General features: G+C 35.1%; 6 protein-coding genes and 2 long non-coding RNA genes across 12 annotated transcripts; 4 read left to right on the forward strand and 4 right to left on the reverse strand.

The window, feature by feature from the left end:
* The first annotated feature begins 2,569 nt into the window (after nt 1-2,569).
* LOC107893414 (helicase and polymerase-containing protein TEBICHI-like) lies at nt 2,570-17,668 on the forward strand. The gene is given in 29 exon segments (XM_016818400.2): nt 2,570-2,784; nt 3,111-3,526; nt 3,667-3,880; nt 3,957-4,829; nt 5,307-5,371; nt 5,554-5,659; nt 5,757-5,957; nt 6,112-6,312; nt 6,932-7,093; nt 7,208-7,447; nt 7,627-7,839; nt 8,037-8,052; nt 8,055-8,386; nt 8,561-8,713; nt 9,156-9,377; nt 10,159-10,377; nt 10,655-10,772; nt 11,096-12,234; nt 12,402-12,599; nt 13,071-13,330; nt 13,451-13,640; nt 13,755-13,862; nt 14,852-15,204; nt 15,711-15,819; nt 15,936-16,076; nt 16,247-16,343; nt 16,416-16,506; nt 16,624-16,793; nt 16,931-17,668. Coding segments are annotated over 28 exon segments (6,498 nt in total). The 5' UTR covers nt 2,570-2,745; the 3' UTR covers nt 16,646-16,793; nt 16,931-17,668.
* Nucleotides 17,669-17,810: 142 nt separating this feature from the next.
* On the reverse strand, nt 17,811-25,621 carry LOC107893415 (ER membrane protein complex subunit 1). Of its 5 annotated transcripts, XR_005907864.1 has the most exons (13): nt 25,387-25,608; nt 25,106-25,233; nt 24,921-24,983; nt 24,546-24,667; nt 23,572-23,687; nt 22,673-23,480; nt 20,865-21,596; nt 20,298-20,519; nt 20,119-20,214; nt 19,833-20,027; nt 19,579-19,692; nt 19,035-19,396; nt 17,811-18,077 (listed from the first exon to the last, which is right to left on the reverse strand). XR_005907864.1 is itself a non-coding variant. In XM_041085598.1 (12 exons), the coding sequence occupies exons 1-12, from the start codon at nt 25,485-25,487 to the stop codon at nt 19,136-19,138; spliced, it is 2,958 nt and encodes a 985-aa protein (XP_040941532.1). In that variant the 5' UTR covers nt 25,488-25,621; the 3' UTR covers nt 18,954-19,135. The 5 variants fall into 5 exon arrangements, 4 of the variants coding, with proteins under 4 accessions (XP_040941532.1, XP_040941534.1, XP_040941536.1 ...); XM_041085598.1 differs by lacking the exon at nt 17,811-18,077 and having other exon boundaries at nt 18,954-19,396; nt 25,387-25,621; XM_041085600.1 differs by lacking the exons at nt 17,811-18,077; nt 25,106-25,233; nt 25,387-25,608 and adding an exon at nt 24,185-24,328 and having other exon boundaries at nt 18,954-19,396.
* Nucleotides 25,622-26,440: 819 nt separating this feature from the next.
* On the forward strand, nt 26,441-28,864 carry LOC107893413 (probable beta-1,4-xylosyltransferase IRX9H). Its single transcript, XM_016818399.2, has 3 exons — nt 26,441-27,806; nt 28,032-28,281; nt 28,539-28,864. Exons 1-3 carry the CDS (start codon nt 26,962-26,964, stop codon nt 28,707-28,709), a joined length of 1,266 nt encoding a protein of 421 aa, XP_016673888.1. The 5' UTR covers nt 26,441-26,961; the 3' UTR covers nt 28,710-28,864.
* Nucleotides 28,814-29,963, reverse strand: LOC121212561 (uncharacterized). Its single transcript, XR_005907865.1, has 2 exons — nt 29,877-29,963; nt 28,814-29,684 (listed from the first exon to the last, which is right to left on the reverse strand). It is a non-coding gene; the product is annotated as an uncharacterized lncRNA (long non-coding RNA).
* A 5,091-nt stretch (nt 29,964-35,054) lies between these two features.
* LOC107893412 (protein JINGUBANG) lies at nt 35,055-36,386 on the reverse strand. The gene has a single exon (XM_016818398.2). It carries the CDS (start codon nt 36,311-36,313, stop codon nt 35,063-35,065), a length of 1,251 nt encoding a protein of 416 aa, XP_016673887.2. The 5' UTR covers nt 36,314-36,386; the 3' UTR covers nt 35,055-35,062.
* A 1,304-nt stretch (nt 36,387-37,690) lies between these two features.
* On the reverse strand, nt 37,691-40,082 carry LOC107893411 (exosome complex exonuclease RRP46 homolog). Its single transcript, XM_016818396.2, has 8 exons — nt 39,828-40,082; nt 39,631-39,744; nt 39,443-39,543; nt 39,334-39,354; nt 38,930-39,002; nt 38,776-38,843; nt 38,369-38,501; nt 37,691-38,059 (listed from the first exon to the last, which is right to left on the reverse strand). The coding sequence occupies exons 1-8, from the start codon at nt 39,931-39,933 to the stop codon at nt 37,947-37,949; spliced, it is 729 nt and encodes a 242-aa protein (XP_016673885.1). The 5' UTR covers nt 39,934-40,082; the 3' UTR covers nt 37,691-37,946.
* A 12,039-nt stretch (nt 40,083-52,121) lies between these two features.
* Nucleotides 52,122-56,482, forward strand: LOC107893410 (probable glycosyltransferase At5g03795). The gene is made up of 5 exons (XM_016818395.2): nt 52,122-52,521; nt 52,979-54,406; nt 54,502-54,632; nt 54,702-55,050; nt 55,371-56,482. The coding sequence occupies exons 2-5, from the start codon at nt 53,030-53,032 to the stop codon at nt 56,034-56,036; spliced, it is 2,523 nt and encodes an 840-aa protein (XP_016673884.2). The 5' UTR covers nt 52,122-52,521; nt 52,979-53,029; the 3' UTR covers nt 56,037-56,482.
* Nucleotides 56,483-62,050: 5,568 nt separating this feature from the next.
* LOC121212562 (uncharacterized) lies at nt 62,051-63,608 on the forward strand. The gene is made up of 3 exons (XR_005907866.1): nt 62,051-62,376; nt 62,521-62,662; nt 62,940-63,608. It is a non-coding gene; the product is annotated as an uncharacterized lncRNA (long non-coding RNA).
* The last annotated feature ends 7,544 nt before the right edge of the window (nt 63,609-71,152 follow it).

The following is a 71,152-nucleotide window of genomic DNA, read 5'->3' on the forward strand; positions in this document are numbered from 1 at the left end:
AATGTCAAGCACATTCCTATAGCACTTTCTAAAAGCACTTTTTCTAAATCGAGCATTTCAAAATCACTTCTCAATCGTAATAGCAATACCAAACTTACATGAAATCAAGATAAAAGAAGAAGAAGAAGAAGAAGAAGAAGAAGAAGAAGAAGAAGAAGAAGAAGAAGAAGAAGAAGAAGAAGAAGAAGAAGAAGAAGAAGAAGAGATGAATGGCCACATCAAGGCTGCAAAACGGCAAAAGCCAATAATGACCTGGACTCAGTTCTAAACCATTTGACGTGTTTAAATGAATGCTTTAGTTCTTTAAATGTTTAATTTAGAACAGATAAATTTTAAGTATTTAATTGTTGGTTAAAATATACTCGAAGTTCTTATATTATTTGTAATTTGAAAATTTAGTCACTCCACTTTTATTTCATAGAACTTAATTTTTTAAAATTCAGATCCAATTGTTAATGCCACTTTACAATTCATTTGCCAACTTTGTTGATGTGATATTTAGAAATTAAAAAAAATTACTTTGTAGTTATGTAATAAAAAAAATTGTTGTAATGATCTTGGATTTAAGAGAAAAACTTTAACAATGTAAACAAAATTAAATTTTTATTTGAAAAGTAAATGGACTAATTTTTTAGAAATAAAAATATAAGGACTAAATTTTGAATATATTAAAAATATAGGGACTTAAAACATATTTTAACCTTTGTAAACAACGGGCGGAAAATTTACATCAATTGATTCTCCATTTTGTATTTAAAGTAAAACAAATGATAGATTCCAACGACAATTGCTTGCCAATGATGAAAGTGGAAAAAGCAATCAAACGATTCATCGTTTAATAATTCTATAAGATGGAGTGGAAATTAAAAAAGAGAGAGTGTAAAATGATTATTTTATGTGCTATTTGATAAATAGGAAAAAAAATTACTGTTGAATTTTTAATATGGAATTCAATAAATATTTATTTTGAATTATGGAAGTTGTTATTAGTTAAGTTGGTGTTGACATTGTAGTAAGTACATTTATTCTATTATTTAAGAGTTTGGGAGGAAATTATGAATAGTTTTAGATTTTATATTAAAAAATATTAAATAAAAAAATCATAAAAAAACATTTAACAATATTTAAAATAAAATAAAAAATAATTAATTTAAATTCAGTGACGTATCTAAGGGGGTTGGCGGGCCCGACCCCCCTAAAATGGAAATTTTTTCATTTAGGTTATTTAAAAATTTTAAAATTTTAAATTAGTAAAGAAAAAATTTAAAAAAAAATTATTTAATCCTTCAGAAATTATAAAAATAGAGACTATTAAAAATTAAAATTTAATTTCCATCCCCATAAAAAATTTTCTATTATTGTTTTTTTATAAGCTTTATTTTCATTTTTGTAAGTTGATTCTTATTTGTCTTGGTAAATTCATCTTAATCCCTATATTTTTCAACTTTAATTTTGATCAAATGGTAGTGGTTAAATTCTTTAAGTTAAATTATACTATTTCCAGAATTTTATGTGGCAATCATGTTATCATACTTCCTTGTCATATCATCTTGCTATTTCACGATATATTTACAAAGTGCCACACCATTTTAGTTAATAGATTCGGTTGCTACCGATTGAGACAATACTAAAATTTTAAAATTTAAAAAGTGTAAGGACTAACAATGATCAAAATGAACCGATTGAGTTTTAGCTTTGCTATTGCAATAACTAAGAAGGTATGGGTTCAAACAGGTGCTTAAACGTGTTTTTCTTCTATTTAAGGGTCAGGAGAGCTTATAGTAACAATAGACTTTTATTAAAAACGATTAAATTGGAAAATAATGACTAAATCCAAAACTTATGCATAGTATATGACTAATATAAAAAATTATCAAAACAAATCTAAGTATTATTGTTTAAACAAAGATTGAAATTTCAAAATTTTTAAAAAATAAGAATTAAAATAGTCTAATTTGAAAAATACGTAAGTTAAAATTGATGAAGTTTAATTTAATTTACCCATTCTTAAAATAAATACATAAAATAACTAATTTACCCTAAACAAACTTGAATTACACTAGCTACCTAAATATCATAATTTTTAGGGTAAATTCCAAAATTAGTCACCCAACTTTTAATATTTTCATTTTAGGCACCAGAAAGTTTACAAAATGAATACTTATATTACGCAATTTGTTCATTTTGATCACTCTCCTCAAAATTGCAAAAGGAAATCCAAGCTTCATTCCATCTAATTTTTTTGTCCATCTTGGATATACTATCCACCTCATTTTGCATTCAAAAAAATTATTCTTTTTAATTATAAATGATCCTAATGGAGTGACCAAAATAAAAAATTATGTAATGTGAGTGTCACATTACATAATTTTTTATTTTGAATGATTAAAATGAAAAAGGTTTAATCGTTGCGTGACTTTTTGTGTAGTTTAGCCTAATTTTTACTTTCAGTGAAGCCGGACAAGGAAAAAGTGAAAAAGTTAAATACATGAAGGGCACAATTGCAAATACATAATACTAATATTTTTGAATCACCAATTGAACAGTATCCAGTATTAGAGATTTAAAACTCGCTCTCGCTAGCTCCCGGTCTCTCAATCTCGCTCTCGCTGTGGCTTTCGCCACCGGGCTCTCTTGGCGCTCAGTTCGACGATTCAAACATCACCACAACGTCGCATTTGAGACTTCCAACACCATAAAGAAAGATCAGTCTTCGCAGAGTGTGGTCGATCTTTCCTATTTCCGATGATGGCGTCTGGTTCGCCTCGAGCACGCATCGATAAGGTTTCTCCTAAATCATTTTTTTCTCAAAACCCTAATTTTATTTCAATGTTATTTCGTTGGACGCTCAAATATCAAGATTTTGATTTTAGAATCGGATTATAATTTAATTTCTTTTTCCTCTTTTTTTTTTTGGATGAATTTATTCTCTTCGATTAATGTTCTTATTTACAAACTTGGAAGACATTTGTTTATTACCGAGTGTTGTATTTTGGAAAACCGATATTTGCAAGAGAATCCCACCTGAGAAAAAAAAAATTGCGAGAAAAGTTTATAAAGAAGAGAAAGGCTTTGGATTGATTTTTGCTTTTGTATTATTGTTTATGCAGTTTTTTGCTTCGAAGAAGAGGAAAACCCAATCACCTGGTTTGAAGACGGGGAGACTTGAAAAGAATGAAAAAACAACAGTGGAATGTTCTCCTAGTGCTAAAGGCACTTTGAACAGTTACCTAAGAACTTCACAAGATAATGAAATCGTACACCCTTCATGTACAACTCGTGGGAAAGATCGTATTAAAATGATCTTGGCATCGGAGATTGATAAATCTTTCAAACATGAAAATGAACACTCCTTGATATTGGCAGAAACGAAGTCTCAAGCCTTTGAAGAGACTCATAAGGGAATATCTATGGGTTTGTCTGAGGCAGGAAATACTGCCTTTGGAGATCATGCTGAGGGTGCTCAAATCGGGGAAAATCCAGAATTAAAAAAATTTGCTACTGATTTTTTGTCTTTGTATTGTAGGTAATACTGTTGTATCTCGTTTATTTCCAAGAACTGTTGATTTTTAGCCTTTTTTTCCTAGTATTTAGATTGTGCCTTTTCTTCAACTCTGCCAAAGAAAAAAAACATCTTGTTATTATTCTAATTGTCTTCATATGTAGTGAAGTTCCAGTAAATGTTGATTCACCATCAGAGACGAAGGTGAATAATTTAAAGAGACATGGTGGTCCATCTATGTTGAGTGAGGAGGATAAAAGATTCAAGAAAAGGCATCTGATAGCCCAGCAGATACAAACAGAAGATATTGCTGTTTGTTCTACTAAGAAGAATCTTGAATATGAAACTGGAGAATTCCTTTGCAACCCTTCTCAAGATGTAAGTGATAACTTTGCTCTAGTTTTGATGATTGAAATTCTCCCCACTTTTTTTTGACAATTTTTTGTTAATTAAGGTAAACACTAGTAGCAATCCATTTGAGCTTCAAGCAGGCTTAAGAAAGTGCACTACAGCAACCAAATCTGTCGTACATACAATGGAATGCCGTACACCTGGTTCATCAGTTATTAAAGGATGTTCTCATAGGACACCACAGTCAATGCGAGGAAGTTCTATGTTTTCTCCAGGGGAAGCTTTCTGGAATGAAGCTATTGAAATAGCTGATGGTTTGTTTTCTCAAAGTGCTATGTTATCTACTCGAGTTGCCGAAGGAATTAATAATCCGGAGAGCCAATATGAGGTAAAGAATACAGGCAACTTAGGAAATACAAATGTTGGTTACAAGTCAAAGGAAATTCCAGATGAATGTGAGAGCAGAGTCAAACTTCAGGGAATTGGTGCTTCTTTGGAGTCAGCAGTGAAGCAGAAGAAAGAGATAGATAAAGAAGTGTCTCTGCTGCCTGTCAAGCATCTCGACTTTTCATTTGAGGACAAAAACTTGGATGGAGTTATCTGCCATGTATTAGAAAAGGACAGTCAAGAGGCTGAAGGCAGTATTATCAATCATATATTGCCACCAACTGTTAATAAACTGATAGATCATGCTGAACTACAGAAAACTGAAGCGGGAGGAAAACTGGAACAGGCATCTATTCATGTGGTGCCCAAAGTGGAAGTTAATTTATCAAGTCAAGATAATGATAGCATAACTTCCATGTCACCAGCTAATGCAGCAAAGAAGTCAATTGGTACTGATGAAGGCAATGAATCCAGTACTCCATTAAGTTCTGTGGCGCTTAAAGACAAGCTAAGTATCAGCAGTTGGCTTCCTTTAGAGATATGCAAAATATATAAAAAGAAAGGAATTGAACAACTCTACCCATGGCAGGTATATTTAAATATTTGCATGAACCCCCTCCCCCCCTTACATACACCCCTGTAGGGATCAATTTGGACAGGTTGATTCAGCACTTATTGTTGGGATTTTGTTTTTTGGTTCTTAACTAAACCGTGATATGTGCCTTTTTGGGTTTGAATTGTAATTATAATTGCATTTTTCTTGATAATCATGCTTAAATGCATGCCAAGGTATCAATATTCAATTATTCATTCTGTAGTTCCATCCTAAGCTACCTGGATATTCGCACATGTTTTATTTATGCTATTGTTTACTTTTGCTATTGATATCTGTTTTTATGTAGTTCTTTTGGCCTACTTTTGGTTAGTCAATCCATTAGTATTATGTTACTTTTATTGTTTATTTAAATGAATTGAATTGATGGTGCTGTCAAACATTGTTATGTTTTTCTTGGCTTTTTGCATACTGTGTTTGAGTATTTTATTTGCGTAAACTTCTCCTTTCCAGGTTGACTGCCTTCAGGTAGATGGTGTACTGCAGAGAAGAAATCTTGTATATTGTGCATCTACAAGGTACTTTATAAGTATTTAGAACTAAGGATAAGTTTTTTCATGGTCATTTTTTGTTCCTCTCTTTGACTGATATTTTAGCAACAATACCTGTTTCTGTAATAGAAAATGTTGTATAGGATTTGTTTGGCTCTTGATACGTTGTCTTGCATTATATATGCTTAACCTTTTTCTTTCTGCCACAGCGCTGGGAAAAGCTTTGTCGCAGAAATTTTGATGTTGCGGCGGGTGATATTAACAAGAAAAGCAGCATTACTCGTGCTTCCTTATGTTTCAATCTGCGTAGAAAAGGTTGTTGGGCACCAAATATTACTCATTCACCAGATAATAGCTGATACAAACTAGGTCTTCTTGGGCACTTATACTTATTTGCTTAAACATTCTGCAGGCAGAACATCTGGAGGTCCTTCTTGAACCACTTGGAAAACAAGTTCGTAGTTATTATGGAAATCAGGGTGGCGGCACACTTCCTAAAGATACTTCTGTAGCTGTTTGTACAATAGAGAAGGCAAATTCTTTAGTTAACAGATTGCTGGAAGAGGGTCGTCTGTCAGAAATCGGAATTATTGTGATAGATGAACTGCACATGGTATTTTATGACTAATCTTTTTGTTGGCCTTGCTTATTACAGTGCACCTTGGTTTTGTGAATACCTTTTTCTAATTGTCCTTATTCTCCCTTCATGCTTTTTACATTTTGGATGGACTAATGTTGATAGTTCCCATGCCTATGATTCATGACAGGTTGGTGATCAGAGTAGGGGTTATCTTCTGGAACTTCTGTTGACAAAACTTCGTTATGCAGCTGGTGAAGGTGCGCCAGAATCAAGTAGTGGAGAAAGTTCAGGTTCCAGTAGTGGTAAGGCTGATCCAGCTCATGGTTTACAAATTGTAGGGATGAGTGCAACGATGCCAAATGTGGAAGCTGTTGCTGATTGGCTTCAAGTAAGTGAGATTTACAAAGTATCAGTGTTTCCTTATTTTGCTGTCTCTCTTTCCTTTCAATTGTTCATTAATATCTTTGATCTCATGAATGTTTTTCCTTCATGATATTGTTGTCTGCATGGGGATTGTCTATAATGCTGTGAACTGTTGGCTGGTGGATCCATGACTTGGTTTTAGCATGTTGATATATTTATATTAAAATTCACCCAAATCAACTGATTTTAGACTATTGAACATGTGTGCTTCACAATAAATTATTTTTTTGATAATATTAGAATAATAGTATGCTTTTAAAGCTTTTTATAAATATTTGCAGGCTCCTTAATCAGCCAACTGCTTATATTATTTGATTTTTTTTTTTTTGGTTTTCTAATAGTTTCTCACTATCCAATTGGATGGATTTTGTTTTAAATATTCTGGAATTTTATCCTGTCAAGTTTTTGTTAATCAATGATAGAGTTGAAGAAACAGAGTTCTTTAAAAGAATTCTACACCAGAAATATTTTACGTTGAAGACTCATATATCAATTTTGTTTCCACACCACTTTTTTTTCATATTATTTATGCTTTCTTATGTGCTTACTGGTTTGTCATTTGTTTGTCATCCCTCCGCATTTAGGCAGCTCTGTACCAGACAAATTTTCGACCAGTTCCATTGGAGGAGTTTATTAAAGTTGGCAATACCATTTATGACAAGAATTTGGATCTTGTTAGAACAATTCCAAAGGCAGTTGACCTTGGTGGTAAAGATCCTGATCATGTTGTTGAACTGTGCAATGAGGTTGGGACACTTGGTATTTTTTGCTGTATTAAAATTTTTTTGTACTTCATTTTTCAGGTAAGCTCTAGGTTTTATGAGTGTTGACAAATTTTTAATTTATGGAATGTACTCCAGGTTGTTCAAGAGGGCCATTCAGTGTTGATATTTTGTTCTACTAGGAAAGGATGTGAATCAACTGCAAAGCATGTGGCAAAATTTCTCAAGAAATTCTCTGTCACTGCCCATGGTGATAACAGTGAGTTTATTGATATTACTTCAGCAATAGATGCCTTGCGAAGGTGTCCTGCTGGGTTGGATCCAGAATTGGAAGAAACTCTTCCTTCTGGTGTTGCATATCACCATGCAGGTCTCACGGTACTTCCTCCCAACTCTTATATTTGTTATGTTGTTTTAGTAGTAACTTTTACTTATTTTTTCCTTTATTACCCTGTACAAGTTACAATAATGTAAGTTTTTTAGCCTCTTATTGATTGTCCAATCTAGCAAGTTCTTTTACATTTTAATGATCAGTGTGTACTTTTATTTTTGTAAAGGTTGAGGAAAGAGAGGTTATTGAAACCTGCTATCGTAGAGGGTTTGTTCGTGTCTTAACTGCTACATCTACCTTAGCTGCTGGTGTCAACTTACCTGCCAGGAGAGTAATTTTTCGACAACCCCGAATTGGCCGTGATTTTATTGATGGGACTAGATACAAACAGATGGCTGGTCGGGCTGGTCGGACTGGTATTGATACAAAAGGAGAAAGTGTAGGTTCAATAATTTTATGGGTATCTGTTTTTGTTTTGTCATTTTTTATATTCTACATTTACAGTAATTGTATTGACTCTAATAGTTACAACTGTTCATTTTCATTTCTTTTCATTGTATTTGAAATAAGTTTTCTTTTCCTTTTTGGTTTCCATTAATTATTAATTTTCTTTCTACCATTTTCATGTGTATACAGGTGCTTATTTGCAAACAGAAGAGATCAAGAGAATTAAAGGACTTCTAAATGAAAGCTGCCCACCATTGCAGTCTTGTTTATCAGAAGATAAGAATGGAATGACTCATGCAATTCTAGAAGTTGTGGCTGGTGGAATGGTTCAAACTGCCAATGATGTTAACCGCTATGTTAGATGTACTCTTCTCAATTCTACAAAACCATTTCAAGAGGTTGTAAAATCAGCTCAGGAATCTCTTCGGTGGCTGTGTCATAGAAAGTTTCTTGAATGGAATGATGAGACCAAGTTATATGGTACTACTCCCCTAGGACGTGCAGCCTTTGGCAGTTCCCTTTGTCCAGAGGAGTCACTGGTAAAGCTTATTTTGTTTGTATTGTTTAATTTCAAATTAGCTTTTTGATGGTCCTGCAGTTTTCAGCATTGTTTCTCTTTTTATCAGAACTTTTATGCCTGGATCATATCCCCAGCGATAGTAATAAAATTTGTTTTGTTGACATGAAGTATAATTATTTTCCTAATCTCACAGATTGTACTGGATGATCTTTCAAGGGCTAGAGAAGGCTTTGTGCTTGCATCTGATTTGCATTTAGTTTATCTAGTAACACCAATCAACGTTGAAGTTGAGCCAGATTGGGAGTTGTACTATGAACGCTTCATGGAGTTGTCTGCTCTTGAGCAGGTGCATTTGTGTCTTGTTTAAATTCTCAATTCTTTTGGATGCATTGCGAATTTGTAACAGTAAATTTTAGCATTACAATAGGCAAGCGCTATTTTTTACTCTGATCTTGAACCCTTGTCTCCCGGTTGCTCCCTTTCTTAGTGATGATTTACTTGGACTGCTTTGGCTCCTCTGCAATTATATTGTTTGTGTTTTTAAGCTACAACTGTTGATATCTTGAGTCATGCTAAAGAGATATTTGATTTCTTGCACTGTAATCATGATTAATGGAAAGAAAATGAGATAATGGTGCTCCAGCTTTTTAGAAATGGGATATTTCCTAGTTGATAATACTGAATATTTTAACAGACAGAAAGAGATGATTTAACATTTGAATTCAAGAGTATTGTTGTTTCTGAATGATATGAAAGTAAAATTTTCTTCTGTATTTATTGAGATGCAGTCTGTTGGTTATCGAGTTGGAGTAACAGAACCATTTTTAATGCGCATGGCTCATGGTGTACCTATCTCCAAATCAAATGGATTAAGAGATAGCCTGAAGAGGTTACCTGCACAGTTTGGAAATCAACTTGGGATCAACAACAGCACTATGCTTTCGGACGAGCAAACACTTCGAGTGTGCAAACGGTTTTATGTTGCCCTCATATTGTCAAGATTAGTGCAGGTCTCTTTGCCTTTTTTCTCTCCATGTCAGTTACACTATTGTTGTTAGTGCATAGTATATGTTTCCTTATTACTTCTATTAAATATATGTGCCTGTAGTATATGATTATTATGATACTTTCTGAATTAAAGGCACAAATGTTATGTATATGTTTCTGGTAAGTGTAATGCCAGTTGCCCACTAACCTGAGCCGGTGATGGTCCTGGTCAGACGGTGCTACATTCGATGCTCGGTGGTATCTCTGGTGATATGGCTGGTGAACTATAACTTTATGGAGATCAAACAACTCTGGTGTCCCCATACTGTTGATCTATGTCATCCAATGACTCTAGGCCTATCTATTTGGTCTAACTATGGTTTATAAATAACTCTGAAGTATCGATTCCTTTATGAAAGGTATCGAGACTTGGCAGTTTATCGGTATTGATACCCAGCCTTTGGGTATCATTACCAGGAGCCCCTAATTTTTTCTTCTTCTAATTTTGCTGTGATGTTTGTAAGTACCGATGCTCACCCTTCGAGTATTTAAACTTGGCCTATAAGTATCAGTATTTGGAGTCTAGGTATCGGTACTGCAAAGTCAGTAGCCAAAATAGTGAAACAGGGGAGTTGCAAATTGATGTACTCCATGTAATTATCTCCTTTCGTCTTTGACCTACTATGTCTAGTTGTTCAATTGATTGTTCCTTGTACATAAGTCTCTGATCATGCATATCATTCATAATTTTCCCTCTTTTTTCCTGGTGTTTTAAATTCATGTTCTGTAAATTCTTCAATGAAGGAAGCTCCAGTAGGTGAGGTTTGTGAAGCTTTTCGAGTGGCAAAAGGCATGGTGCAAGCCTTACAAGAGAATGCTGGAAGGTTTGCATCGATGGTTTCCGTGTTCTGTGAGAGACTAGGATGGCATGATCTAGAAGACTTGGTAGCAAAGTTTCAAAATCGTGTTTCTTTTGGAGTCAGAGCAGAGATTGTAGAGCTTACTAATATTCCATACGTTAAGGTAATATTTTGTATTCTTGAGTTATAGACTTTGTTACTTCAATTCTCCATTTTAAACATGTGTGGCAGATGTTTTGGACTGACATTGGCATAACTTTTACTCTTATAGACAATGATTATCTATTTATAAGAGAAAAAACTTATGAAATGCTGAATTAACTTGTAATGTGAATATACAAGAATATCATGGTGATTCATTACTATTTATGCATGGTAGATTGTCTGATGATCTTAGTTTTTCCATTGCCTCATATTTGCAATTTTATGTCTGATTTTAGGGGTCACGGGCTAGAGCACTTTATAAAGCTGGTTTGCGTACACCTTTAGCAATTGCAGAGGCATCTATTCCTGAGATTGTTAAAGCTCTTTTTGAATCCTCCTCATGGGTTGCACAAGGTGAAGTTTTTTCAAGGTTTTGATTATATTATTTCCCTAATCAAGGGTTATGGTTATATGGCTTCTCTACTTAAGGGTTATGATTTTGCAGTAATATATTATTTTGGTGCACTGTCTTAAATGTTTGATGCGTCCTTAATTTGGGATAAATCTATTATTTTTATTGTTATGTTCTTTTCTTTTTTGGTTATCTGGCGTAGGTTTGTTTTCTTGAAGTAGTTACTTTATTATTAAAAACAGCTGCTGTGTTGCTTTTCTTTGTTTTTTTACTTCTCTTTTCTATTTCAATTTTTGCCATATTGACAAACTTGATATGTCTTTAGAAAGCTTAGCACAGCGACGCATGCAGTTTGGCGTGGCAAAGAAGATCAAGAATGGTGCACGCAAAATTGTCCTAGATAAAGCTGAAGAAGCCAGGGCTGCTGCCTTCTCAGCTTTCAAATCACTTGGCTATACTGTCCCACAATTTTCCCAACCTTTGATATTGAGTGGAAGTCCAGGAGGACAAGAAGCTGCAAGTACCAGTGCTGGGAATGCCTCTCCTTGCAATGTTATTGGGGTTGAGCAAATCCACACGTCAGCCATGCCACTGATAGAAACAGGCAAGAATTTGGAGAAAGTTTCTTCACCTAATGAAGGAATAATGCTGACAAAAGCCTCAGCTGATAACTTAGTGGCTTCAGCAGAAGTAAACATAGATACTACCTTGCAAAGCAACTTAGGTTTGGAAAATCCTGCAGCTGTAACTGGTGACAAGGTCAATGCCGTCTTTGAACAAGGCAGAAGTATAAAGATGGCAACTGTTGGTGAATATCTGGATCAAGGAATGCAGGATAGGCTCAATGAAGATGTCTCTGTTGGCAATGCAGATAGTGCTTGTGCGAAAGGTCCTCTAAATGCAGTTAATGCACCAGGTGGATTTGATTCTTTCCTGGAGCTGTGGGAAACTGCACCGGAATTCTGTTTTGATGTCCACTTCAACAGACGATCAGAAGCAAATTCTGTTGCTCCCTTTGAGATACATGGCATAGCAATCTGTTGGGAAAATTCTCCTGTGTACTATGTAAATTTGCCAAAGGATTTACTATGGTTGGATAATAGAAAAAACAATTTCTTATCAACAAGTGCCTCTAGTGATAAATGCAACAGCCTACCCCCAGAGCATATGTTGGAGATGGCTAAATTGAGATGGAAGAGAATTGGTGATATAATGGGAAAAAATGGTGTCCAAAAACTTACATGGAACTTGAAAGTGCAAATTCAAGTGCTTAAAAGTTCTGCCATTTCTATTCAGAGATTTTCTGGCATGCATCTTGGAGGGAAAGATATGGGTCTGGAAATTATTGACAACTCATGCTTGTTATTACCACCAGTTCTGATTAATGATGGAATTGATATGTGCATCGCAGCATGGATTCTTTGGCCTGATGAGGAGAGAAGCTCTAGTCCCAACCTAGAGAAGGTAATTTGCTGTGCTTGTTACAGAAATTAACAAATTTGGGCTAATAGATTAAATAGCTCTTAATGTTGGTTCTTAATTTCCATTTTATTTTTGGCGAGCCCAACTTATATTTAGACCTTGAAATTGTTAAGACATTCCTTACTGTTCAAGTTATTGTGATCTCTTAGGAAGTAAAGAAAAGGCTATCCAGTGAGGCAGCTGCAGCTGCTAATCAGAGTGGCAGGTGGAAGAATCAGATGCGAAGAGCTGCACATAATGGTTGCTGCCGTAGAGTTGCTCAAACACGTGCCTTGTATTCTGCATTTTGGAAGCTACTCATCTCTGAAAAACTTATTGATGTGTTTACATGTATTGAAACACCATTGGTAAGCTCTCCTATACATTTTCTTGAGGGACTAAAATTAGATCTAGGCATGTCAAACTGTGGTGGTAGGTAACTCTAACCTAAATAAGGGGTGGGGAGTTTAATGCTCTCCCATCCCTGTCCCTGACCTGGATCCCAGATTAAAACCATCTCTGGTGCCTTAATGGCAAAGATGGTTGATTCCTTAAGGGTAGTGCATTAGTGATGGCCTGCTTCTTAGGTGATGCCTTCTGGCATACTGCTTATGAGCATTTGTTAGTTTTTGACTAATATTTTTCTTGCCTCTTCTAGTGGTTTTAGTGTAATTCATGTTGGTTTCTCTTGAACTTATTCTTGATAATCTATTATGCGGAAATGATAGTTTCTCATCTTAGAAGCTATGGAACAAATATTTTATAATGATTTTGCTCTTTAACTGGTTCCATTCTTGAAGCAATGCTCAGTGATATATTAATGTTAGGTTTAATATTAGGTTAGGGTCCTTGCTGAAATGGAGCTTTGGGGAATAGGCATCAACATGGAGGGATGCCTCTGGGCACGAAACCTGTTGGGTAAAAAACTAAGATATCTTGAGAAGGAAGCTTATAAGTTGGCTGGCATGACATTTTCATTGAGCGCAGCTGCTGATATTGCAAATGTTCTGTATGAGCATTTGAAGTTGCCTGTGCCAGAGGGGCGAAATAAAGGAAAGCAGCATCCGAGCACTGACAAGCACTGCTTGGATCTACTGAGGTATTTCAAAAGTTATTTTCTTTATGCATGTTATAGATGCAGAACCATAAACAGGGTTTCCAAAAGTGTCATAAGGTTGATGCCTGCTTTTATTCTAATATGGATGTGGTTTGGATTTAGGGATGAACATCCAATTGTTCCAGTCATTAAAGAGCATAGATCGTTGGCAAAGCTCTTAAACTGTACGTTGGGATCCATTTGTTCACTTGCTAGGTTGTCTCGGAGTACAAACAAATACACGTTACATGGTCGTTGGCTCCAAACATCGACCGCAACTGGTCGTCTTTCAATGGAGGAGCCGAATCTTCAGGTTGTTGCATTCTCACACTTAAAGTAACTTGTGTAGTTTTCTTTTATAAGATTAATTTTATCATTAGTGTTATGACCTATTTTGTTTAGCAGTTTGTTTGTTTCTGATATGTAGTGTGTTGAGCATATGGTTGAGTTCAGTCTGAGCAAAGATAAAAATGGAAGTGATGCCAATACGGATCACTATAAGATTAATGTCCGTGACTTTTTTATTCCTACTCAGGTAAGGATTGTTTAGCTTATGCTCCTTAAAGTGCTGCAATGCTGTTACACGCTTTCAAGTATTTACTAAAGAGCTGCTTTTCAGACACCTACCTTATAGAACTGTAGTTAGTTTTTCTTCTATAACCTTCTTAAGTTTCTAAAAGTAGATCAGATTGTCTTTGCAATTATATGTTGTATGCTGATACTAAAAATAGATCCTAGTGTCTTACAGTGTAAACTATGCTGGAAGATTAGAATCATGGATCTTCCTTTTGTTGGATGGTTGCTCATAAGGGTGTGCTTGGTGGGTGGAAGTGAAAAGAAAATAAATTTTGAGTGTGCTTGGTAGGGAAGAAAAGTGAGGAAAAAAAAAGAGAGGAGAGATTATCATTTTTAATCCTAATGCATAAAAAACAATCATTTCAAATTGGAATGATGGGAGAAGGGACAATGAGAGTTGCGAATGTTAATTTAATGTTATACATTTTTCAAATATTTTATTTTCTTTCCTTTCATTTTTCAACTCTACCAAGCAATGAATGGAAAGAAACTTACTTTTTCTTTCCTTTTTTCCATCCTTCCTACCAAGCACACCTATGGAAAGAAAAATTATATTTCCATTTTTCTATCCCTTCAATTTTTCATCTTTCCAATTTTCTTTTCACTCTACTAAGCAAAACCAAAAGGTTAGGTCAGTTAATCTGCTGATTGTTGGTTGGTTTAAACTAGGGAGGTGAGACTTTTGTAGACTAGTGGGTGTTGCAAGAGTGGGTTTGAATTTTTAGCACAGACAGCTTTTATAAAGCTGTAAGTGGGGAACGTAACCGGCTTTTCATTTTAGGTAATGATGGAATTTGGGGGTTGGGACAGAGAGGACAAGGGCCTTTGTCAATGTCTGTGGGGGGACGCTTATTAGGAGTTCTTATTTCTTTTTTAATATTCATCAGAAGGTCATTATTTGGAAGTTGTTTGTCTTACCATGGTGAGTATTTCCCACTTTAATTGCAGGATAACTGGTTACTATTAACAGCAGACTATTCTCAAATAGAGCTGCGGTTGATGGCCCATTTCTCCAATGACTCTGCTTTAATTAAACTCCTTAGTAAGCCACAAGGTGATGTTTTTACCATGATGTCAGCAATATGGACTGGGAGGGCAGAAGATTTTGTCGGCTCCAATGAGCGAGACCAAACGAAAAGGTTAATCTATGGCATTCTTTATGGAATGGGTGCTGACACACTTGCTGAACAACTAAACTGCACCTCAGATGAAGCTAAAGAAAAAATTAAAAGCTTTAAAAGCTCTTTTCCCGGTGTTGCGTCCTGGCTTCATGAAGCCGTGGCATCTTGTCGTCAAAAGGGGTGAGGAAGTTCTTAATTATTTCTTAAGAAGACTAGATAGTGAATCAGTTTCATGTGGGATAGCCTTCCAACTAACATCATCTCATATTCTATTCCTTCTCCTAACTCATCAGTTATATATGAAAATGCTGCGACTGTTTACTTATGACGACAATTATTTTTATTGATTGTCTAATCAGCATTCTCTCCAATTAGTTTGATCATTTCAAAAAAAGAATCTTCTTTCATTTTATTTCTTATTCGTCTGTTATTGCTCCATATTAAAGGGCTATTGCTTTGTAAACCTCTTATTTGTGCTTCGAATGATTTATACCTGCTTAATGTCTTACTGTTCAGTGTTTTTATCACCGGTGTTAATTGTCTGCATCTCTTCAGTAAAGGCTTACGTAATATCTAATACTTTTAGAAATGCAAAATCTTAATGTTGCTGCATGCTCAAAATTTAATCTTTATCAAGGAACTCTTATTAATTTTTATTTTTTTCTCTATATGTGCCTGTAATCCAGATATATAGAAACTCTCAAGGGAAGAAAGCGCTTCTTGTCGAAAATAAAAATTGGAAACACTGAAGAAAAATCAAAAGCTCAAAGGCAAGCTGTGAATTCTATTTGTCAGGTAAATAGCAAATCCCCCCTCTTTTTTTTTTTTTTTTCCCTCTTTCTTTTGCATGTTTGAGGCTACATTTGTCTGTAGGTGACATGAAATCATAGCCTCCTATTTCTGATCTACAGGGATCCGCTGCTGACATAATCAAAATAGCAATGATAAAATTGCATTCCGTCATTGTTGAAGGGGTTGACAGCCTAGAATCTGGTTCTTCAATTTTGACCAAGTTTCACATGCTTAAAGGCCGCTGCCGAATCCTTTTGCAGGTTTTGTTAGAAATTGCTGCCTTCAATTTATATTGTTTCTCTTATTATGGTTGCTTCAATGAATCACTTCCTCCTACCATTCTGCCTCTTTGAGGATAATAATTCATGAAGATTTTCTTAAACTCTATGTTCTAAAATGTAGTTGACTGAATCTATGTTGCCATTTTTAGGTGCATGATGAATTAGTGCTGGAAGTTGATCCTTCAGTGATAGATGAAGCTGCATCGCTGCTGCGAACGAGCATGGAAAATGCTGTCTCCCTTCTAGGTAAATGTTCACATATTTCTTAACTATGTTGTATAACACATTTTCATGTTTCTTTTTATTCCTTGTTTCCAGTTCCTTTGCGTGTTAAGCTGAATGTTGGAAAGACATGGGGCTCTTTGAAGCCTTATCAGGCTGATCAACAAAAGCTATATCAAATGTATAGGTCAGTAGGAGACATCCGGTTCTCTACTTCGAATTGCAGTTATATCAAATATGAATGGAATATGATCAAGATTTTAACTTGCTGGAGATCTTCTGATTCCGATGTCTTCGATTATAGGTTTAAGGAAAATATCTCTTAAAAGGGAATTTTGGTTGAGTGGAGGTGCAAATGGCATATAGGAATGGTTACTGGCTCAACTTTAAGGACTTGGAAAGCCAAATTCTATGGGATCCATGATGTATATGGTGACAGATTGCTACTGCTTTGGCTTTTGCCAAAGGAACCATGTAAGCGCTGGTTGTTTCTGAGTTGTGGTTGTGGCAATAGGAGACAACTTATGCATAATTCTGCTTATGGCACACTATAGAGATTTCACCTGCCATGCTCTGCACTCTTATCTGCTGTCGTCTACTTTTTGCATCAGGTTTATTTTTCTACCTTGGTAGAGATCGTGTGAACATTTCCCGAGCTTGGAAGTAGTAAAGTCAATCATGGACTCTAGTGAGGTTGCACAATATTTGTCCTCTCCTTGATTGTGTTCTTCATCATCTCAGCTTCCATTGATCCAGGTTTCACTGAAATTTGTTCAAAATTTTGGAAACATTTCTGATGAAAATGGGGAATGTGGCAAGGTAGAGAAGTTGATATTATGTATTTTCAGTGAAATCAATTCATTGCTGCTCCGGAATGCATGCCATTTTTCCAGATTGAGAACAACTATATCTGGATCATCAAAGACTTGAGATTTTGAGTCGCTGCGTGATTGTACAGAAAGGTTTCTGCTTCACCTTTGCCTCCAACTTTATACAGTCATGTCACACAAGGCAGCTCCTTTGCCTCCGGGGATCACATCAGTGTCACCTCCGGCTTTCATTACCTGTTTTCACATGAGCTACGCCGTTCCCATTGTTCATAGAAGCGTTCCCAGGTTTATCTTTTCCTATGTCGACATTTCAAATCAATCCTCTCTAAATGGAGGGGTGATTTGAACAATAGAGGTGAGGTAGTCAAGGTGGGTTTTTTTTCTTCTTAAAGGTATATCAAAGTAATTTTGATATTTGTATTGTTTGCTCTACCTGTATTTATATGTTCTTTTAAGAAGATAATAAAGTAACAATTCATTATACAATCTGAAAGTAAAATATATATTTAAAGGGGGTGAGACAATTATGATTTATTCAATATATGAAGGTAGTAATGGTATTTAGCATTCACGGCAAAGCAGGGTGAAGGTTGTGACAAAGCTTGATCACAGTACCAGTGGTGGATTTGATAATATTTAATTTTTGGCTCCAAGAGTTGAATAATAATGAATATATTTAACATGCATTTATGGTGATAGTGGTTATGTTTAAATCTCAATTTCCATTACAGAGCAATTGGAGAATTCAATATATAAGGCAATTGATGATGAATTTTGTTAATAAACTGCCTTTGCCGATACGAAATTACACGTTGAAGGGTTGATATTCCCTAGAAAGCTCCTCTGATACTTAATGGATGAATCAATTCTCATATTCTTTCGTGATAAGTAGATACCTGCTGAACATATTCTATTCCTTGTATTTTTCCTGAATAAGTGGAAAAAGTAATGGTCAAATTCTGCTAATAGATCCTGTACTTTGCATAAATTGTAGATTTAGTAGCTAGACTTTAATTTGATCAATTTTAATCCTTATACTTTTCAAAATTTGAAACTTTAATCTTGATCTAATGGTAACAGCTAAATCTGTTTGGTTAAATTATATCATTAGTTCTATATTATGCCTAAAGTTATAGATTTAATCTAGTTCGCCAATTGGTTATTCTTAGTGGCTATAATTTATGAATTTTAGAATTTTAATCTTAATGCAAACAACAATCATTAAAAGATATAGCATTACACACGTAATAATATATTTGACATATCAAATTTTAAAAATATTAACTTAATGAATTCAATAGTTATAATTTGGTTAGGAATAAAATTTTCAATTTCCAAAAGTACAAGGACTAAAAATGACCAAATTAAAGTAAAGGTACTAAATTCACAACTGGTCTAATTGCAGAATTTGACCAAATATAAAACATACCTTATTCTTAGTTAATAAATTGCAAAGCGGTTCAACTTTTCTATTACACAGACTCTAGCCTGATTCCTTTATTACATGGTTGTATTTGTCTGCTCAAGTTTTGAAAATAAGGCTTGATTCCAGCTAAAAATCAAATTACTCAAACACAATTCAATCAAATAAAAAATTTGATTCTCATAATCGTTCAAACTTAATCAAGTTATTTAATACGAAGCAAGTTTTAGCTTTTCTATTTCTTGCTTTGAGTACCTATAAATTTGTCAACCATCTAAACGAAATTCTAAGTTAAGCTACTGAGAAAACTGAAAAGATAAAAAGAAGTTTCCATAATAGTAATAATCAAATAACTCCATTTTGATTTAAGCTTGCACCAAATTGCTAAAAATTCAATTCGACATTTAAGAGCGGGCATGATACAAAATTTAGAAGAGTATTACCAGTCAGGAAGAGACATACCTCCAAATCTAAGCTCAAATCATAAAAAGCATCTCTGTCAACTAAAACAAAGTGTATTTTGTTAGTACACAAATGTAAATGAACATTAAGCCCAGACTTACTCATCTCCAGTTTTCTTGTAGTTCTTTCCTCTCGGACAAAGTCCAGGTTACAAAGATTGCTGCCAAGAGTGCCACGATTGTTATGAGGAGCAAGGCGTAATTAAAATCGTCTGTGAGTGAATCGTATGTCCTCGATGGTGCAAGTTGAGTAAAAAAGAGGTCCACGCCATGTGCAAAGACGAGGGTTGTTGATTCCAGCTTAGCAGGCACGGTTATTATACCTCGAAGACCTTCCACTCGAAGGGCATGTGTAACATAGGACTGGAAACAATTCATTAATGACTGTCAGTTATGATTCCACATATGCATATGTCCATGGGTGCATGCTTGCATGATACTAAAGGATAATATCAATAAAATGGTATTTCTCAACCATAACGATGCTACCACTTAACATGTATGAAAATTAAAAGGAATAAGCTGGCTAATATAAAGAAACTAACCTGAGGAATGATTGGCAATGAATCGGTTAGTGGTATAATGCCCTCTTCTTTCTCTGCTTGTGTGGGATTAACTGTTCGACGAGGATCCAAGAAACGCTTATCAAGTGCCAAAACCTGTAAAACATGGTTGAGTTCATGCAGCAGACAGAAGTACCACACAATGCTATTATTTGTATAAAGGAGTACCAACGGTTTTAAAAAGAAAACATGAATAACTCATAAAGAAGCAGTGAAGACAACCCTATTTAACAAACCTGATCACCAATTGTACCGATTAGAAGCTGCTTTGAAGTAATACCCTTTGTGGTTGAGGTCACAGCTATGGCTTTCACAGAATGAGTGAAAAAGTAAGATTGCGATTTTGTTATGACATCTGGGCGAGAATATAGAGAAATCGGCGAGGTAAGGTTGTGCTTTCCAAGAACAAGCTTCCAAACATCTTTGTTGTCCTGTAAAATAGTATTTAAGTTGGAAAAAGATAAATTTAACTGAATTAGGATACAGGCAGTTCAACGTAAATGACAAGTTCGGTCCACTTACAGCCCGAGATTGGTCATAAATTTCAATGACTGACATCTCATATCTGTGCGCTTTAAGATTGAAGTAGTGATAGACAACCCAGTTCTCACTAAAAACCTACAATAAACAAAAAGCATTATCCGTTGCATCCCTTTCATAGCTGCTTGTGACACCAATGTGAGAAAAAAATGTAAACTTACAGCATGAACAGGACCCTGTGAGCCATGATGGGTCACTTGGTGCAATATACGGCCTGTGACAGTGTCAATAAGATATGCAACTAACCACGATTCTTCTGGTGTAACAGATCCAATTTCAACACTGCCTTTGAGTGCAACAGTTGCCACAAAAAGTAGATTTCTTGATATATATTTATACATGACCTCCTGGTCCGCTATAACCTTTGCTTGAGTATGTACCACCTAGAAAACTCAAACCAAAAGTCATTAACTATGGTTTATACATGCAAAATTCACAACAAGGCACCAATAAACATTCAAACATTTAACCAGATTTACCCATCTTCCATAGCCCCCATTAACCACATGACACTACAGCACAAGAAAATCATACAGAACTGGTTTTTAAGAAAATAAGAAGTCAATACAAGTCTCATGCAAGGGTTAAAAGCCTAGAGTTGAGAAGTGCATAACCAAAAGCTTAACTTGTGAGAGCAGTCAATTCATGCAATATTGCTGTACACTGCAACTAAGTCCACAAAACTCCTAAGATCACCATGCTGATTGACAGGGGGGAAGACGCTTTACCTCATTCAGTTTTCTTGTGACAGTTGCAATGATCTTTTCTGATTCTGAGGGGAACACAATTGACCACAACTCCCTGGTGTCAAAGCAGACTTCATCAGCCACTTCACCAGTGCACTTGCCCCTCAAAGCATGCCCCTTGATTATGCCATTATCATCCTCAACAGAGTACCAGTATATGTTTGAAAACTCACGTTCGAAAATACTAATAGCCTCGGGTGTTTTGGGGTATAAATGTGCATGCTTATCAGCATCAATTAACAGATGGAGACATTGTTCTGTTGAATCTGTATACGGCAGTGGAATAACTTGTGCAACCGAATGAACAAGACTTAAAGAACTAAGCTCCTTTCCTGTATAAGTGTCAACAAAAGAAAGTGCACCTGGTGCATCAGAACTTGGACCACACTTGCCAATTACAAGCACAGATGGATTTTCATCCATAGCGTGATGATGCGGAACTTGCCACTTGTACAAGTTTAGTCCTATCGGATGTTGACACACCTTTGATTTTTGTAAAGATTGTAACAAGTGAGACCAGACAATATGTCCATCTCCAGTATGCAATGCAAAAAGCTTCCCTGCCCTTGTTAGTACTATAAGCAGCTTCCGAAAGCCATTGTGATCTCGGGTCATTTTGCTCTTCTCGGAATTTTTTAATCTCATACTTTGTATGGCTGCTATATCCTGAGGGCTTGCAAGCATTAGTGTTCCCTTGAGCTTCAGCATATGACCCTTAAGAAAAAGAGCACCTTGTCAACACATTGTTAAATAGGATTTATAACCAAAGAAATGCATCTTCAAATCCATTTGAAATAATGAAAGCAGTTACGGAAGGTTTGAGCATTTTAGGAAGTTCATGTTTCTAACAATAAAATAGCATAATACTATTTAGAGAGTTGACAAACCACTTAGCAAACTCTGTGGTGAATACACAAAGAAAAGAAAAAAAATAGGCTCAGAAATGTTTATCCATAATCTTTCCAATATCAGAACCACATCAAAGATTATGGGCACATAATCTTATGTTACCTAAAGGGAGCTCCAGGCCGTGGGCTTCTATATCAGAATTATGGGCACACAGGCATTGAATGCTTCACTGATGCAGATTCGGCAGGATCAAAGATGGATAGGAGATTAACTACCGGTTACTGTGTTTGTCTGGGAGGAAATCTAATTTCTTGGTAAAGCAAGAAGCAAAGTACAGTGTCGCGGTCTAGCGCAGAATCCGAATATAGCGCTATGGAACAATCTGTGTGTGAGATTATGTGGTTACAACAATTACTGGCTGAACTGGGATTGAAAAAGTCGTTACCACGAAAATTATAGTGTGACAATCAAGCTGCTCTTCATATATCTTCCAATCCAGTATTTCATAAGCGAACCAAACATAAGATTCAACAAAAGCTCATACCAACAGGTTATGTCAGAATGGGAGATCAATTAGGAGATATCTTTTCGAAATCTCTTAGTGGATCTCAATTTGATTATATTTGAACCAAGCTAGGCATGATTAACATCAATGCTCCAACTTAAGAGGGAGTGTTAAGATATGTAAATAGAATAATATAGCTGATTATTAGGTATTATTAGAGATTTGATGATGAATGAGATATAGAATTTCATTCTCTTTCTCCTTGTGCCTCGTTAATTATTCTTTCAGGATTTCGTTATGATAATTCAACATGTTATGAGAAACGAAAAGAGTTATCATGCAGTCAACCAACACATTCAGTAAAAATAAGAACAAAAGTGATTTTCACTGATTACATATTCTTGAAATCATCTTATAAGATTCATATTTCACATACCTTAAGCCATTCAAAGAGGTTGTGCTCCACTTTTGCAACAGATACACCATCCCTTTCCACAGGGAGTTCTGAAGTCGTGACATCAATTATTGATGCCAAACCGTCTTCCCTGCTCCAGACAATCTCACCTTGTTGCAATAACAACAATGAATGATCTTCCATCACAATCAATGCCCGAAATCCATAAGACTTATCGGTTCTGATATAATTATTGATGTAAACCTTGTGGACCAGCCCACGATGCTGGTCCATTTTAACACTTTCCTTAAGCAAATTATCATCCCAATTGTGAGCAAGCTTTACTCTAAGATGAATCTCGTGGCTTGCATGTTGAACCAATGCAAATGCTTGTTGGCCCTCAGAGATTGAGAGAGCATCACTAATAGATGTTTCATGATTTGTTTTTTCCACCACTTCCAGCTTGCTCTCATCTTTCACTCTAATAACTATGGTAACTGCATTCATTTTAATTGCAAATATTCCTGTAACTGATGAAGGTATTATTTTAGCCGGTCCAAAGGAATCCTTGACAAGATTTGAAATTGGCATCTGGTGAAAACTAATCTTTCCATTTTGGAAACTTATTGTCAGCAAAATCAACCCTGTGGAATCAAGGGCCACAACTGTCTCACTGAAAACAGGTGAAACTTCTCCCAAAAACCCACCAGAAAAGGCAGCACTTTCATGCTTCAACAGCTCTCCATTCAAGGCATTGATTTGATACATCTCAAACAGGGATGAAGAAGCAAATCCTACAACGTATATTAAATTACTGCCAGGAGGCTGAATTACCTGCTGAACCTTGAGACTGCAAGTAGCATGGCAATGTTCATCAATCATACAATTAATCTGAAAGAGGAGGAAGCTGTTGAAACATAAAACATCTTAATTGGACTAACCTTTCTCCCTCAAAATCCTTCTCCCAGAGAACTTCGCCATCCATGCAGGAAACAGCATTAAGACGACCATTGCTGAAAATGATGACTATGTTATCCTTTTCAATTTTCAAATTTGTCTGCAAAACATCAATATACTATATAGTCAATCATATGTGCTTCTAAGAAATATTCAATAAAGAACGCTTCTATACATATACTAGCCTCATCCTATAAGATATAGGGACGGCAATGGAGCAGAGCGGGGGCGAATATTGCTATATCCATCACCGCTCCACAGTTGGCATGCTCTGCTCCACCACCAGCCCTGCTCCACTATGGATGTATAATCTTAAAAACCACAACCACTTCCATGGATGTTGGATACATCCATCTCCGCCCCACCCCGCTCCTTTTCAATTTAAATTTTTTTAAACATCTTTAATATTTTCATTCTTTTTAAAAGAATGAGTAAATATTTAAACATATTTTTTCAAAAAAACATTTAAACATAAAATGTATGGATTCTTTTTTCTATATTAAATTATTACATTTTTACCCTTTTAATAGTTTATATATGTAAGGATAAAATAGTAATTTCATATAGTAGAGCAGGTAGGGTGGAGTAAGTAATTACCAAAACTATTCCATACCCACTATCCAAAAGAAAAAATCCACCCCGCCCTGCAGCCAGTTTTCAAAGAAAAATTCCACTCCATTCGAAGCGGATCGGTTCGGAATCCATCGGACGGTTTGGGTTTGCCTTCCCCAATAGGATGTGCTACATAGTACAGACAACTAATATCTTTTGGATTAAAATTTAAGGAGAACAATCTTGATTGTATAACAGAAAGTCTAGAAAATCTAATAGAGAGGATTCCTATACAATCAGCCCGTCAGAAAACATAAGAAGCCATGATCCATTGAAAACAGACTCTATCAAAAAATACAAAGGAAATTATGTTAATTGGAAAGATTATGGAAATTCTGATGCTAACCCGCACTAAAAACAATGATTTTGAGTGCTTTGGACCCCGAAGAGAAGATTCCCACACCATCTGCCCATCGGGAAGATTCCATGCTCTCAAAATACTTCCTCCTGATGAAAGGGTAATGACATCTACAAGAATGAAATTTATTCAAAACATAATCAACTGTACAAGCATGAAGTCACGCCTTCCCTTACTGACACCAGGAGAAGAAAACAATAGTCATTCAAACAAAATATCCGATCAAATGCTCAACTAACACAAGTTAGAAACCGAACCAAGTAATACAAGAACAATAAATAACTAAAACCACACAATTCTTTTGTTTTTTTTGCTCTTTTTTTTCTGCTTCTTTAAAAGTAAATTGTATATCAGCATACTTACACTTTCCAAGAGCAATATCGATTCCATCGATAACATCGTTAGACCCAAGAACATGTCTCCAAACTACATAAGAAAACCAGCCATAAACCAAACAAGAGTTCAATAGAAACTGAAAACAAAAACTGAAGAAAAAGTATAAATAAAATAAAACGCGATAATTAGTAACTCAAATGAATTGGACTTACAAATCTCGCCTTGGCCGAGATCAAGTGAAGCTACAACGTTCTCTTCAGTGGATACTACAACTCGTTTCCGACCAGTTTTATGAGTGTGGAACACAGCTTGCTTCACTTTCCCGAGGTATTGTTGATGCCTAAGACATAAAAAAAACAAAAAAAAAACTTAATTTGAATTAAAAAAATTAAAGAAAAAAGAGTTAAAGCTGAGTTTGAATCAAGTTCAATGAAGTAAAAAGAGAGCAAGAATTGTTGTTAAATGTGAAATTGAAGCGAGAATTTGAGCTTACCAATCCACCAGGCCTACTTGATCTTCATAAAGAGAAAGGATTGGATTTAAAGAAGAAAAAAAGAAGAGAATAAAGAGAATAAGAAAGGAGCGAATCGCCATGGCTATGGCTACGGCTACGGCGATGGAGGAATATTAGTTATATCTGCTTCTCCCTATTTGTCGGGAAGGAAAGACAAACAGATCTGAGTAAACTCGGAGGACTGTCGACTCTGGTTCATGGGCCTTTAACCCTTAATTCTTTTATTAGTTTTTTAAGCTCAAATTATACCTTTCAAATTAATTATTGAAATTGAACTTAAAATATAAATTTATTTCACTTAAATTTAAATATAATAAAATTAGATCATTTTTACTAATTAATTCAATAGTTTAATAAATATAATTTTTAAACTGTGAAATTTTGATATTTTTAAATCATTTTATTTTATTTTATTTGGAACAAAGTTAAAGTTTAATGATTTTCGATTAAATATAAAATATATGTATAATATTTTAAATTAAAAAAATTAAATAAGAGAAATGTTCGCATTGATGAATTGATGATGTATGTTTTATATAAAATTTTATTGAATAGAAGAGTTAGAAAAATAAATGTAATGGTTAAGTTGTTAAAAAGGGATACCCAATAATCTTAAGTAGGCAATATGTGTTTAATTGTATTCAAATTTATATTTTATTTTTATTTTTATGATCATAATTGTGAGATACAACCAAGGCTCAACCAGAAAATAAAAATAAAATTAATTGAGAATATTATTTATTAAATGATATCTAATATATTTAAAATTTTAAAATATAATATAATTTTTTGCATTTTTTATAAATTTAAAATTTAATTGTTTTACTTTTATTTTTAGTAAAATTAATATTACATTTTAGATTTTAAAATTTCGTTCTTAGCCATCCAAATAATTATGAGACATATATAATTGTGTATAATATATTCCAACATGAATATTCATCTTACCAATAATTTTTAATAATATCTCAAAAAATACCATAATTGGAAATAAACTTTATATTTGACTAGAAAGTCAATAATCAAACTCCACGTAACAAAACAAAGGCTGAGGCTAAGCTGTAATGGCTAAAACAGCAGAAATGAACTTAAAACTGGTGCGCCCGTGGCGATTGACTTATCGGGCCGCCATGGATGCCGTGTGCTGCTATCACGTCCTCACACACATGTATTAAAGCACCTCAATCTCTTCCATTTCCATTACTAAGAACAAAACAAAGCAAGTAGCAACGGAGCGACAGTGCAGGCTCTCAACTCTCAAAACCAATGCAAATCTTCCACAATTCTGATACATTTTCGTTTAAGACTTTTGGGGTCGAAAATTGAATACCCATTTTCGTTTTCAAGGTAATTCAATTAAAGGTTATTTCAAAACCATATAGTTGCTTAAACAGTGCATTGTAGTTCAACAAGTTTACTTTGGCATTGTTACTGGAAAACGTTGCTATATTTTTAAGTGGCGTATTAGTAAAGTAAACCTATTTTCTGATAGAATTTGGTTGCTGTTTTGTGGTGATTCTTTATTGATTTAAGAAGTAAATCAGATTAGTGTTGATGGCATCCATTAGAAGAACACTGTCTCCTTTGCCTCGGCAAGGGACTTCGAATACTGGGGAGGAGGCTGAACGTTCAGTTCCTTCTCCTTTATCCAACCCTGCATCATGTAATGAGAACTATCCACCAATTGGTGGTAGATTGCTATCTTCTCTTTTCGGTTTATCGGAATCTCGACCTTTGATTCTCAGTGTTTTCTCGACAAAATCAGCTCGGCCTTTCAACAGGTCTAAACAGAAGGAACAAATTTGGAAGAGGGTCCTTTTACATTTCTTCATTTGTTTCATAGTTGGTCTTTTGATTGGGTTAACACCATTCATTTCCATGGACATTTCTTATACTAATCCCAGTTCAAAGGGCCAAGCATTCTCTTATGGGATAGTATCAACAGTTGGTAATTCTCTAAATCTCGATAACAAAGGGGTCGATGACAATGTCGGGAATTTAGATAATGCCATGACGAATCCTTCAGTTCTTGTCGATAAAAATCAGGAAACTCGTAAGCTTTTGATAGTTGTGACTCCGACATATACTCGACCGCTTCAAGCTTATTATTTAAACCGCTTGGCATACACATTAAAGCTGGCTAAACCTCCTTTACTGTGGATAGTTGTGGAGATGAACTTGCAGTCTGAGGAAACCGCTGACATCCTAAGAAGGAGCAGTGTTATGTATAGACATCTTGTTTGTAAGAGAAATCTGACTGATATAAAAGACAGACAAGTTCACCAAAGAAATGTGGCATTATCTCACATCGAAACTCATCGTCTTGATGGAATTATCTACTTTGCTAATGAGGATAATGTCTACTCAATCGATCTCTTTCAGCAAATGAGGCATATTAGGTATCTTCTTCACATACATACATATATATATATTGATTATGCTTACTATGCATTTCCTAATGAAAACGAAAACGAAAGTTAGCTTATTTAGGTCATGTTAGCGTATTTAGGTCATGTCTTGGTTATGCTTCTTTTTGTTAGTTCATTTAGATTCACAGCTTGTTTCTTTTCCCTTTTACATGTGCTCACTGCTGTAGTTTATTTCACTCTGGTCTTTGTTTATAGGCAGTTCGGGACATGGACTGTGGCCAAACAAACATGGGACAAAAGCAGATTTGGTTTGGAAGGCCCCGTTTGTAATGGAGCTCAAGTCATTGGTTGGCATCTAAACAGACTAAGTCGGAGATTCCGAAGATTCCATGCTGAAATGTCAGGGTTTGCCTTTAACAGTACCATACTCAGGGATCAAAAGCGTTGGCATCGACCTACTCTTGAACCGATTAGACAGCTTGACACTGTCAAAGATGGCTTCCAAGTTAGTATTTCTTTGATCTTCTTTATTGTCTTTTAAGCTTCTTATTATTTTACCTCGCTGTAGGAATAAGTGAAAAGACAGAAACAAATACGAAACCTATAAAAAAAGTGAATGGAATTCTTGAAAACTCTGTGTGCAAGACTGAGACTCTGTCCTCCAAAAATTGACCCTTGGAAGAGTTATATGCGCCATAAACTGTGTTGACCTTGGTACATATTTCTTTCATTCTTTTAATTTTCATTGCTTTGAATTGGAAGGTAAGCTCATTCATAGAACAAGTTGTAGAAGATGAAAGCCAGATGGAAGGCTTACCGCTGGACTGCTCGAGAATCATGGTTTGGGAGCTTAGTATTGAATCATCAAATTCCTTCTACCCTCAAAAATGGTCAGTGAAGAATTATTTAGACGTTATTGCTCCACTTGCATGAAATGCCGGATGTGAAAGGAGTCTAATTTTCGTTGTTGAGGTGAGCATCGATTCTTTCTCAAGTAAGCAAAGTATTTGTTCATAAAGTTTAGCATATGAAATGTAAAACAACTTGAAAATAAAAGTTTATATCAACTCGAATTCCGTGAATTCATCTTCCAAACAAGAGCAAAGAATATGCAGGAACATAACATAAATAGATATAATTTCTCATGTCGAATGGATAATGAGAAACCAAACTAGTGCTTCTAGACTATCACCAAGCTGACTTCTCTGAATTCTACCTACGTTCGTGTTTAGAAATATAGCAACCGATTCCTAATGAACCAATTCCAGCTTTATTTCATACCGATTTTAGAAAACTTTATATGCATTCCATGATGGAATGATTGATTTTCTATACTAGTGTTCATGTTGAATTTGTTGGATGGTAGGCAAGGAAGCAAATAAGTGCATTTCATTACATATAGCAGTGGCCAAGCATATGGAACACTGATAAACTTACCTCCTAGTCGAAATGATCCGCTATTTCGCATACTGGTCTAAACTGAAGCATTATACAGTATATTGTTCTTCTGTTTCCGCAGGTTCGTTTTGGTTGAGAGAAATTTCATTGGCCTAATGAATAGTATACTTTAGTGATATAAGACTGTAGTGTTGCTTTGACTCTCTAACCTATGTTGCTCCGGATCTTCACTTCTCTTAGTATGCGTATGCAACACCTGTGTTCAATCCATACTCGGGATGGGATGGGATGGGATGGGATCCTCTAAGTATCCTCCAATTACGTGGAAAGTTTAAGAAAATATTAAACATACAACATATCAATATCCCTACTCATATCCTAGTCCGAGTAGTATTATTGCAGTTGTCCCTCCGTGGTAGGATTATGTTATTTGGATTTTTCGTTTTCTAAAGTATCCGTGCTTGACATCTATAATCGTCGAATGTTCCGACAATAGTATGGAGTAAGATCCTTCAAATACATGAAAAAAATACGAAAACAGCTAATTTAGTGAGATGAACCCCTGAAAACGATTGCCTGAAATACTGATTCCAAGGCTTATCTTAGTTGAAATCTAAGCATTACAAAAGAAGAACTAATGTAAGAACAACCAAACTGAACTACCAACATAAATATTGTATTAAATTTACTGGAAAAGATTACCTCGAAGCTTCTTCTCGACCCACGAAGGAGACAACACGGGACTCATCTCATATTCCGTCTTCATCTTCGTCTTCGAATCGTTACGATCTGCAAAATCAAAACAAGTTTTGTTGCGGAAGCGACGATAATATTAATAACAATATTATCAGAAATATTTAGATAATTATTATGCCAACAATTATACTAAGAAAATTCCCAGTTAAATTGGAGGGGTCACAATGGTCCCGCTTAAAACCCAACAACTAGACAGAACTCACTTAGATATTTATAGCAATAATAACTAAATAAATATAACCAACATAAAGCTATTAAATAAAAGCAAACAAATAAGAAATAAAATACCAGAGTTTTAACGAGGTTCGGCCAATTTAGCTTACGTCCTCGGACACTACCAAATTAATATTTCCTCTAGAAATATTACAAAGGAGAAGATTTTGGGATGATACAACCAAAGGGGGAGGGGTTCTATATATAACAAACCAAACCCCCTCCCTTTCTATCTTTTCCTAATGTGGGATATTGCCAATATTCAACAAATCTCCACCTTGGCGATATTCCACATCTTCGAACATCTTCTCATAACACAAACTTCAATAGTGTCTTCAAATTTGCGCCAACGACGCCATATCAAATGTGTCGGACATTGATCAAGTCTAAACAATGTTCAAACTTGGCCCTTGTAACCACCTTAGTCAGCATATCTGCAGGATTCTCCGTAGTGTGAATCTTTTGGAGAAGTATCTCCTCTTCTTCGAGAATTTCCCGCACAAAGTGATAGCGAACGTCTATGTGCTTCGTTCGTGCATGAAAAACTTGATTCTTTGCTAAATGAATAGCACTCTGACTGTCAGAATACACCTTAAGTTGTTTCTGACCAACTTCCAAGTCTTTAAGCAATCCATGAAGCCAAATTGCTTCCTTCACAGCCTCTGTAATTGCCATATACTCTGCCTCTGTTGTAGACAAAGCCACCGTGGACTGTAAGGTAGATTTCCAACTAACTGGCGCTTTCGCTAAAGTAAACAAATAGCCAGTTGTAGACCGTCGCTTATCCAAATCACCTGCATAATTAGAATCACAATATCCAACTATGCATTGACCAAATGATTCATCCTGCTCGAATGCCAATCCGACATCTATGGTATTTTGGAGATACCGCAGAATCCATTTCACAGCTTGCCAATGACCCCTGCCCGGATCATGCATGTACTTGCTAACAACACTAACAGCCTGTGAAATATCTGGTCTCGTACATACCATTGCATACATCAAGCTTCCAACTGCATTTGCATATGGGACTTTTGCCATGTACTCTTGTTCTTCCTTAGTCGTTGGAGATAACTGGTTACTTAGTTTAAAATGAGGAGCAAGTGGGGTACTTACAGGTTTTGTACCTTCAGACATACCGAAACGTTGTAGTACCTTCTCCAAATACTGTTTTTGTGACAGCCAAAGTTTGCCCCTCTTTCTATCCCGAGTTATTTCCATGCCGAGAATCTTCTTAGCTTCCCCTAAATCCTTCATCTCAAACTCTTTACTCAACTGAGCCTTCAGTCTATCAATCTCCATTTGGCTCTTTGCTGCAATCAGCATATCATCAACATACAAGAGTAAGTAGATGTAGGAATTATCTTGAAGCTTGCGCAAATACACACAATGATCGTATTTGCTTCTTTTGTACTTCTGGTCCTTCATGAACCTGTCAAATCGTTTGTACCATTGTCTCGGAGATTGTTTCAATCCGTACAACGATTTGCTAAGTTTACACACCCAATTTTCTTTACCAGCAACCCTGTATCCATCTGGCTGAGTCATATAGATTTCCTCCTTCAAATCACCGTGTAGAAACGCGGTCTTCACATCAAGTTGAGCTAGCTCCAAATTCAACTGCGCTACCAAGGCCAACAAAATTCTAATGGAGGAATGTTTAACAACTGGAGAAAATACCTCATTATAGTCAATTCCCTCCTTCTGAGCGTAGCCTTTAGCCACTAACCTTGCCTTGTAACGAACATCTTCTTTGTCGGGAAATCCTTCTTTCTTTGCAAATACCCATTTGCAACCAATCGCCTTCTTCCCTTTTGGTAGTTGTGCCAACTTCCACGTCTTGTTTTTCTCTAGAGATTGCATTTCCTCTTCCATTGCACCTAACCATCTATTATTCTCTAAACTCTGAATGGCTTCGGTGTAAGTGGATGGAATATTATCAACAACTGGAAGTGCATAAGCTACCATGTCAGTGAAACGAGCTGGTTTCTGAATTTCTCGTCTCTGCCTTCTGACTGCAATTGGCTCTGATTGCTGTTGAGGTTCTTGGGTAGAAACCTCTTCCTCATCTGACTCTGCATCTGCCAATGAAGAATCACTAGTGGTACCTTCTGCTGGAATTACCACACTCTGCTCAAACTCCACCTGCTGCGGAGTACACTCCACCTGCTGCGAAGTACTACTCACTCCTTCTGGATTTACCTTATTCAACATGGCAGATTCATGAAAGGTAACATCCCTACTGATTATCGTCTTCTTTGCCTCTAGACACCACAAACGATATCCCTTAACACCAGCATTGAAGCCCATGAATAGAGCCTTCTTTGCTCTTGGATCTAACTTTGATTCTTTCACATGATAATATGCAATAGAACCAAAAATGCGCAAGGTGTCATAATCAGTAGCAGGTTTTCCATACCATTTCTCCAAAGGAGTCTTGCCATTTATAGCAGATGATGGCAAATGATTGATGAGATGTTGAGCGTACGTCACAGCCTCAGCCCAAAACTTTCTATCTAATCCAGCATTAGATAACATACATCGAACTTTCTCCACAAGCGTTCGATTCATACGCTCTGCCACCCCATTCTGTTGCGGTGTTCCACCTACGGTGAAGTGCCTTACTATGCCACAATCTTGGCATATCTTCAGGAAAGGATCGCTTTTATATTCTCCACCGTTGTCTGATCGGAGAACCTTAATCTTCCTTCCTGTCTGATTTTCAACTTTAGTTTTCCACTTAAGGAAAACTTCAAGCACCTCATCTTTGTTCTTCATAGGGAACACCCAAACTCGTCTGGAAAAATCATCAATAAAGGTGACAAAATAACGTCTTCCTCCAAGTGATGGAGTCTTGGACGGTCCCCATACATCAGAATGCACATAATCCAGAATACCTTTAGTATTGTGAATCCCAGTGCCAAATTTCACCCTTCGTTGTTTTCCCAGAACACAATGCTCGCAAAATTCAAGTTTGCAAGTCTTTGTACCTTTCAATAATCCTTGCTTGGCTAGAGTTTGCAAGGATTTTTCACCAGCATGGCCCAAACGCATATGCCACAGCTGTGTTGCCTCAGCGTCCTTCTTGGTACTCGTAATTGCTGCTGCTGTTGTCCCGACCACTGTACTACCTTGGTAGTAATACAGATTGTTCTTTCTTATGCCTTTCAACATCACCAATGCTCCTGAAGTTGCTTTAAGAACTCCATCTCGTATTGTCACAACTAGGCCTTTAGATTCTAACGACCCCAAAGAGATGAGATTCTTCTTCAACTTTGGGACATATCGTACATCCCGCAAAATTCTAGTAGATCCATCATGACTCTTCAGTTTAATTGAACCTATCCCGGCTATTTTACATGTGTTATCATTACCCATGTAAACAACCCCTTCATCTAGTTTTTGAAATTCAAAGAACCATTCCCGAATGGGACACATATGATAGGAACAACCAGAATCCATGATCCACTCATCTGCATATAATGTTGAAGATGTCATACTAAGAGAAAAGTCTGACTCTGCTTCACTATTGCATTCTGCAACATTTGCATCTTGCGGAGTCTTCCCTTTTTTCTTCAATTTTGGACAATCTTTCTTCCAATGTCCTTTTTCTTTGCAAAAAGAACATTCATCTTTGGCAACAGCTCGACCTTTGGACTTTCTTCTCTTCCCCTTAGACTGACTTTGCTGACGACCTCTTGTTACCAATGCTTCCACTGCTGCTTCACCTGAACCTTTCAACTTATCCTTTCGGCGTAGTTCATAGCTATACAATGCAGCAGTTACTTCATTGAAAGTTACTTCCGATTTTCCATGAAGTAGAGTAGTTTCAAGGTACTCAAACTCCTCAGGAAGCGATCCCAACAACATTAACGCCAAGTCTTCGTCTTCAAAAGTCACATCCAAATTCAACAAATCAGCCACCAGCTGATTAAAATTGGTAATGTGCTCGTTCATCGTGGTACCAGGAACATAACTGAAACGAAACAGTCTTTTCTTCATATGTAACTTATTTTGACTGTTCTTCTTCAGAAATTTCTCCTCCAATGCTTTCCACAATTTACTTGCAGAAGTCTCTTTACTGAATGTATACTTCTGCTCTCTGGAAAGACATGATCGAATTGTACCACATGCCAATCGGTTGATGGTCTTCCATTCTTTATCATCAACCCCTTCTGGTTTTTCTTCCTCAATGGCAATATCTAGACCTTGTTGAAAGAGGGCATCTAGAAGCTCGCTTTGCCACATGCCGAAATGACCTGTTCCATCAAAAATTTCCACTGCAAATCTCGTATTTGTAGTTCCAACCCTCGACAAGATGTACGAGGTGGAAGTTGTTGCTGTGGATGGTTTTTCTTCTGTCATTTTTGCCATAGCTTCTATTTAATAGCCACCAAATGCAGAATACCCACAAGCTTTAGGAAATGTTTCTGATGTGTAAGATCAGACTAAGCTGCAAACACAGAGCATACTACAAAACCTTGGCTCGGATACCAATTGTTGCGGAAGCGACGATAATATTAATAACAATATTATCAGAAATATTTAGATAATTATTATGCCAACAATTATACTAAGAAAATTCCCAGTTAAATTGGAGGGGTCACAATGGTCCCGCTTAAAACCCAACAACTAGACAGAACTCACTTAGATATTTATAGCAATAATAACTAAATAAATATAACCAACATAAAGCTATTAAATAAAAGCAAACAAATAAGAAATAAAATACCAGAGTTTTAACGAGGTTCGGCCAATTTAGCTTACGTCCTCGGACACTACCAAATTAATATTTCCTCTAGAAATATTACAAAGGAGAAGATTTTGGGATGATACAACCAAAGGGGGAGGGGTTCTATATATAACAAACCAAACCCCCTCCCTTTCTATCTTTTCCTAATGTGGGATATTGCCAATATTCAACAAGTTTGCTCTTCAGGCATGACTTTGACCCTCCAAACCTTGAAAGTTTGATCCAAACTAGCACTGTAAACCAAAAACCCCATCACAATTTTCTCCATTTGTAAACAAGCAGCCAAGCATTTAACAGGCCCCCGATGTCCATCAAGCACTGCCAAACATTCATGAAAACAACTCCCTTCCTCTCTTCTCCACACCCTGATCGTTGTATCGTCCGAGCCACTGAATATCAACTTCTCAATAGCCACTAAACAAAGAACCGAAAACCGATGACCTTGTAAGAACCCGCCATGATTGAACCTACAGGATGTTTTTTCTTTCTCCCAAAAGTTTACAGTGCCATCGGATGAACCTGAATAGAGAAAACAATTGCTCAATGTCGAGCTTATCGCCATGGCATTAACGGGTGATTGTTGGAACCGGAGTGTCATGGTTAAAGTGTGGGAATTTTCTTTATATAATCTTCTCCATATCTTCACTGATCCATCAGATGAACAAGTGAAAACACACCCATCATCTTGGTTAACCACTATGGCATTAACCTTGCTTTCATGAACCACAAATGAGTCCACACATTTGTTATCTACGAGCCGCCATGCCTTAACTGTTCTATCATATGAACCAGTGTACAACAGCCCTTCGGCGTGGTAATAAGCCATGCAAGAAACACAATCTTTATGTTGTTGGCTGCTTGTCTTAGGGAACAAAAGAAACGAGCTTCTCTTCGGGAGTGTTGAGATCTTTTTGTACCCGAAACTATCGGAAACGGTGTAGTTCCAAATCCTGATCTTGCAGTCTCTATGCGCGGTGAAAAGCTTGTTACCGTAAGCTAAAATGGCTCGGATTTCACCGGAACTTGTCTTGATACAACCGCGCTCGATGCATTCAGGCTGCCTCCATACTCGGATACGTTTGCTATCAGAGACAGTGAAAACCAACCCTTTCGAGATTGCAATCGAGTGGATATTTCCGTCTTGTCGATGAAGAGAAGCAATGCAATGGTAGAGGAGAGCAGGGGACGGCGTTTGAAGAGGAGAGAGTGTCCATGGTGTTTCAGGACTACCAGGTGGCAACATCAACTGCAAAGCAGAGGCACTCGATCGAGGGCTCGGTGGTCTTTCGGGGCTGAACTGGGGATCTCGGTCATACATATCAAGGTGAGTTCGAATCGAAAGCCGAGTAGGAGATTGCAATGGATTGCTTTCGTTATCCATGTAGCAATGACCAGTTTTTCTGCCATGGAATTCCATAGGAGAAAATTAAAGTGATATCGGAGGATTATGACTGAAAAGATTGTAAGAGACAGACAAAGATATATACAAAGGGTATACATTGGCGGTGTAGTTATGAACTTAATTTGGTAAGTTGGGGTTATTGGTATGGTCTCAATGGCACCATTAATGAAGACAATGTACCAATGGAAGAAAATGAAATGTAGAAATAAATTAACATAAATGAGAAGTTATATTTCAAGACTAGCATTGTTTCAAGAATCATTTATTTTCCTACCCAATTTTTCTTCCATTTCCAAAAGATATAATAGAATATGATTATTAAGAATATGAAGTATTAATTAAAATTTCAAAAAAGTGTTGACATTAATTTTAGTTCACTTAACATTGACATTATTTTTAAGACAGAAAAATATTAAAAAGTTTAATTCATTAAAATTTTGAACTTACCCCATCAAATAAAATGTAAATTTTATTAATTTTAACATTTTTAGTGATATTTATAATTAATAAAAAGTTAGTTTATTATTAACAAATATGTAACTTAATCTATTTATTTGTAAATAATAATAATAATTTATTTTAAATTAAAAAGTAATACATTTATCTCAATTATTATATGATTAAATTTAAAATAAAATTTAAAATTTTAATACATATTTAAATTAAATTTAAATTGATAGTATTTAAAATAAATTTAAAATTAAACCATTTTTCATGATTTTGTAGTGAAAAAATATTGTATAAAAATAATGAAATAAATATCTTCAAAAAATTTATGAAAGAAATAAATAAGAAGGAAAAGATAATTTTATCTCAAAGAAAATTTAACTTTCCAATCCCGAAGATAGGGCTTTTAATATGCCAAACACCAAAATCACTCTCCCATTAATTAAATTCTCATGTACCAAACCCCTCCAAGCAGTGAATGGGTTAGCTAAGAATTCCGTACCATCCAATCCATGGCCAGTAAATTCTAAAAAGTATGGGTAGTTCAGACCATTTTATCATTGTTAAAAATGTTAGGCATCCTACTTGCCGCACTTAAATATAATGGTAAATAACTAGCCTGGCCGACACAGGTAAAGGAAAACACTATCCAATTTACACAGTTCCTTTGGGGGAAATGGTGGTTGTAATAGTTTACTGCATTGACATTCCTTTTATGCCGTTTTTAAAATTATCAAATCTGATAATCTAAGAAAGCATTGAAATTACCGAGAGTAAGAAGCCTGTTGATTCATTAAAAGACCATTAAAACACTATAAAAATGTGACTTCGAGCCAGTTTAAGCGCCCATTTTTCTCCGATTTTAGGGTTTAAAAATTTTATGAATAAAAGTAGGCATTATATAATAAATAAATAAAAACTCGAAATAGTAAGGTAAGCTATCACTTCTCTTGGGAAAACCACATTCATTGATCAACAATGGTACTAACAAGATCACAACTTAAAAACAATAGGGGCCATAAAACTACATATCCTTTACATCAAATTTCTAATACAATTTGGTCAGAGGTTGTGAAAGTGAAAAATGAGAGCTAGAAATCAGTACAACAATGGTTAATGCTAATATCCAGTAAAAAACGAAATTCAACAAACCGGGGATTCCTCATCGGTTGATGTTATGGGCCTGAAACTGCTATTGAAGTCACCCAGCTTTGGATGAATCAGTTGACTGCTGTTGCAAGTTCCTCCTGAGAAAATCAGACAATTTGACACTTGCAGCTCGCCCTCGCTCTAAGCAGTAAAAATAATCAGCCACTGGGACAACGGTTTGAATGAGAATATATTAGAATCAAAAGTAGAAAGAGGCCAAAAAATATCATCACAGTTTTTACAGCATCCTAATCCCATGTAAGAAAGACTTCAAAGGCAAGCAATTCTATTTCATTGAAGCTGGTATTAGCAATTCCCAAGTTATTGCTCCAAAATGCAAATTATACACTGAATTTATTTGATAGCAGCCTTAAATCACCAAAAAAATTGCCTTTCTTTAAGATTATATGTGATTCCACAGCCTCAAAATAAAATTAACTTGAAAAAGATAGACCAATAGACAGCAATGAATACCTGACATTATACCATGAGTGACAGATGTAATAATCCCATTTTCAATAGGTTCACCTTCCACTCTTAGTGATCCTTCAGGAAGGACCGAACGGACAGAGTTTGGGAAGACTAAATATGCAAAAGCCTTCATTTTCTGCTATTATAAAAGACGTAAAGGTTAGAAGATAGAAATTAAACAAAATCTACAAGAAGCCAACTACTCGATTCATTCTGTATAAAGCTGCCTCAAATGAAAGCCATTGGTGTCAAAGTATAGTTTATAGTGCAGACTACTTGAATACAATTTGATATTAATCAACGAAATTTTATACTATTTGTTTTTCCTTTCTTGGGGCTTAGAAGTCTCACACATGAGCTAAGTTCTAGTTAGAGAAGAAATGTGCAGGAAAAAGGAATTCTAAAATAACCTGCTCTTCTAGCTTGGTGGGATCCAATATAACATATCCACTCTTGGCCAGACAACAACATATTGCGACTGCATAATTCAGCAAAACATCGGCAAGAAGTCAAGAACTCATTATTGATGAAACATGAATAGGGCTGCATGTCTGCATTGCTTACCAGCAAGATGCTTCATAGGAATCCCTGCGTCTACAAGGGCCATACATGCCGCATTTATGGCACTCGGGAGAAGCTATTTGAGATAATATCAAGGATTACCACGATATCATCAAGAAGATGCATAACATATCTACATACTATCAAAACCGTTCAGGTTGGGGGTGAGCAAACAATCACTGAGTCGTAATTTTAAGCAAAAGATAAACAAAATCTCTAGCATGAACACTCTCAGGGGCAATGCCAATGTCTTTCAAAAATTATAGTTTCCCCAATGTAAATTCTGGTTACATGTCTAACAAAGATTGGAATATAAACACTGGAAGCCTAATCTTCAGAAAACTGAAACCTAGGGAACAAAGAGATGAAACAGTACAACAATAGTAAGGGAAATGCATAAAGGATACAGCACCATCATCGTTGACAACCTGGGACACAGCATAAAAATCTTTGATCAATGAACAACTCGGCCACAAACAAGAGATACTTTTGACAGATAGTTAACAAATAACCTACCTGGACTATAATTGACGTTGTAGTATTAGGATTAACTGTCAAAATACAAATACTCTCTAGGGTCCTCTTCAATATCATCTCATATTCCTTTTCCGGTTTCCCTAAACACCAATGTAAGATATTTTGGAAATTCCCAGCATACCAAACTTCAAATGCAAGAACAATTAAAATGGATTTTAAGAAATCACCTATTTGTCCTGTTTTTGGCTTCCAAATAACTTCAATGCAAGCTTTCTCAGGGTTCTCATTCTTTTTAGTTCCAGCTTTCGGCCCATAAACAGCAGCAAGTACTTTCGTATCTCCTAAATTAATGTATATATCAGATTTATAATCGAAATACTAAGATTTCTCACCAATTTTCATTTTTTTTTCTAAAATGAAGTACCTTGAGACCAACTGGCAGAGCCATGAGCACGATGGAGAATGTTGCGAGAACATGCGAGAGGTCTCAATTGGTTCTGCGAGCGTCCATCCTCCCTATCGACCTCCATTGCTGTCTCTCTCAGGCCCAATAAGCAAGCTTGTTTGTCCCGGAATTTACTTTAATTAAGTAGATATGCTAAGGAAATGCATTAGAATTGCGAACTTTACAGGGGTTTTATAGTTAGGGTTTTATAAATTTGCCCTTGTTATTATAGCGGCAAAATTAACGGTGGCAATGAGCCGGGCCGTCGGGTTAATAAACCGGGTAAAACTTACAAGCAGACAATAAACTATTAGTAAATTTCTTTTTTATCACTAAATTATAGAATGTTACAAAATAGTCGGCCAATTATTCAATTTTGTCTTTTTCGGTCACCCAAATTATATAATATGTAAATGTTTAGGGTTAGATTTTTTTTTTAGAATTAAGATTAAATTGACACAATGTATAAATGTTGAAGGTTAAGGTTGTTATTATGCTGATTCTAAAAGCTACCAATGTTAGCCAGTTAACGACCAACATAAACAAAATTGAATAGTTAGGTGATCATTTTATAACTTTTTTATAGTTTGGTGATCAAAAAGGAAATTTACTAATAATCAGGTGATCATTTTGTAACTTTTCATAGTTGGGTGACTAAAAAGAAATTCACTAATAGTTGGGCAATTTACTCAACTTATTATTACCAAAAATCAACTTTATATTTGGTCAAATTCTTGTGTTGGTCCATCTACTTTAAGTTGGCATAATTTAATCTCTTTACTTTTATAATGTTATTAAATAGTCTGAATAATTAATTTTGTTAATTATTTCAATTAAAATATTGATGTAAAATTCTCTTTTGACAGAAAAATTTCACGTCAACATAATGAATTGAAAGTAGAAGTGCTCATGAGCTAAGTTAAGTTTAAGTATAATATTAATACACTTTATACTTGTCTAATTTCATCCCGACCCAAAGTATGAGCTTAAAATTTTGTCAAAACTTGCTCATATTTATAAATGGCTAACCCATGTTCATTTTAAGCCCGCCTTTTTTTTTGAATTTTTATGAAAATTTGTTTTATTTTAACTTAATATTTAATATTTTTATTTTTTTTCATTTTTTAAACTTTTATAAATAGACATTTTAGTTTTTTTTAATATTTACATTATAGTATTATATATTACTATAGATTTAGTTTTTATGTGTTATAAATTATATAATGTATATAAAAATAACATAATATAATGTTTTATACACACAGAAAAAGAGTCAGGGTCAAGCCTTGAGTGTTCGAGTCTAAACTCAACCCATATTTTAAATCGGCTTAATTTTTTTCCCTTTTTTGGGGGGCTAATATTTTGCCCATATCCTCTCAAATTTCAAGTGAACCTTCGGGCTTGGACAGATAGGGGCCTATGAACACATCTAGTTGGAAGGTAATGGCTTTAAAAAACATTTCGCATCAACATTTTGGTCAGAATAGTTAGCCATATTAACTATTTGGACTAACCATGACATTATAAAAATAGACGTAACAAGTTATGTCAAAGTAGAATATATGGATTAAATCTAAAATTTAAACTATTGGAATCAGTGCTCTTAGTGTAGTATTTTCGTCAATGTATACTTGTATTTTTTGAACAAAATTGGTTTAATAAAATATTTATTGATTACATTAATATTCTTTGTATATTGTCCTCAACGAGTTTTACACACAAAGCAAAATGGAAGCAAAGTTGGCTCATTGGTTATCTAGTGTTTAACTAATAATAAGTAGTATTACGTGGTTGGATCATAATATGGAAAGACAGTTTGTATGAGCAGATAATCTAAACATGTTCTTAGTTTAATCGAAAATAAGCAAACCAATTGAAAGATTAATATGTCATCTATCAAGTCCAATTGATAGATACTTTGTCTTCAACATCAGAGCATATGACTCACAGAAGACAATGACATAAATGTGACTAACTGGACTGACAGTATATCGGACAAGACCAAAGTATAATAGATCATAGATCCGTTTATTGATTTATTCACTTGTGACGTTCATAGTGTGACATACTTTAATCTTGAGTAGAGGATGGACTATGTATGCGTGACTCATATATTTTGATATAAGTTTGAGTTCAAATAGACAAGGAATTCATAGTCCAACTAAAGGGTAAATGAAATCCCTCAATCAGCATTACATGATAGATGAAATCCCTCTCTCTCGGCCAGGCTAGGAATGTATTTTCTATTAAGTAAATATTATTTACCAAATGTTATTCAACAAGGATTCTTATAATTTTTCTATAAATAGAGAGCACCGATTGACCTAAAAATACACTTCATAGATTATCGAGTTATCATTATTCTGCCAGAAAGTTATGAAATTTATTTACTTTGAATAAATTCTATTTTATGGGAATTACGATCTTTATCGATTTTTATAAAGTGGAATTACTTTCCTAGTGAAAGTAATTAATTCTTTTCTCTTTCGTGATTTGGTTCGTGTTACTCGAGTCCACACTCGACGTAATTCCCATAAAATCAATTTGATACGAGAATTAAAAAAAAAGATCGTTCGGTTTAAAACCAAAATCAGTTTGAATCTGTCTCGCACAAACCAAAATAATATTCGATTAGGGTTCATTATTATAAATATCACAAAATGACTTAGTTTTGTAAATTTTTAAAATTTTCACCTTAACTATAAAACCGTTTTCTTAACTGATTTTTACAACATAAACATAGTAGAAAGACCAAAACTATAATTTAAACCTTTATTTTTAATACCATAATGCTAAAAATCTTAACTTTTTATGTACCCAAAAAATTTCAAATTTTTTGAACTTCTATATTTGTCCTAATGACCAAGGGCTTCACCTATAAATTTCATTCGAATTCGAGCATTCAGGGAACAAATAATAAATTTTTATCTAGACAATTCTCTTTAAATAATCTGTGTGTGATGTGAGTATGGCCTAAAAAATATATGTGTGAATAGTAATCCTATATAGTAAGAAAAGAAAAATCTTAGCTATTTTACATTTTGTTACCATGCAAAAAGAAAAATAATATTTAATTCAACTTCTATCCAATATTTAAATTGTTAGTTTGATATGTCATGTATTTTTTGTCAGTGTAGTTCATATACTTTCATTTCGTCCACCACATTATCCAATCTATTTTTTCCGTTAAAAAAAAAGTGATATGACAATAAAAAGTTGATATATTATTTATGGTTAGAAATATTTTTACACGACTATGCACGTAAAAATCACAAATTTAGAATAAATATGTATGTTTAAAAATAACATACAATAAATACTTAATTATATATTAAAGAGTTATTTTTGGTATAGTGATAAAGAATTTGTTTATAAATTCATTAAACATGAGTTCAAATTCTAGATATGTTATTTTTAATTCTTTTACTTAAAAATTATATACAAGTATAAAAGATAAAAAAAATATTAAAATAATAATTGTAACTGTAATACCCCATACCCGTACCTGAGACTGGGATAGGATACGAGGCATTACCGAAATTTTCAGAATAATTTCAATTAATTTATATTATTTAGTATTCATTTTCATGTTTCATGTAACATCCTTTTCATATATTCAATTTTTTATGATTTTTCAAAGTCAGAATAGGAGAACCCGAATTCATTCTAACATTGTCTCACAAAATTCTTTATATCTCATAATTTACAAATTCATTGCTTACACCGTTTCTTCTATGAAAAACTAGAGTCAATAAGCTTTAATTTCATATTTTATTCATCTTCTAATTCGATTTATACAATTTATGGTGATTTTTCAAAGTTATTCTACTTCTGCTGTCCAATATTGTTTTAGTTCAAGATGTTTATTACCATTTTTCCTCTAAATTTCAAAGGTCATACAATTCAGTCCTTGCTCAATTAGCCCATCTATTAAGCTAATTTTTCTCAATTAAAATTTTATTCCATCATTATAAACTATTACACAACCTTTGAAAATCATCATTTTAACACTAAACCTTAATTCACAACTTTTTTCACAATTAGGTCCTAAAATCAATTTCTATTGAAATTACTTGATAAAATCATCAAAAAACAAAATCAAAGCTTCAAATTCATTTTATTTCATCATAAACAGCCAAAACTTATCATTGATAGCTTTTAATTTTGTTCATAAAATCAAAAACTAATGAATTAAACACTTGGACCTAATTGTAAAAGTCACAAAACATAAAAATCTCAAAGAAAAGGGTAAGAATTGAACTCACATATGTCAAAGTATGAAAAACCAGCAGCTTTCAGACCTCCCATGACGTTTTTGCTGAAGAAAAATGATGATATCTCTAGATTTTTCAAATTTGTCTTGTTTTATATGTTTAATTTGTAAAATTTCCCATTTTGCCCTTGTTTCTCCTTGTCTTTTTTGCTGATTTTCTTGCCCAACCGTCCAGCCCATACAATTTGGGTCCAATTGCCTTTTAAATCCCTCCTTTTTAATCACTTAAACTATTTAATCACAATTGAATAAATTTTGCACTATTTTCAATTTAGTCCTTTTTAATTAATTGACTAACCAAACGTTAAAATTCTCTAACGAAACTTTAATACTAACTTAATAACACTCCATAAATATTTATAAAAATATTTATGGCTCGGTTTATAAATCCGAGGTCTCGATACCTCGTTTTCAACCAAATTTACCTGATAATTCTTTTAAAATCGTAAAATTCACTAATTAAAAATAATTCTTTTAAGTTCGCGCTTGACCTATAATTATTATTTGTTAAAATTTCTAAACTTACTTGTCGGATTTAGTGATCTCGAATCACTGTTTCCGACACCACTGAAAAATTTGGCTGTTACAGTAACCCTTTAATAAAAGGGTATATTAATCTTTTCTTAATTGAATTGGTATTCAGTCAACTCGTCACCCCACCTCAATCAAGACTTTTATTAATAATATAAAGAAACCATAATAAAAAGAATCAATAACTAAAAAAGTCATAAAAAATATAAAATTTCTGAATAAATAAAAAATTATCATAAAATTTTTAAAAAATAGAAATACTTTCTAAATTTATGTTTTCTGAAGTTATAATCATGCAACATAGTCTGATTTTCTTTTTAATTCATAAATAATTAATAATAGGATTGAGAAATCTTTATATTATATTTAAAATTTTAAAAATTAAATAAAATAATACATGTGACAAATTTTAAAATTTTAAACTTTGTTTATAGAATTAAAAAATTCCAATATACCAAACAGGATTCCAACTTATAATATGTTTTCTTAAAATTTTATTGCCGATCAAAAGATTTTCTTTGTTATTTAAATAGAACCATGTAATTAAAATCAACTTAGAGTTACAAACTTATAACATACAAATCAATTTAAGAACTAGAATCATTAAGCCGATTGAGCCTTAGTTCGATTGGCATAGGTATTATTGTCAATATAGGAAGATATGAGTTTAAATACGCTAAAGCGCATTATTCTACTATTTATAAGTTAAGTAAGAGTTATGAGTAATTCTAGGCAATATATAAAAAAAAGCTGATATAATCAAATCGGGAAATTTATAGATTAGGTCCATGAATATTTTAGGTCATCATATTGCAGTCTAGTGCCATCAATATGTTAGATGACACTGTTAGAACATTGTAATAAATGTCTATTTTCGTAATTAATTTATTTTTCATATTTTTTTTGTAGTTAATTGTTTTTTCATATTATTTAGGTGAAAATAAAATTCCTTTTTATATTTTTTTTCGGGAAAACACTATTCAGAAACTAGCCAACTACTAGTGTCACGGACTTGGAGTTTTCCCACACATCCGTGCGGCCTTAGGCAGTTTCTTGGCTTAAAAACGCCTAAGTCAGCCTAACTTCCACCAATAATGGATTCAACCGTAAAAACGCCTAAGTCAGCTCAACTCGCAACAATAAAGGATTCAACAGAATTCCCTTAAAGTTTCCACGAAGAACAGCGGAAGAACGAATTAAGAACGATCTTTGAAAGATGAACAAAAGCAAGAACGCTCGAGAGAAAAGTTTGAGTAAATGCTCTCAATTCTTATTCACAAAGAATTATGAAACAATTACAGGAGTGAGTACAAATGAGGGGAGGCTCTCTATTTATAGTTGAGCTCCCCCAAAACCGATGGCTACAATTAGAAGCTGTGTACAATTAGAACTTCTAAGACTACTTAGTCCTATCTTCATTATCGGGCCCATCAGGCTTCAATGTGACAGGCCTGTCCAACAGCTCTTTGAATCGGGCCAGTTCTCGTAGGCCAAATGATCCCCATCTGAGCAACAGACCTCCATTGGATGCATTTGGTGCGCTTGTCACGGGCTTTGAACTGCGGTCCGTGACATTCTCCCCTACCCATTCTCGCAACGCCCTCGTTGTGACTTCTGAATGGCACTGACTTGATTCGCCTCGGTCTCGTCTCATCGCCTTAGCCTTTCCCTTTCTTTGGGATTCTTGCCTCGGCTTCTGTCGCTTCTTAACTCGAGCCGTCCTGCTCGTCGCATTTACTCTGGTCAACTGTCCCACATGCATCGCTTCTTTTCCTTTAAAGTCTGATGCACCACCTACCTTTCCCATAGGTGGAAGCCTTGTCGATGACTCGGCTAACTCTGATACTTCACTCAACTTGAGCCTCATTGGTCCCAGCTTCACTGTTTTCATCGCAACTTTATCCGCTAAGTTAGATGACAAACTCACCTCTTCCTTGGGTGGAAGCCCCTTCGACGACTCACCAAGCTCAGACGTTGCGTTTCTTTCGACTCCAGCTTGCTTTGGACAGTTCCGCAACTCATGCGGACCACGGCACAAGAAGCACTTAACTTGCTTCTTTTTGCTCCTCTTTGCCCTCTTGGCTTTGGCTTTTCCCTTGCTCGAACCAAGCTTCTTGGGCTCATTGTCTGCTCCATCGTTCCCCTCGATGACAGACTTCTTCGGACACTTCCGCAACCTATGCGGACCATGACACAAGAAGCACTCCACTGGCTTCTTCTCGCTTTCGGCCTCCTTGGCTTCGACACCCTTTGCGCTCAAACCAAGTACCAAGGCCTTACCCACCGGCTTCTCCTTAAGCGCGGATTTCTTCAGACATTTCTTCAACATGTGTGGACCGTCGCAGAGAAAGCATTTTAGCTTGTCCCTTTTTCTCTTGGGTTTCTTCTTCCCAACTCGTGGTTTCCCATTACCACCATTGTCGCCGTTTTCATTTCCATTAACTCTATCTTCCTTGTGATCCATTTCACATACGCCCCTTCCATCGGACTTGGAAGACCCAAGCTTGTCTTTCCCTAGACCAAGCTTCACCACGGACTCAACTACCGTCATGGCTTCCGACAGTTTTTGGACACCTCTTTGTTCCACCTCCTGTCTGACCCACGGCTTCAATCCCTTTTGAAAAGCAAGCAATGCTTCTTCATCGGTCACATCTGAAATTTGGAGCATGAGTTCCTTGAACTCTTGAACATACTCCCTCACTGTGCCCCGTTGCATTATCTCTTGCAACTTTGCCCGAGCTTCTTCCTCGGCAAATTCTGGGTAAAACTGTCCCTTCAACTCGCATTGGAACTCTTGCCATGTCCCAATCTCACCTTGCCTTTTATCTGTGGTCCTACCTCGCCACCATAAAAGCGCAATGTCAATAAGAAACATTGAAGCAGTGTTTACCTTAACCGCATCCTCCATGATGCCTTTGGCACGGAAGTAGTTTTCCATCCTCCACAAGAAATTGTCCACATCACATGCAGACCTTGTCCCCACAAACTCTTTCGGCTTTGGGACATCCTCATTACTGAGTGCTGCATTTGCCACTCCTTTCCCCACGGCTGCTTGACACAAGGACAACTCTCCCTCGAGCTCCTCTATTATTGTGCTCAAAGCCTTCGTCGTGGCCATTGTTTCCTCCTTCAAAGCCATCATCATGGCCTCGAGAGCATCATTCATTTCTGACAGCTTATCCCTGTGTGAATTAAACAACTCGTTTACCTTGTCCATGGTGGAATCAAGAGACATCTTTACATAGTCTCTGGACTGCTCCTCCCAGTTTGTTATGCGATCCTCGACCCCATCGAGTGCCTCCTTTACATCCGCCATGGATCCCTCGAGTTTACCCACACGTTCCTCTACTGCCGATATTGTCTCCCTCAAAGACTTCCTCGCCCACCTTTGTTCAAACTCTTCTTTCGACATCCCAACGGTGCCTTTGAACCAACAACTCGAATATTACTTGGTTCAAACCTTGGCTCGGATACCACTTGTCACGGACTTGGAGTTTTCCCACACATCCGTGCGGCCTTAGGCAGTTTCTTGGCTTAAAAACGCCTAAGTCAGCCTAACTTCCACCAATAATGGATTCAACCGTAAAAACGCCTAAGTCAGCTCAACTCGCAACAATAAAGGATTCAACAGAATTCCCTTAAAGTTTCCATGAAGAACAGCGGAAGAACGAATTAAGAACGATCTTTGAAAGATGAACAAAAGCAAGAACGCTTGAGAGAAAAGTTTGAGTAAATGCTCTCAATTCTTATTCACAAAGAATAATGAAACAATTACAGGAGTGAGTACAAATGAGGGGAGGCTCTCTATTTATAGTTGAGCTCCCCCAAAACCGATGGCTACAATTAGAAGCTGTGTACAATTAGAACTTCTAAGACTACTTAGTCCTATCTTCATTATCGGGCCCATCAGGCTTCAATGTGACAGGCCTGTCCAACAGTTCTTTGAATCGGGCCAGTTCTCGTAGGCCAAATGATCCCCATCTGAGCAACAGACCTCCATTGGATGCATTTGGTGCGCTTGTCACGGGCTTTGAACTGCGGTCCGTGACACTAGCAGTAGCACCTTTTGTATTTCCGTTTTAAAAGGGAATGAAACAAGGGTTCAAATATTTTTTCCCCTAAAATTCTGCTAATTTTAATGCATGATCCTTGGTAGGTAAAAGAGTGAGAATTAATTATTTATAATTTAAAATAATAGAATCAAAGGTTAAGAATCCTTTCAAGTGGTTTCTTTGAATGGAATAATTCATTAATAAAATCGTAATATCATACAAAATCATCGAGTCAAAAAAAGATTAATATCTAAGCCATCAACTTTACCCATTACATGCATTATTACGCCTCTCTATAACATCACTAATGCTTGAAGCAACATCCGAATTAAAAATAATAGAAATAACAATGGGAAAAAGCTCTCAAGTGAAACAGTTTATATTTAATAAGGTCGTCTGAAAGCCTTTTCTTTTTTTTCTTTTTTCTTTTTTCATATCACGGTGTCGAAAGGAAGTACAGTCAGCGAAATCAAAAAAAAAATTATTAAATGATTAAATTAAAAAAATTATTTTGAGTGATTAAAATATAAATTGATTATATATTAATGTATAGTTTTATAAATGGTTAATATATACGAAGGTACTTAAACTTGATAATTTGTACTTACTTGGTACCTTTTCATAATAAAAATGTATAATTAACCATGCTATTAGTCGTCGTACCACGTCAGCATATTTTAATTGTGTTAGTTAGAAGAAGTATCAAATTAGTTACACCAAATAGATATAAGTTGTAAAGTTCAAATACCTTCATATATATTAATTCATTTTATAAAATCTAAAATATATATTATATTATCATTTTAGAGACCTTCATCACTCGAACCCATTAGTACTGCTTGTGAAAACAACATTACAGACATAGATAATCTTGTACTAAAACCCAATCTTAGAAATATCAAAATTAGGCATTAGCAACCTCCGAATAAATTAGAGACAATATAAAACTTTGTCAATATGTTGATTGAGTATTAATTTGATTGTTATTAATATTATTGCTAGTGCAAAAGGTCATGAATTTAAGTGTGTTGAAACGTATTATCCTCCTATTTAAAAGTTAGGAAAAATCTCAAAAATATTAATTTCACTAAATTACTTCTATTAAATAAATTTATTTAACAATGAAGTTAAAACTTCATATTTTTAATAAAATTTGTAAACACCAATTTCTATTTGTTAATGTAATTTTGAATTAATATATTTTTAATTTAATTATATCTTCAGAAAATAAAATAAAGTAATATTAACCATGTCACATATAATAATGTTGTGCTTATAAGGTGAAGCCCCATTACGTGTCACGTAAGAACAAAAAATATATATGATTAAATTAATTATATATAAAGTTCAAAAAATAATTGGTATCTTTTAAAAATAATAATAATAATTGGTGTATTATTAAGGTGTCAACATCATTGTTGGCAGCCAAAGAGTATTTTAGGTGAAGGGAGTTTAACCGCCTATATTCCTTCACGTTTTGTTCACGGACCGTGAATCCCACGGCCTCAAACATAACGGTCGCCGTTCATACTATACTTGCTTTGTCCTAACAAAGGTTACTTTTCTGGGTTTTTTTAAATAATATGGAAAAATAAACATAATCATTGTCTTGTAATATCTTAAATAGTCATCCAGATTTTATCAAGAATAGTACATTACATCCTTTGGCATATTCGTTTGGAGGATAGTGGGAAAATTGATGAAAGCAGTGGCATATTTGGAGGCCTAAAAAGAGTTTCGATTTTTTTAAAATAAAAATTTTAAATTAATAAAAATAAAATTATACATTGTTCTAATATGATAAAAATTTAATTTAATCTTTTAAAAATTATAAAAATATAAGCTATTAAAAATTATAATTTAATTTCGACCCTAAAATTTTTTTTTAACTTCCCCCTTGGATGGAATCATCAAATTAGTACAAGAGAGGAGAGAACGACTACAAGTATTTAATGCCTCCTCTTTGAATAATTAGTTTTATTTTAATGTAATTTTTTTTATTTTTATCTTCACACATACAAAAAAAAAGTCATCGTGATTTAAAATTTTTATGTGTAATTTATATTATTTTATTTCATTAAAAAAATTATAGTTTACTATAAAAAAAATTCCATATTAAATTAGAAAAATTTAGATAAAAATAATCGAATATTACAATTTTTGTTAAAATAAAAGATAAAAAAAGGGAGGAGGAAAGATTCAACTTAAGGTACTCAAAAAGGTAATAAAAATTTACATAAACTTTTTTTATAAATTACAGTTTGATTTTGCAATGTTTACTTTATTTATATTCATGATTTAAAGTAGAGTAAATATGGATACTTGGATACAATAGGAATTTGGGTTGATGTTTTGTATTATACGTTAATTTATGGGACATCTTTGATGGATTGGAGTTATTAAAAAATAGTAAGTATGATGCATTGTTAATCAAAACTGACAGTTAGAAAGCTATTTGGATTATTCAGAAATCATTTTCAAAGACATCCTCTTCAATACTTGTCAGACGTATTCAATAGGGCCTGATGGACATTGGACATTGGAAGGTTGAATATATTTCTTGTGAAAGGAATCTAAAAGCTGATTATATTGCTAAGCTGGCTTTAGACAGTAATGAAAGTATTCATTTGATTGATGTAATTCTTTTAGACTTAATTAGACCTTTGTAATAATTAACTTTGTTATCATAAAAAAACAGAGTAAATATAAATATAATATTGTAAAAAATCAAATATGAACAGTTGAAAGAAATCAATTCAACAATACATATAAAATAAATAACCTATAAAATATTAATAATATTATTTAAATTATAATAATTTAATATTAATATTCAAACTTTGTATTGTTTTGATTTAAATAATTTTAAGATTAAATAAAATTAATATAATTAATTATAAATTTGTAATAAATTTTTAAAACATTTTGAATTATATTTTTTTCTTTTTTTTAAAGAAACATTAATGCCAATGTATAAATAATAATTCTAAATTACAAACATTTTTTACTATATATCTTTGGTATATAGAAATTTTGATTTTTCAATCAATTTAATAGTGGTCTATCTTTTATGATTTGCTTTTGATTATAACAATATCATTAAATCTAAAAGTATTATATTTAAGGATAAGAGAGAGAAAAAAAAAGGGTGCCATCATGTGAGATCCTACGATAACGTAAGGGTTTGTTTCATTGATTTTCTCAAAAATTGATTACAAAAAGACAAAAAAAAAACCTTGTAATTTGAAAGAAATAAAAAAAAATCAAGTTTTGATTTAAATTGTATAGAAAAAAGAGTGAAACGGGGCGACGGGTCCGTTACTTAAGGAAAGAACTGAGGGGAGCGCCAAATGTGCCGCGCGTGCATTAAATACTGTCGGGTGAGCAGTCAAAAAGGTAGTGGCGTTACTACGTAATATCGAATGAGATGGCAGTACTTTATCGTCCAAAAGAAAAAATTATTAATGCAGACCACGGAATTCCCCGTTCCTCTGTATTGCCATAGTTTCATCATAACAGAAGATGTGAGAAGCATTGAATTTCCCGTTGAGTTTTCAAATCCCCCATGCAAAATTATTGTTTGGCTGCTAAGAAAAGAATAGAAAATCTTTATAAAAGTAAAAGTAAAAGCAAAAGCAAAAGCAAATCAAGTGTAGAGAATAGAAAAGAAGAGAAGAAGATTCTCTAGCTTTTAGAACTGTCCACCTCTTGGAGAAAATTCCCGTGCTTACTTTTCTGTGAATTTTCGTGCTCATCCCTACTTTTCTTTTTCACCAAACAGAATATTTGAATAATGAAAGCTCGGTGATTGAAAATCGTAAGTTCTTTTTTCCTCCTGTTTTAGTTTATTATTGATCTTGAACTTTCTGGTTGTTTTGTTGGTTTTCACTGTATTTTCTGGATTTGCATGTTTGATTAATGGAAAGGTAAACAAGTGAAAGAGCTAGTTAGCGATAGATCGATACTTGAATGCTTTAAATTCGATTCGGTCTTAAATAGAAATTTCGCTTTACTTTGATCTTTCTTTTGACTGTACAAACAGTTGATCTTTGGAACCTCTAATCTGAAAACCAAGTAATGTTAAGCACATTTCTAAGCTCTTTTTTATTGTATTATATTTCGAGATTTCCAGTTTATTGCATCTTTTTTCTCTGGCTGCTAAAATCAATACAGAATCGTTGACTATGCTGAATTTCTTTTTTGAATAATTTCTTTATCATGAATGAGCTAGGTTCATGCATTAGTGAAGGAGTTTCGTTTTGACTAAAATGCAGGGATGATATATAGCGTTTTAACCAATTGATAATCAGTCGAATAGTTTCTCAATGGGGCATGAACTTAAATCTTTGATTCAATTGGATACCAGAAAATTGATTTGGCTTATAGGAATAACGTTTGCCGTGATTGTAACATTCCAGTATATTGAACTTCCATACGGCAACGTTTTGTGGTCATTATTTCCTTTCGGTAAGGTTTCGGTTGATGAAAAAAGTAGCATCTTAGCTAGTGGTCCGTCGTCTACTGAGTCTGGTTTCTACTTTAATGGTACAAATGCCGGTAATGAGACGGTTCACGATGATGAGATCTTCGAAGGGAAAGACATAGATACTGATGTTATAACAGAAGCAGATGTGGGGTTGAATAAATCTTCTACATTCGATGAAGGTACAAAAGCTTGGAAGGAGTCTTCTACTGCTGAACCGGTAGAGTTAAATAAGAATTCAACAGTGGACAAAGCCGGTAATGAGACAGCTCATGATGATGAGATCTTTGAAGGGAGAGACATAGATACTGATGTTATAACAGAAGCAGATGTGGGCTTGAATAAATCTTCTACATTCGATGAAGGTACCAAACTTTGGAAGGAGTCTTCAACTGCTGAACCGGTAGAGTTAAATAAGAATTCAACAGTGGACAACACCGGTAATGAGACAGCTCATGATGATGAGATCTTTGAAGGGAGAGACATAGATACTGATGTTATAACAGAAGCAGATGTGGGCTTGAATAAATCTTCTACATTCGATGAAGGTACCGAAGCTCTGAAGGAGTCTTCAACTGCTGAACTGGTAGAGTTAAATAAGAATTCGACAGTGAACAATGCTGAAAGTTCAAAATCGGAAGAGTTTGAGAAGGACAGTAACATCACAAGTTTAAATAATCTGAACCAAACTGGTGCTGTTAATGAAACAGCTAAAGCAGATGATTTCACACCAGAAGTAGGCTTGAATAGGTCTTCCATATTAGATAAGGAACTCAATGAACGAAGCAACATTACCGTGTTGGACATTGTGGAAAGTTCCAATAATAAGAGTGTTGCAGAGGATGTTGGCAAAAGCGAGGAAAGTTTTGCTTCAAAGAATGATACTGTTGATAATAACACTTCAAACAACAATGCCCCAGATACAGGCCTTGGTCCAACTAATATTACCTCGGAGAAAGGTGTTGAGACAAATATCAGTGCTCCTGTTGTGTCTTTCAATTCCAGTATATCTTCAGTGGAGCAACATGTGACACCAAGTTTCGACAAGAATGAAAAACCGAAACCGATTCAGAATGATTTCACCAAACCAAGTGATAATTCTTCTCCCCGTAAAGCTCCTAAGATGAAGAAAAAGCCTGAGATGCTACCACCTGCAGTAACTACAATAGCTGATATGAACAATTTGCTAGATCAGAGTCGTGTTTCATATGAATCTCCGGTATGCTCATACATTTTTTATTTTCCATTATTACAAAAGTACACTTTAGCTCTATGTTTCAATGTTTCTTTTTTTTTATCTCCATTTGTTTTTAGACACCAAAATGGTCTTCAAGAGCAGACAAAGTTCTACTAGAAGCAAGATTGCAGATCGAGAATGCACCCATTATAAAGAATGATCCACAACTTTATGCACCTCTTTTTCGGAACCTTTCTATGTTCAAAAGGTAGATTAAACTTATGCTCCTCTTTTTCATTAGCCATAGACAATTTACATTGTCATTTATCATTTTCAGGAGCTATGAATTGATGGAGAACACACTCAAAGTATATGTCTACAAGGAAGGAAAAAGACCCATAGTACATACACCAGTTCTCAGGGGTATTTATGCCTCTGAAGGATGGTTCATGAAGCAACTAGAAACTAATAAAAAATTTGTCACTAAAAACCCAAGAGATGCCTATCTGTTTTACTTACCTTTCAGTTCAAGAATGTTAGAGGAAACTTTATATGTGCCTGATTCTCATAGTCATAAGAACCTTATAGAGTATTTGAAGAACTACGTTGACACGATTGCGGCAAAATATCCTTTCTGGAACAGAACTGAAGGAGCTGATCATTTTCTGGTTGCTTGCCATGACTGGGTAATGCTCTTCATGCTTTCTTGGGTTTTCACCATATATGTTTGTCGGTTGGGTGAGTCTTGTGTATGCATATATGTCTGACATGGATATGTTCAATCTTTTAGAATTTTGAAGTCATAGCCTCGTAACCAGGTTAAGATATACATTGGTCACATACCAATAGCTGATATGAACTTTCAAAGACCCTTTTGATACGTTAAAAAGACTTAGAAAAGTTGAACATACCCTTGTTGGGCAGATAACCGTATTAGACACTCATATTATATGCAATGATTCTCAGGTTTTTCCTGGAACCATCTAATAAACACTGCTTTTCTCAGGCACCATCTGAAACAAGAAATCACATGGCCAATTGCATAAGAGCCCTATGCAATTCAGATGTTAGAGAAGGTTATGTTTTTGGCAAGGACGTGTCTCTTCCCGAGACTTATGTCCGGAACCCACAGAAACCTCTTAGAGATCTCGGAGGCAACCCTCCATCTAAGAGACCGATCTTGGCTTTCTTCGCAGGAAGCATGCATGGTTATTTAAGGCCAATCCTGTTAGAGCAGTGGGGAAATAAAGACCCTGACATGAAAATCTTTGGCAAAATGCCTAATGTTAAGGGGAAAATGAACTATATTAGGCACATGAAGAGCAGCAAGTACTGCCTTTGTCCGAGAGGGTACGAAGTTAATAGTCCAAGAGTGGTAGAGGCCATCTTCTATGAATGTGTCCCAGTGATCATATCCGACAATTTCGTGCCTCCATTCTTCGAAGTTTTGAACTGGGAATCATTTTCCGTATTCATTTTAGAAAAGGATATTCCAAACTTGAAGAAGATCCTCTTATCGATCCCCGACAAGCGGTACCGGCAGATGCAGCTGAGAGTCAAAAAGATACAGCAACATTTTCTTTGGCATCCAAAGCCTGAGAAGTATGATATATTTCATATGATTCTTCACTCAGTTTGGTACAATAGAGTTTTCCAAATGAAACCCAGGTAAGTAAGCTTTTAATTTGTGTAAATAGACGACAAGATTTTCATTTTCTGTATAGAATATGTTGAATTATTTTGCTAGTGAAGTTGTTTTTCACATCTTTTAATAATTAAATAAAACATCAATAATATTATGAAACTCTGGCTTATGTCGGTCAATTTGACGGTTCAATACAAAAGGTAGAAGCAGCTTACATTGATCAATTCGATTCAATGCAATACTCTTATGGTTGGCGAAGAAGAACAGGCAGGAACGGCTTGAGAAAATGCATGTGCCATGTGTTCGTTGCTAATGCTAGTTTATATTACATCCAATATTTGAGCACCTTCAATTTTTTTTAATTATTGTCTATTTCGAAAGGGAGAAATTAAGAGTAATTAATTACCTTAATGTTTTCCATTAATTGTGCATGATTTTTATTGCTATAATAATAAGTTTGGTCCTCAAAGTTTACATGTTATGTCAATTTGGTCCTAATTTAACAAATTTATTCTGCAACATTTGTGTAAATGTATCAATGTTAAGGTTGATTTTGTTGAGATTTTTAGAGTTGAGGTCAAAATAACGAAAATATATAAATATTGAAAGTTAAAATTGTTATTATACCAATTAAAATTATATAGAATTGATTAGTTGCTCACTTTCAAAATTGACACAAATTTGTTTAATTTCAAAATTGAAAGAGATTGGAGGGGTCTTTTTACGCCCTTTTTCAGTTTACTAAATACAAATTAACGCTCTTTTTTAATTTACTAAATACAAATTAACTAAATTAAAATTCACACGTAACAAGTACACACGCATCAAAAATTTTAAATCTTTATCGACTTATTGTATCTTTCTAAATGACTAGCATGACACTATCATCTTCCCAATAATGTGTGTGCTGTTAATAAATAGCTAATTACCATAATTTTTTTTAAAATGCAAAAGGTAGTTGATAAGATTATCTAAATTAAGAAAATATCTTTAATAAATTAAGAAAATATCTTTAATTTATCTTTCCACTATTCTTCACTTCACTACTATTACTATGAAATTCAGTTTTAATTCCATGTTTTTATTGTTACAATAATTAATTTTATTGATGTTACTATTTTTAATTCCATGATTCATCGATAAAAACTTTATCAAGCGAAAATATAAAAGAAAAATAGAAGTTCAATTATCAACAATGTTTTTTTTTTACTTTTTTTTAAATATTCAAATTTTCTTAAGTTTCTATATGTATTACATAATTAAGTAAAATGTAGAAATAAAATGAATATTAGTTTGTATATGTATATGTTTTGTCACATAATTCACATTTTTCTTAGAATTTAAATTCATAATTTAGAATCATTATTTTAGGGTGGGTTTGGATTAGAGGTGATCATGGGCCGGGCCGGACCGGGCTCAACTAAAAAATTAGGTCCGTTCATTGGGCTCGGGCCAGGCCGGGCCTAGAAAATGGGCCTAAAATTTTGCCCAAGCCCGACCCGGATAAAAATACTAAAACCCGGGCCCGGCCCGGCCAGCCCATATTAATTTTTATATTATTTTTATATTATTTTTAAATATATATAATACATTAAAAATACTAAAAACATCAAAATAAATATTTCCCAACAAATTGAAAATAAATTTTAAAAAATATGTAGACTTGAATAACACTAAGATAGATGCAACTTAACAAGCAAATGCCTCTAAAATAATAACAAAATTAACAAATGCCTTTCAAATAATAACAAAATTAACAATAAAATAAGTTTTATACAATATCTAAACAATAACAACAAAATAGTAGCAACATAATAGTAAATTTGTAGCAAAAATAAGGAGAAAACAACAAGAAAATAACATTAAAAAAATCAGATTTTTTTCGTCTTTAGTGAATTCGGGCCGGGCTCGGGCAAAAATGCCTTACCCGAGGCCCGGCCCATTTTTTAAACAGGCCAATATTTTTTTCCAAGCCCATTTTTCGGGCCTATATTTTTGTCCAAACCCTCCCACATTTCGGGCGGGCCTTCGGGCGGGGCCGGGCCTCCCGACCCATGAGCAGGTCTAGTTTGGATGGGTGGTGGGGTGTGGTCGATATGTTTAGTTTACTTTTTGTTTCAATCTACAGTAACTAATTTCACCATCATCGTTGTTTTTACACTAACCCCAAATAAACGCATTGCCTATCCAAATTCACTTATTCTACTTAAGAAGCATTTGTAATTTGTATGTATATTTCAAATGAAATATTAGCAACCTCTTGTTATTTGTTTTGGTATATCTCAAACAAAATATTAATTTAAGGGCATATTCTAGTATAATTTAAAATTAACAACTTATTTAATTACATATTGAAGGATAAAGGTTATTTGAATGCAAATTAAATATTTAAATACTTATTTAAAGCTAATAGAATATAGGCTTAAATATAAAATTAATATTTAAACTTGTCCACTTCTCTCAATTTAATATTTAAGATTTTTTGTTCTAGATTGATAATCGAATTTCTTATGTCAAAATTTTCTCTAATATCATTAGTTTTTTTAATGACGTGACAACGTTAACGAATTACACTGCATCACGTGGATTGTTTTTTGTACATTTTTTTCTTTTTATTTCCATTTTCATTTTCCCCTTTTTCTTTACTTATTTTCCTTTTTCCTACCCTAGTCGCCTTACTTCTACATTGTTGCTAGGCTAACATCCGGCCTCCTCCGGTGAGCTCTCCAACCAATGACGACACCAGAGGACTCTTTTCATTTGTTTTTGTTTGTTAATACGAGAGTAAGACAGCAAGCAGCCGCAAATTTCAAGGTATAGGTTGCAAACAGCAATTTCGATGACACTGCTTGGGAAACAAAATCAACGACGACATTGTCATAGTGCAAAATAAAGCAAGGACCATCAAGGCTCAGCTTGAAGAAATGGACCATGCCAATGCAACTAATAAGCGCTTCTTAGGATACAAAGAAGGCACCTTAAATTTCAGTCACAGTGCAAAACCGTTATTTTCTCACTATTTTGCTACTATTTTATTATTATTGTTTGGATATTGTATAACTCTTATTTTATTGTTAATTTTGTTACTAATTTAGAGGCATTTGCTTGTTAAATTACATCTATCTTAATGTTATTTAAGTATGTTGTAGGCCAATTTTGACCTCATACATAAAACCCACACCCAAAACCCAACTAACCCAAACAGATCAAACCCAAACTAAACTAAAACAGCCCACCTAACCACTAAACCAAGCAGCCCAAAAATAAAACCCTAATAGCCCAACCTGAAAATAAAACAAAAAATAATAAACCCTAGCCCCCCTAGCCACTGTCAGAGCCTAGCCACCGCCCCATGCCGTTTGCCACCACCACCCACCACCACTTGCACCTGCAAAACCAGAGAAGAAAAGACAGCAAATAATAAAAAATTGATGTAAAATGGCTATAAAAAGCCAAACAAAAATCATTTGTAGGGATTCGGCAATTTTGGAGAAATACAAAAAAAAGATTTGATTTTTCCTTGAATATACGTATACATATTTCCTTTATTTTCTTTTTTTAAAAGCAACATATATATATATATATATACAAAATACAAGAAATAAAAAAAAGAATAAAAAAACATACCTTTTTGATTTTCCGGCCACTGCGGCGATCGGCGATGGCGATCGGCCGGATTTCTCACCGGAGCAGGGACCTCTGCAGAGAGCAAAGAGGAAAAAGAATTTAAAAAAAAAACAAAGCAGAAATGAATTTTTTTAAAAAAATTAGATTCATATAGGCCACCAAAACGACGTCGTTTTAAGACTGACCTTAAACGCCCAAAACGACGTCGTTTCATGCCTGACCCGTGAGACCAGATCCGCTCTGCTCAGGATCCGCGTGTTTTTTCATTGGAAGGGCTAATTGTGCTTTTAGCCCTTCCGCTTTTCTGATACTTCGCAATTAAGTTTTTATGAATTTTTAATTTTGCCCCGGATTTATGCTTGGATTTCAATCAGGTCCCTTGTGATGCTGGGCGTTTTGGAGGGAGGGTTTATTACCCGATCTAGTCTCTCTTATTTGTTTTCGCATGCAATTTAGTCCTTTTCTCTTTTATTTACTCCAGATTTGCCCCAAAACATTTGTTTCAAGTTCAATTTAATCCCTTTTAGTCATTTTTGCTATTTTATTATCCCAAAAATATTATTATTTTTATTATTATTATTGTTGTTGTTGTTGTCGCCACCAATCCTTTTTGTGGTGTGATTGGGCCATCTTATAAAACATTTTGGTCTACGAATTTTGAGAAAATAGGCTCGAGAGTCAGTTACGTATGAAGAAGGATTAGCACCCCCAATACGCCCAAAATCGGTACTTTATTGATTAATTTATGTCTTAATGTCGAAAATTAAAGATTTGAAAATATTTTAAAGTACGATCCTCCTTTTTGAAACATTTGAGTAAATTAAACATGAGTTCAAGACCATCTCGCTTCAAGGTAAAACGTCACGCCTAGTACGGTAGGACACAACGTTTTTGACCCCCGATTATGAGCTTGTCTTTTATTAAAAAAATTCGTGCACTTTATTTTTTAAAAAAAGGTGTTCGGATATTTAAATCAAACGTAAAGCCACAAACCAGTACGGTAGGGCATGATTTTTCGAATTTTTTAAATACAGAACACTGCCTCCCCTTTTCAAAACTTGGAGAAATTCAATAAGAAGGATATTTGAATATTTGGATCGAACAAAAATCGAAACCCAATATGATAGGGCACAATTTTCCGAGCTTCCAAATATCGAAAATTGCCTTTGTTTAGGAGAAAAATTGGAGAATAAATCGATTAAGAAGGATATTTGAATACTTAAATCGAATAAAAAACAAAGCCCAGTACAGTAGGGCACGTTTCTTAAAATGATTAAGTATAGAAAATTGCCCTTATTAAAAACTATTTGGGAATAAAATGTTGAATAAAATACTTAAATCGAATATAAAAAAAAATAAACCCAATACGGTAGGGCACGTTTTTTAAAACGATTAAGTATAGAAAATTGTCTTTATGTTAAAAACAAGTTGAGAATATATTATGGAATAAAAGAATTAAAACCATTAAAATTTGGGGAGGGAAAAAAATGATATGCAACATAATAATAATACAATTAATAACTCAATCAATATAAATAAAAAAATAATAAATATAGAGAAAATTAGCAATGGCAATAATAATGATAAAAATATAAAAATATGATAAATATGGCAATAATAATATTAATAGTAAAATAAAAACATAATGATAAAATAATATATATTAATGACGATATTAAATATAATGATAAAAGTGAAAATTAAAATAATAACTATACTAAAATAACATAATAATATAGTATGTAAAAACAATTTGATAATTTTAAAAGAAATAATAGATATAATATAATAAATATAATAATAAGTAAAAGAATTATCATATTTAAAATAATTAACCTTTAATAAAAATATAATGAATATATAATATTAAATAATTAATATAATAATATGAAATCAAAACTCAAATTAATTAGTTTTAATAGAAAAATAATAAAAATGTAATAATAATATGCGTATAAAAAAGTAATATTAAATGACTAAAAATAAATAGTAAAAATAATAGAAATAATAATAATAATATAATAGTGCGAATAACATTGAAAAGCATGTACAGGTGTAAAATAATAAACAAAAAATAATAATAATAATGTGAATAATATAATAGGTGAATATAATATTTTAAAAAATTGAAAGAAATTAGAGCAGTAAAAAGCTTGGGATTTAATTATAATCAAAGCGAAACATGGGGTGCGAATTATAAAATACAAAGAAATAACAAATCATGAATTGGGATCAAAGTAGACATGTGTGTAAAGGGGAAGGATCAGCAGCATAAATATTCCCTTCAAAGCACAAAAGCAAGGGTCCTATCCCTCCCAAACGACACCATTTTATTTGCTATTTAAAAAACTAAGGAGGCCAAACAAGACAGAAAAGAAAAAATTGAATGGTAGTCTGCCATTTTTAAAAGAAACCATAGCTCTTTTATTTTTCTTTGCTGGGATTTGATGACCAAGAATCAAGCCACTGCCGGACCACCACCATTGCCGGTCACCGCATATAGTGACCGAAGTTTAAAAAGATAAGTTCTTTTTGTCTTTTTTATCCTCTTTAATAGATGAACGAACAACAAAATGGTTAGTTTCAAAAACACAAAGGGAAAAAAATGAAAAAAGAAGAAACAAACAACAACCTTGGTGGTTTTCGGTTTGCCAGATCTGTTTTGCTTTCAATCAATGGTGTAGGCTTTCTGTTTGTCTGATTGGTGGTTATTTCCCTATATTCGAATGCTTGTATTTTGGTAAAATTCTTGCTCTTTGATTTTTAGATGCCACTATTTGTATCAAATCTGCATTTTTATTGAATAATACAAAAAAAAAACATTGTTACACTCTTATGGCTTTATAGCCTAAATTCTAACTATTTTTGCCTCTTTTTGCTGCAGGTGAAGGCGAAACGTGGGAATGGAGGCATGGGGGCAGAGAACTTGGGTAGTGGAAGCATGGAGGCAGTTGGAGGCTAGGGTTTTGGCTGAAAATGTTTTGGGGTTTGTGGGCTAAGATTAAGTATTTGGGCTTCAAAATTGGGTCTGTTTTTATTTTTTGTTTTTTTTTGTTGTTGAATTCTATTTTGGACTTGGTTTTGTGCTTTATGTAATTTGGGCCGGGCAAAAATTGGGTTTTACAGCTGCCCCTCTTTACTCGTTGTTGTGTAACGAGAACGAAGCAAAGACTTTAGAAAGGCCAATTTTGCCCGGTCTTGCTGAATCCTGACTCATTGTTGCTCATCTTGCTCAAGTAACCACATTCCATCCCACTGTATCTTCAGGGGTATAGAAATTAACATTTTGATCTACTCCAATAGGTTTCAGAGAGAAGAGATTTGTAGCTTCAATCTATTTTATTGGCACTTGAAGGAGATAATAACTGGTAACTTCAACCTGTTCCACTGTTGCTTAAGGACACAAGGTTTGTATCTTCAACTCACTCTCTGCAACTTCAGAGAAATAAGGTTTGGTATCTTCGATCTGCTCCACTACTGCTTAGGAAGATAAGATCTGCTATCCTCAATCTGCTTCGCTGTGACTTCAGGGAGATAAAATTTGTAACTTCAACCTGCTCTCTGCAATTTCAGAGGGATAAGGTTTGTTGTCTTCGATCTGCTCCACTACTGCTTAAGAAGATAAGATCTGTAATCTTCGGCCTGTTACCCTACTGCTTAGGGAGTTAAAGCCTGTTCATTGTCTTCGATCTGCTCCATTACAGCTTAGGGAGATAAGATTTGTAATTTTTTAGCCTATTACCCTACTGCTTAGGGGATTAAAGCTAGTGGCTTGAATCTGCTCCGCTTCTGCTCGGCGAAGATAAGATCTGCCGAAAATTGATCTGCTCTGCTCTTACTTAGCGAAGATAAGATCTGCTTACAACTTGTAGTTTCAATCTTGTTATATGACCACTATGGAATCTATCTGTAGAATTGATTTCCTGAGGTTTATGCTTACGTCAAACGATTAAGATGCATGATTAACATGAATCAAATGCTCCTAACTAAATGTGTCACGAATGACATTTGTATGAATGCAGAATGTCATGAAAATGATCCCCTTTTTGGGTTATTACTATTCGTCATTTATCAAGATTTTATCACTGTCATATAATCCTGTCCTCTTTACTCAACTGGTATTCTTGATAGAAAATCCTCTTCTTAAATCCATTCCACTGCGACTCAGGGGTATAAGATTTGTACCATTTTTTCAATCAAATGGTCTATTACACCCTCTCTAGGGAATATGACCAGATGCAAAATCTTAATCTCTTTTCCAAGCATGATTTCACTTTTAATACTTGAGTGGACATTACTTATTATCTTTGACAAACAAAATCCTGAGAAGTGCACTAAACTAGACCCCTCTTTTCAATATTTCCAACCCTTAGACTTGGGGAGTTCTGAACAATAATCCTGTTTTCGATTCTTGCAACATTAGAAATTTCCAAAGTAATATGCAAAACCTCATTTGTGAAAGTATTATTAGTCCGTTAATCGTTAGTTCAATGCAAAAAATGCTCGAGAAAAAAAATAATAATAGGCTAACAGGAAACTATTTGAGAGCATAACTCAAAAAACGTTAATCAGAGATGGAAAATACCATAAGAAGGAAAATTTATTGAGAGCATAGCTTAGAACAAATAGAAAAAAAAACAAATACAACATAGGTGAGATGTGAACTAGGTGCCCCAGATATCACCGTCCGAGCTTTCCAGTACAAATTTCTTGAAGACCATTTTGAGCTTATCATATGCCTAGGAGATCTAACGTATTTTGTCGATGCCCCAAAACATGCGTACTTTCTCTTTATTAATTCCAGCACAGCAAGACTACCGTATGCCCCATCCTTGGTCAAAATTTGAATTGCCCTTTTTGGGTTTTCAATTTAAAACCCCTTTGGTCTCAAGGCGCCCTTTGTGGGTTTTCACCTCTTAAGCGAAATACTTCTTGACTGAATCTGAATTTACTGGGTTAGGCAGGCTCCTACCATCTATCTCAGTTAATATCACTGCTCTTCCAGAAAAAGCCTTGTTTACCACGTAAGGTCCTTCCCAGTTAGGCATCAATTTTCCTCTAAAATCTTTTTGCATTGGGAGAATTTGTTTCAACACCAAATCCCCCTCACGGAATACTCTAGGGTGAACCTTTTTGTTGTAAGTTCGCATCATTCACCTCTGGTACATTTGACCATGATGAATAGCCTTCAGTCTCTTTTCTTCAATCAAATTCAGCTGATCATACCGGGACTGAATCCATTCTGCTTTGTCTAGCTTCAACTCTGATAAAACCCGAAGAGAAGGAATTTCAACTTCAATGGGCAAAACTACCTCCATCCCATAAACCAATGAGTAAGGTGTTGCCCCGGTAGAAGTTTTGACAGATGTTCGATAGGCATAAAGAGCAAATGGCAACTTTTCATGCCAATCCTTGTAGGTCTCAGTCATTTTCCCCATAATCCTTTTGATATTCTTATTGGCTGCCTCAACCGCACCATTCATTTTTGGGCGATAAGGTGACGAGTTGTGGTGCTTAATCTTGAACTGCTTGCGAACCTCTACTATCACGCTGTTATTCAAATTCAACGCGTTGTCTGATATGATCCTTTCTGGCATGCCATATCAACATATGATTTCTTTTTTCAAGAACTTACTGACTGCCGACTTTGTGACATTGGCATATGAAGCACCCTCTACCCACTTAGTAAAGTAATCGATGACCATAAAGATGAATCGATACCCATTAGAAGCCTTCGATAAAATCGACCCAATGACGTCCATGCCCCATATTGAGAAAGGCCACGGAGAAGTCATGACATGAATGGGTGAATGAGGCACGTGGATCTTGTCACCATAAATCTGGCACTTATGGCATTTCTTGGCATAGCTGATGCAATCTCCTTCCATTGTGGACCAGTAGTACCCGAATCTTATAATTTTTCTGGCCATTGTGAACCCATTGGCATGCGTCCCGCAGACACCCTCATGGACCTCTTCCAGGATTTTATTAGCTTCAACAGCATCAACACACCTTAACAGTACCTGATCTTTCCTCCTTTTATACAGGATTTCTCCATCTAAGACATAGTCACTGGCTAACCTTCTCAAAGCTCTTTTATCATTTTCTGTTGCCTGGTCAGGGTATTCACGACTCTTCATGTATCGTAGAATGTCATGATATCAAGGATGGTTATCTCTTTCTTCTTCTTCGTCTATATTGCAGCAATGAGCTGGAGCATCGCAAATACTCATCTGGATTGGCTTCCTATCTCCTTATTCATTTATTCTGATCATAGAAGCTAATGTAGCCAGGGCATCGGCCATTTGATTTTCATCACGCGAGAGATAAAAGAAAGTGACATCATCAAACTGCTCAATTAATTCCAGAACTAACTTTTGATAACTGATCAATTTGGGATCTCTCATCTTCCATTCACCTTTGAGCTGATAGATCACCAATGCAGAGTCTCCATATACCTCTAGCGCCTTGATTTTTCGATCTATGTCCGCACGAATTCCCATGATACATGCCTCATACTCTGCCATATTGTTTGTGCAGTCAAAATCCAACTTGCAAGTGAATGGATAATGATCTCCACTTGGGGATATCAGAACTGCCCCAATTCCATTACCAACGGCATTTGATGCTCCATCAAAATTTAGTTTCCAAGAAAAATTTTAGGACGTGTCTTCCTCGGTAGTTGCCACATACATTAAATCTTCATTGGGAAAATCAAAGTTCAGAGGCTCATAATCTTTTAAGGCTCTACTGGCCAGAAAATCTGCTATGGCACTCCCTTTAATGGCCTTCTGGTTCACGTAGACTATGTCAAACTCGGAAAGCAGAATTTGCCATCGGGCCATCCTTCCACTCAACGTAATTGATTCCATCATGTACTTTAAAGGGTCTAGTTTCGAAATTAATCACGTCCTATGGTACAACATGTACTGCCTCAATCTTCGGGTGGTCCAAACCAAAGCGCAACATAATTTTTCAATTGACGAATATCTCATTTCACACTCAGTGAATTTTTTACTGAGGTAATATATCACATTTTCCTTCCTTCCGGTCTCATCATGTTGGCCAAGCACACATCCCATTGAATTGTCAAATACTGTTAAATACAATATCAGTGGCCTATCAGGACTAGGAGGCGTCAGCACTGGAGGTTGGACAAGTAATGTTTAACTTTATCGAAGGCTTTTTGGCACTCATCATCTCATACACCTGGATTGTGTTTCTTAAGGAGACGAAATATGGAGTCACATTTCTCTGTTAGTTGTGAAATGAACCGGGCAATGTAGTTTAATCTTCCTAGGAAACCACAAACTTCTTTTTGAGTACGGGGTGGAGGCAGTTCCTGTATAGCTCTGACTTTGTCCGGGTCAACTATAACTTATTTTTTACTGACGATAAAACCCAGTAATTTTCCTGACCTGGCTCCAAAAGTATATTTCGTAGGATTGAATTTAAGCTGAAATTTCTTCAACCTCAAAAATAACCTCCTTAAGACTTGTAAGTGCTCATTTTCTGTTCGAGACTTTGCGATCATGTCGTCAACGTAAACCTCGATTTCTTTATGCATCATGTCATGAAAGAGGGTTACCATAGCCCTTTGAAACGTTGCTCCCACGTTCTTCAAACCGAATGGCATTACCTTATAATAAAACGTTCCCCATAAGGTTATGAACGTAGTCTTTTCCATGTCTTCAGAATGCATCTTAATCTGATTATACCCCGAGAATCTATCCATAAAAGAGAACAGTGAATAGTCCGCCGTATTATCTACTAGGGTATCAATATGAGGCAATGGGAAGTTGTCATTTGGACTAGCTTTGTTTAAGTCTCTGTAATCCACACACATCCGCACTTTCCATCTTTTTTAGGGACAGGGACAACATTAGCCACCCATTCTGGGTAATTAACCGCTTGTAAGAAACCAGCATCAAATTGCTTCTTGACCTCTTCCCTTACGTTTACTGCCATACCGGGTCTCATCCTTCGGAGTTTCTGTTGTACCGGCTTGCATTTCTCCTTCGTGGGAACACGGTGTACCATAATATTAGGGTTTAAACCTGGCATATCTTGATACGTCCACGCAAAGACATCCTTGAACTCTCGTAATAATTTAATAAGGTCCTGTCTTGTCTTCTCATTGATGCAAGTGCCAATTTTCACCTCCTTTCCTTCTTCCAAGGTCACGCTCTCAACTGTCTCCTGGTGAGGCAGAATCTATTTCTCTTCCCGCTCTACCATCCTTAACAAGTCCAGAAATAAACTATAATCCTCGTCATCTTCAAAATCCTGAGATCCCTCTAAGCACAAAGCTTGCTCAAAAGGAGATCCAGGGTCCATATTAGTACTACTGTGTCATTGATATCTGGGGACCTGTTGTAAATATGAAAGAATGTCCAAAAATGAATCTAAGAATAGCTTATTTGTAACATGACAATGAATGAAAATATTTGCTCGAATATGAGGAAAATGTATTTCTTTATTGAAATAACGATATTTAAACATGAGCCTATTTCACAAAAGCTTCTTATTGTTCTAGGCTGAAAAAAATAAGTATGTTCTGAACATTACTTTGAATTTGCTCTAAAAACTATAGGAATCTCTTCTGCAGTCCAGTTGTTCAGCACACTTCCAGGCTCGTAAGGGAGAATACCCAATAAGTTTCCTTCTTCCACTCTTCTCCAAGTACAGCATTAATGCTCAGGCTATCGAACATGTCTTCAAAATATTCTTCCCTTGTCATCCCGCTCTCAAGATGAATCATTCCTCCCGACACAAAAGTTTTGGATATATGGGGAAAGCTAATTGGCTCCCATTTAACTTCTGCCCCACTTAACCGTGCTCTTCGTCTCTCTTGTCTCTTCTCTACTTCCTTCCTTCTTTATTTTGCATCCGGCTCATATACCAAGCCAAAGTAATCCCGCTTATCAGTCAAGACCAGTACCTCAACCCGTCCATGCAGATACTTTTCGAGTCCCTTTCCAGGCAATGCTCTATTTCTAACCATCAGTTGTAAACCCATTTTCATAGCACTGGACATTTTGGGTATCTGGATCTTACTTCCCTCCATAACAAAAGTGGCATTCACAAATTCCAACGAACGAAAAGAACACTCCAACGCATCATCATCCTTCTGAATGTATGGTGCATCATTGGTAACAGATGTAATAATATCCTCTTCCGCATTTATTGTTATCAATCGACCCTCCATTATCAATTTCAACTTTTGATGCAATGATGACGGTACTGCCCCTGCCGCATGAATCCAAGGCCTCCCTAACAGGCAATTATAGGATGGCTTAATGTCCATTAGTAGGAAATCTACCTCATATGTATTCGGACCAATTAAAAGAGGTACTTCGATCCTTCCCATCACCTTTCTTTCAGTCCCGTCAAAGGCTCTCACCATGTTCTGGCACGTCTTCATGTGAGAGCTATCTATTGGTAGCCTATTCAATGTAGATAAGGGCAAAACATTTAGTGCTGACCCATTATCAATTAGAACCCCCAGCACAGTATACCCCTTGCAACGGGTAGTGATGTGTAAGGCCTTAATAGATCCCCTACCCCCGATGGTATTTCATCGTCGCTGAATGAGATGAAATTTTCTCCGCTTATGTTATTGATAAGGCGGTCTAGCTTGTTTACTGTGATGTCATTCGCAATATAGGCCTCATTTAACACCTTCATTAACGCGTTACGGTGTGTCTCCGAGCTTAAAAGCAAGGTCAGTACCGAGATGCGAGCTAGCTGTTTGTGTAGCTACTCCACGACACTATATTCACTATGTTTTAAGAATTTCAAAAATTCATTTGCCTCATTCTCAGCTATTGGCTCCTTAATAGGTAGCTCCTCCCCTTGCTTCATTAAAGATTTCCCTTTTACTAAATCGACTTTTGTATGGAAACCTACATCTTGGGCTTCCCCTTGCGTGTTAACCTGGTTCTTCCCTCCTGGGATTGTCACATTACAATTATAGCTCCAAGGTACCCTCTTGCTATCCTTATAAGGGAAAGCAACGGGTTTCTGTATCACTATTCTTACTGCCATTTTCAATCCAACTTCGTTAATCTTTGGCTGTGAAATAATTACCCTTGGGCGATTAATCTCACAGTCTTTTCCTAATGACCCTTCTTCCGAGGTGCATACATCTTTCTCTTATACATATTCAAAGAATTCCAGCTCTTTGTTATCCATTAGTTCCTGTATTAGGGCCCTAAATTCATAACATTCTTGGATCTCATGATCCTCCTCATCATGGAACTCACAATAGTTCCCTATTTTCTGGGGTCTGTTTCCCGAACTCTGCTTGATTAACCCTCTCTTCATTATTTCCTTCCAAACCTCTCTCAATGGTGTTCTTACTTCAGCCACAGTTATTCTAACTCTCTTCCCAATATTCTCAATTACTGCATTTACCCCATTATCGGCATGATTGGGTAACGAATTTTCCCCGCCAGATGACTCATCGAATTTTATGATGCCCACTTCAAAGAGCTTTTCCACTAACCTCTTAAATGCTGTGCAATTTTCTATCGCATGTCCTGTGATTCCCGCATGGTATTCGTATTTGACATTTTTGTTGTACCACTTGGGATACGGAGGTTGCATCGGTTTCAGGTAAACCGGGGATACATCATGTGCATTAAATAAAGTTTGATATAACTCCTTATACGTCACTGGAATGGACGTAAACTGGAGTTTTTCCGTATTCTGCTTTGTATCAGACTCTTGCTTTGACGAGGCTTGCTGACTCGCGTTTACTATTCTCGATTGATTCACAGTGATCGGTTTTGCATAACTCCTACTTACATTGTTTACTTCATTTTCTCTCTTTCGTGGGACCGACCTCTTGGTGCTCTCCCCAGCTTCTATCTTTCCACACCTTATTGCATTTTCTATCATCTCACCAGATATTACTATATCTGAAAAGCTCTTGGTTGCGCCTCCTAGTAAGTGATTGATGAAAGGTGCTTTCAGGGTATTGATAAACAACATGGTCGTTTCCTTCTCAAGTAGTGGCGGTTGAACCTGCGTAGCGATTTCTCTCCATCTCTGGGCATATTGCCTGAAACTTTCGTTCGGCTTCTTTTCCATACTTTGTAAAGTGATTCTATCAGGCACTATATCCGTCACCTGGCCATATTACTTCATAAAAGCTTGCGCCAAGTCTTTTCATGAACTAATTTGGCCCCGATTCAACTGGTTATACCATTTGGCCGCTGCCCCAGTCAGGCTATATTGGAAGCAATAGATTAATAACTGATCATTATGGATATATCCTGTCATCCTTCGACAGAACATTGTAATGTGAGCCTCAGGACAACTGGTCCCGTTGTATTTCTCAAACTCCGGCATCTTAAACTTTGGAGGAAGTACTAGGTCTAGGACCAAGCTCAGATACTTAGCATCAATCCCACCGTGATAATCAGCATTCTCCAACGCTTTGAACTTCTCATCAAGCCATTTGCAACGATCCTCTAGCTGCTTTGGGATATTCATTCTCACCTTTTCCACCT

Source organism: Gossypium hirsutum, chromosome A13 (genome assembly GCF_007990345.1).
Source record: "Gossypium hirsutum isolate 1008001.06 chromosome A13, Gossypium_hirsutum_v2.1, whole genome shotgun sequence".
NCBI classification, from domain to species: Eukaryota; Viridiplantae; Streptophyta; class Magnoliopsida; order Malvales; family Malvaceae; genus Gossypium; species Gossypium hirsutum.

Coding starts and splice junctions, on each gene's coding strand:
- LOC107893412 (XM_016818398.2), bottom strand. CDS start 36,313: ATGGAATTCCATGGCAGAAAAACTGGTCATTGCTACATGGATAACGAA.
- LOC107893411 (XM_016818396.2), bottom strand. CDS start 39,933: ATGGAGGTCGATAGGGAGGATGGACGCTCGCAGAACCAATTGAGACCT. Junction 39,544..39,630: donor GCCAAAAACAGGACAAATAG/GTGATTTCTTAA, acceptor ATTGGTGTTTAG/GGAAACCGGAAAAGGAATAT. Junction 38,502..38,775: donor CCACCAAGCTAGAAGAGCAG/GTTATTTTAGAA, acceptor TTATAATAGCAG/AAAATGAAGGCTTTTGCATA.
- LOC107893410 (XM_016818395.2), top strand. CDS start 53,030: ATGGGGCATGAACTTAAATCTTTGATTCAATTGGATACCAGAAAATTG. Junction 54,407..54,501: donor GTGTTTCATATGAATCTCCG/GTATGCTCATAC, acceptor ATTTGTTTTTAG/ACACCAAAATGGTCTTCAAG. Junction 55,051..55,370: donor TGGTTGCTTGCCATGACTGG/GTAATGCTCTTC, acceptor TGCTTTTCTCAG/GCACCATCTGAAACAAGAAA.
- LOC107893413 (XM_016818399.2), top strand. CDS start 26,962: ATGGCATCCATTAGAAGAACACTGTCTCCTTTGCCTCGGCAAGGGACT. Junction 27,807..28,031: donor CAGCAAATGAGGCATATTAG/GTATCTTCTTCA, acceptor CTTTGTTTATAG/GCAGTTCGGGACATGGACTG. Junction 28,282..28,538: donor CTGTCAAAGATGGCTTCCAA/GTTAGTATTTCT, acceptor TTGAATTGGAAG/GTAAGCTCATTCATAGAACA.
- LOC107893415 (XM_041085598.1), bottom strand. CDS start 25,487: ATGGCGATTCGCTCCTTTCTTATTCTCTTTATTCTCTTCTTTTTTTCT. Junction 23,688..24,545: donor AATCATTGTTTTTAGTGCGG/GTTAGCATCAGA, acceptor GATGTTTTGCAG/ACAAATTTGAAAATTGAAAA. Junction 20,520..20,864: donor TCACAAGAAAACTGAATGAG/GTAAAGCGTCTT, acceptor TGAGTTTTCTAG/GTGGTACATACTCAAGCAAA.